The 70,555-nt window shown below is 49.9% G+C and overlaps 1 protein-coding gene across 3 annotated transcripts; it reads left to right on the top strand.

The window, feature by feature from the left end:
* Positions 1 to 11,256: 11,256 nt before the first annotated feature.
* On the top strand, positions 11,257 to 37,697 carry TACR1 (tachykinin receptor 1). Of its 3 annotated transcripts, XR_010425490.1 has the most exons (6): positions 11,257 to 13,348; positions 25,547 to 25,741; positions 30,533 to 30,630; positions 31,393 to 31,589; positions 32,820 to 33,903; positions 34,019 to 37,697. XR_010425490.1 is itself a non-coding variant. In XM_064638100.1 (5 exons), exons 1-5 carry the CDS (start codon positions 12,948 to 12,950, stop codon positions 33,204 to 33,206), a joined length of 1,278 nt encoding a protein of 425 aa, XP_064494170.1. In that variant the 5' UTR covers positions 11,257 to 12,947; the 3' UTR covers positions 33,207 to 37,697. The 3 variants fall into 3 exon arrangements, 2 of the variants coding, with proteins under 2 accessions (XP_064494170.1, XP_064494171.1); XM_064638100.1 differs by having other exon boundaries at positions 32,820 to 37,697; XM_064638101.1 differs by lacking the exon at positions 34,019 to 37,697 and having other exon boundaries at positions 30,480 to 30,630; positions 32,820 to 33,203.
* The last annotated feature ends 32,858 nt before the right edge of the window (positions 37,698 to 70,555 follow it).

Here is a 70,555-nt window from a genome sequence, read left to right as displayed (position 1 = left end):
GCCAACACTTGCAAATGCACAGGGTCTCATCGCGAGGAGGAGTGTTGAGGAGCAGAGGCGCGGGTGGGTCTGTGAGCTGTGAGTCAACTCCCAAGGGGCCAAGGGGATTGAGTCCATCATCAGCAAATTTGCAGATGACACCAAGCTGGAGGGGAGTGTGGATCAGCTGGAAGGCAGGAGGGCTCTGCAGAGGGACCTGGACAGGTTGGAGAGTTGGGCTGATTCCAACGGGATGAGGTTCCACCAGGCCAAGGGTCCTGCACTTTGGCCACAACATCCCCCGGCAGCTCCAGGCTGGGACAGAGGGGCTGGAGAGACCTGGGAGTTTGGATTGACAGGGAGCTGAACAGGAGCCAGAGTGTGCCCAGGGGGACAAGAGGCCAATGGATCCTGGCCTGGCTCAGGAACAGGGTGGCCAACAGGTCCAGGGCAGTGATTCTGCCCCTGGACTCAGCACTGGTGAGGCCACCCCTGGAGTGCTGTGCCCAGTTCTGGGCCCTCAGCTCAGGAAGGACATGGAGGGGCTGGAGCAGGTCCAGAGAAGGGCAACAAGGCTGGGGAAGGGACTGGAGCACAAGTGCTGGGAGGAGAGGCTGAGGGAGCTGGGGGGGCTCAGCCTGGACAGGAGGAGGCTCAGGGGAGACCTTCTCACTCTCTGCAACTCCCTGACAGGAGGGGGGAGCCAGGGGGGGTTGGTCTCTTTTCCCAGGCAACCATCAGCAAGACAAGAGGGCTGGGTCTGCAGCTGTGCCAGGGGAGGGTTAGGTTGGAGATCAGGAAGAATTTCTTTGCAGAGAGGGTGCTCAGCCATTGGAATGGGCTGCCCAGGGAAGGGGTGGATTCTCCATCCCTGGAGGTTTTTAAGGACAGACTGGATGTGGCATCAGTGCCATGGGCTGGGAACCACGGCGGGGTTGGATCAAGGGTTGGACTGGATGATCTGGAAGGTCCCTTCCAACCCAGCTGATTCTGGGATTCTGTGATTCTATGAAAACCAAACCCGACAGGTTTGTCCTTCTGGCAGCACTGAAAGTGAGATTTTCCAAGATGAAATAACCTCTCCAGAAAATGCCATCATTAAGTTCTCTGCTCATGGCAAGGAGCTGGAATGAGATGGTCTTCAAGGTCTCTTCCAACCCAAACCATCCCGTAATTCCATGATCAGAGTCTGAGCTTGCATCACATCCCCCTTCTGCACCCATTGTTGGAGATGATATAACTTTCCTAATAACTGTTCTAATTATTGTTTTAATTAGTTCTAAGCACTCTGATTTTCCAACATTCAGCCAGCTTTGTCATCAGCTACTGTTGTGGGAGCATAGTTTGGGAAAATTACTTAATTTGGGGACATTAAGTTTGGCTAAACCAACCTTGATGTGCTTCAATGAGCAAAGCCTGGGGGAGACATAAACTATATTATATATTATAAATATATATTTGTATTTATATATTATAAATATATATATTGCTAAAATTGGACACAAGGAATGCAGGGAGACATAAACTATACTATATATTATAAATATATATTTGTATTTATGTATTATAAATATATATATATTGCTAAAATTGGACACAAGGAATGCAGGATTTATGTACCACAAGGACTTTTTGAGATAAAGAAGAAACCAAGACAATTCAGAATTGTACTGAAACCCTCCCTATCTGGGAAAAGACCAAAAAACAGGAGATTTCTTTTGAATTATATAAAGAAGAAGAGACTTTCCTCTTCTCTTCAGCCCTGGTGCTGCTGCCCCAGCACAGAGGTGGTGGCTGGTGATGCTTTGAGCTTTTCAAAAGGACCTGCTGCCTCCCCATCAAAGGAGGGGAAAAAAGCACATGAAAAGCTTCTCCAAAGCAGGAATTCAAGAGCTGCTCCCACCCCCCGGGAGAGCAGCTGAACCTTTGAGCTCCTGCATCTCCCAGCTCTGCTTGAGAGGCTCCTTCCAGGAAGGGATTTTATTTCCCCTCATAAGTTGTTATCAAGATGATCAAAGCCAACAGGAGATCCAGAGATGTTCCCAGCCTGTGAGAGGGGAAGGGTTTGCAGGGATGTTTTTCCTTTATGGAGAAGCTGGATTAGAGGCCAGTAAAAAAAAAAAAAAAGTAATAAAATAATAATAGGAACAAAATGTTAAGAATAATAACAGGAATAAAATAATAGGAATAAAGAAAATAATATAACAAAATAGAAATAATAATAAAAGAAAAAATTAAAAATAATAGCAAGAATAATAGGAATAAAAAGAATAACAAGAATAATGGGGGAAAAAAAAATTAAAAAGGAAATAAAGTCAAAAATACCAAAGTAGAAAATAAAATAGAAAACAAAATGAAAAAAAGAATATAATAATAATAATAATAATAATAATAATAATTAGTAGCAGTTATTTTTATTATAATAATTGTTATTAATGGTGGTTATTGTTATTACTACTACTATTATTATTATTATTATTTCTTGTTCTTTCCTTCATCCAACCAATGCTTTCCTACAAGAAGGGTGGATAATTTGCCAAACAAACACCATTTTAACCAAATTTCTTCTTTCAGGTATCTCCACTCCCCAGGGTAAGGTCAGCCTTACCTTGTACCCAGCCTGGGATCTCTGGGGTTAAGCTCAGCTTAATCCTGTGCTAAACACAACCAAAGGCTTCTGAAATGCCCCAAATACATCAAGGCAGGCTTTTGGAGGTTCCTGGGCCAGGCTTTGGGAGGTTCCTGGGCCAGGCTTTGGGAGGTTCCTGGCTCAGGCTTTTGGAGGTTCCTGGGTCAGGCTTTTGGAGGTTCCTGGGCCAGGCTTTGGGAGGTTCCTGGGTCAGGCTTTTGGAGGTTCCTGGGCCAGGCTTTGGGAGGTTCCTGGCTCAGGCTTTGGGAGGTTCCTGGGCCAGGGTTTTGGAGGTTCCTGGGCCAGGCTTTGGGAGGTTCCTGGGCCAGGCTTTTGGAGGTTCCTGCAGGAACCTGCCCCAAGGGACCCTCAACCCTTTCCATCCCAAATCCCTGTCCATGGCCATCCTGCTCTTCTTGGCCCAAATTTTCTCCTCTGAAAGCTTTTCCTCCCAGTTCCCAGCACAAACCAGTCAATAACTGGGACAGGCAGCAGGGAGAACGTGGCTCATGTGGCTCCAAACACCAGGAAGAAGCAGCTTTGGAGCATCAGGAGCAAAATTGTCCCCCCAGGCACCAAGAACTTCCTCATACCTTTAATTAATCAGCACTGAACGCTGCAAACCTGCTTTAATTAATTCATTTACTGCTCCAAGCCCTTCTGCCTTCTGAGCATCAGCTCAATTTCCTTCTGTCTTCCAAGAACTGACTCTGAGAAGGAAAAAAATCAGGGAGAAAACCCCCACAATTTAATTTCCAGCACCAAAAGTCCACTCGATTTTCCTCCTTGAGACAAGGATCTGCCCCGAGGTGGCTCCTCACCTTTTCATAGCCCCAATTCAAGCTCTAATTCCTCTCTCCCCATCAGCTCCTTTCAGGAATTATTTCTCTTTCCCTCTTTTATTGACTTTGGAGCTGTAGCACCAGAGTTTTCATGCTCAAACCAATTTCTCAGTCTTCATTCAATTTGTCCAACACATCCCTTGCTCACAAAACCTCTCCCAAATTGCCATTACTTATGGCCAACAGCCCAAATTGCCTTTGGGGAGGGGAGGAAAGAGGGAACAACCACAGATAAAATAGATTAACCACTGGTTTTGGGAGCAAGCTGAGGTTCAGCTCAGCTAAAACACCTCAGGCCAAGTTTCCTCAAGATTTACCCACTTGGGGCTCAGCTGGAGAAGGACTTTCCAACAAGTGCCTTTTGCTCCTCTTCAAATTCCTCACAGGGTTGCATCCCCAGCCCCTTCATCTTTGCATTTAGAGGCTTTTTAACACAAAACTTTGGTTTTCCTTGAGCCCCAGCAGCTCTTTTGAGGCTGTTCAGCCTTAATTTCAGGACAGCACCTTCCCCACCCCCGCCCCCTACTTCCTCCAAACCAAGGACAGGCACAGCAAACATCCTTTTCCTAAGAAATCATCATAACCCCCCCACTTTATGTCCTGGAATATTGTTTCTCCCCAGCTTTAGTGTCTCCACCATGAAATAACAATGAGAAATCCCAGAGCAAACGAGCTGGAGCCAAAAAAAAACCCCAAAACCAAACCAACAAAAAAACACGAGAAAGGGATTTCTTTGCAGTTATTTTTGGGGTAGGACAAACCAGGCAATTAAACCACACACACAAAGGAAAAGCCATTAAAGCAGGAGTGGTTTGCATACAAAAAGGCACAAGAAAGGATTGTATTTCTCAGATAAAAGCATTTCTTGCTGCTTTTATTTGTACAGCTCAGGCTCCCTGAGGTCCCTTCGGTCAGAGGGCTCCAGTTTTGTATGGAAAGAGGTTTTGGTGGGGAAACATCTTTCTCTCTGGAGTCCTCTGGTAAAACCAGTCTGAATTTCACTTAATGCCACATCCTTACAAGGAGGATGAATTAGGGACGTCGTGGGAATTGAGAACAGCTTAATGAGCTGTCGAGGACCCAGCTTGTTAATTCATCGACAGCAAAGGAGAGGGAGCAAAGTGGATTTTACCGGGGAGAGGATCATTTGTAACCACAAACACCATGAAGATCAAATCACTGCTGTCTTTCTGTGTGACAAGCAATAACTGGAGCTGCAAGAGGTGTTTGCAAACCAAATTTCTCTGCAATCATCATCTGGATCGAGTTTCCCGGCCCCAGGCAGGAAGGATTGCTGGATTATTGTAATTATTGGTATTACTGGAGAGTCAGGGCTGCAGGAGCAGCTGAGGGAGCTGGGAAGGGGCTGGAGCAGCAGGAGGGGCTGAGGGAGCTGGGGGGGCTCAGCCTGGAGCAAAGGAGGCTCAGGGGGGACCTTCTGGCTCTGCAACCCCCTGACAGGAGGGGGGAGCCGGGGGGGGGTCGGGCTCTGCTCCCAGGGAACAAGGGACAGGAGGAGAGGGAACGGCCTCAGGCTGTGCCAGGGGAGGGTCAGGTTGGATACTGGGGAAATTCCTTCCTGGAAAGGGCTGTCCAGCCCTGGCACAGTGGTGGAGTCCCCATCCCTGAGGGAATTTAACATCCCTGGGGATGTGGCACTTGGGGACATGGGGCAGTGGTGCCTTGGCAGTGAACTCAGTGACCTTGGAGGGCTTTTCCAACCCAAAGGAACCTATGGATCTACCCCATGACCCAAGGACTCAGTGTCCCAACCTCCCCTGAGAGAGGAGGTGGCTCCATGGGATGGAATTTCTTCCTGGAAAGGGTGGAAGGGGCTGCCCAGGGAGGTTTGGAGTCCCCACCCCTGGAGGTGTCCAAGGCAGGCCTGGCCGTGGCACTCAGTGCTCTGGGCTGGGTGGGATGGTGGGGATGGGGCACAGGGTGGACTGGGTGACCTTGGAGGGCTTTTCCAACCTCAAGGATTCCCTAATTCTGTGTTAAGGAAACTTTCCAGCCACACTGGTAAATTCACCCAGTTTCCAAGAGTCACCAGAGCCAAATTCCTGCTGAAGCACAAAACTCACAATGAACAGCTTTGAGCCACAAAACTCTCTGTGTAATAGAGATAAATATAAGATATAGAGAACTACTGAACTCTTTTTATTGATTCTTCCCAAGTGCTTGCTCTCAGGTGACCCCCTTGTGCCCCCCAGCTCCAGGGCACTGGGGGAGGTGCCACTTCCAGTCAGGATAAAAGAGCCTTTTCCCCCCCAGCTTCCCTGGCCCCACACAAACAGTCAGCCTCTGCCTGAGCCCTTCATCCTTTAACATCATCCAAAGGCAGGTTTCCTGCTAAAACACAGCAGTTGGGCCTGGCAATGGGCTGCTCCATGAAATTCCCAGCCCAGAAACAAGCCTTGGGAGTCAGGCTGAGTGAGCAGAGCTCAGTTACAGAGTTGGAAAGTCCAATGGGATCCAGTTCAAAGAGGAGCCCTAAAGGGGCTCCAGGAGAGCTGGAGAGGGACTTGGGACAAGGGGTGGAGGGACAGGACAAGGGGGAATGGCTTCCCAGTGCCAGAGAGCAGGGCTAGATGGGATATTGGGAAGGAATTGTTGGCTGTGAGGGTGTTGAGGAGCTGGGATGGAATTGTCAGAGAAGCTGTGGCTGCCCCTGGATCTCTGGAAGTGTCCAAGGCCAGGTTGGATGGGGCTTGGAGCAACCTGGGCTAGTGGAAGGTGTCCCTGCCCGTGGCAAGGGGTGGCACTGGATGGGCTTTGCAGTCCCTTCCAACCCAAACCATTCCATGCCTGGCAATTTTCCCAGCTCCAAGAGCACGAGGGTGCTCCAACAGGGGCGAAATATTTTAGGGAACCTCCTTGGAGAAGCTCAAAGCCATTGAGACCAGGAGCTGAGCAATCTCTGAGCAGCCCAGCTTTGAGGCCTCCAGAACCTTTCCCACCCAAATAATTTCCAATCTACACAAATAAATGCTGGGAACTCCTTCTCTGGAGCTGGACATGAACAGGCACATCAGCCTTCAGCCCATTCACCAGTGGCTCCTTCAAGGCCCCTGTTTTCCATGGACAAGGTGTCACATCCTTCTGCAGCAGCGAGTGCTCAGTTTGAGGTTGGTCTCTGCTCAGACCTTACCAGGGTAAAGACTCAACACTTTGCAGCCCAAATCAAAGCCCTGCAGACCCCAAAACTGCTGCCCTTCCAATTCCAAAGTTCAAAGCAGGAACATTTCACCTGGAGTGGGAGAAAAGGCACTTGAACTTCCACAGAAGCTTCTGAAGAGCACAAAGGCAAGTTCCCCACCCACACAGCCCAAACATGTGCTTAGGCTGGGCATGCCAAGCCTAAAATAATAGTTTAAGCCCATGTTTGAGCCTTCTTCCAGCAGACATGGGGAGTAATGACAGCAAATGACGGGATGGAGAGGAATGAGCCCTGCAATGAACCCCAGAAGGCACATTTTAGGGAGGTGGGAATCAAAATTGAAAGAGAATTTCAGCAGGGAACACTTTGTGCCAAGCCAAGGGTTGCTGGGGAGAACCTGCCTTTAAATTAAGCAGCAAAACAAACACAGGCTGGATTAAATCAGCAAATTAGCACCTGCAGCCAGGGGCTAAATCAAAGCCAGCACTAGAATTTTGGGATGTTCCTTCAGGAGCCCTTATCTTGGCATCACTCCACTGCTTATCTTGGCATCACTTGGTGCTCAGCAGCAACCAACCCTTGTGTTTTGGGTTGTTAGTGTGGGTTTGGGGTGTTCTGGGTTTTGTTTTGTGTAACCCCAGTTATTTTCCCCTCTCACCACAGTCAACTTTGGAGTCACAGCAGCATCAGTGGGTTGACTTAATTACAAGGCAGGATTTAAAAACCCCATCCCAAACCAGTTCAGGATTAGAGCCCTGAAGTGCTAAAATCCTTAAGCTCCCCCAGGATTTTCTTCCCAAACCACATCTCCCCAAATTCACAACTCCCTTCTGCCCATTCCCCCATCACCACATGGAATCCTGGGATGGTTTGGGTTGGAAGGACCAGATTTAAGAGCTCCTTTGGTTTGGGAAGCTCCAAAATCCCTCACCAGGACACAGCAAACACACAACATCCCTTTATTCACCATTTTAAGGGTCACATTGCTGAGTGCCCCCCTCAACACAGCCCTTGTTGGGGCAGGAGGTGACTCCCAGAGCCCACCATCAACCAGAACATCCTCAAAAACCTCATTTCTAAGGAAACCATTGAACACAATCCTTGTGCAAGGCCAGGATATCTAAAAAAAAACTGCCCTAAAGGGCTTTGTAAAGGCTTAATCCCTCTGCAATGCTGCCCTAAAGAGAGAATTATGGAATATCCTCGGTTGGAAGGGACCCACAAGGATCATCCAGTCCAACTCCTGGCCCCAAGAATCCCATCAGGATTTTGTACAGTGCACCCAGAGAAATAAATCCCACCTCATACTGCTCCAAACAAGGAGCACCCACATCCTGCTAAAAAAAAAAAGCCAAAATAATCCTATATTTAGTAAAGACACCAGTTCAGAGCTGCCCAACCCCCACCCACCCAGCTCCAAACCCCAAGGACCTTCAGCCAAAGTGCCCTGGGAGGAGGAGACTCATTAATTAACAAAGCACCTCAGCCTGGGAAACACCAACCAGCTGCCAAAGGCAGCCCCAAAGCAGAGCTCAGCTGGGCTGAGCTCAAAGCCACGGTGACAGCCTGGAGGAAAATGGGGGCTTTGGAGAGGGGTGAGGTGAAGGTGTGTTTGTGCAGCCCCTGGGGCAGGAGGCAGCTGCTTTGGGGGGATGCTGGGTGATGATTAGTCCCAAATTAATCCTGAGGAGCAGCTTGGCAAAGCCAGGGGTTTCCAAGGATCCAGCTCCTCCCTGACTGTGCTCAGGGGCACAAGGACAAGCTGCTTCCCTGCTCTGCTGGAGGGATGGACCAGGCAGAGCTGCCCTTCTGAGTCCAGCTCTTTCAGGAGAAGACACTTACTGGGAACAAGCTGTTTTCTCCACTGGTGCCAGATCCCAAATTTAAAGCAGAGCTTGACCCACCTGCTCTTATTTTCCTGAGCAAAAAGCCAGGAAAACACTTCTTGCAAGGGCTGTTTGGGGTTTAGGACCTGCAGCCACAATCTGGGGAGGTGGCAAAGCTTGAACCTGTTCCTGGTGCTGCTCAGAACTGATTTTATGCAGCAGGGAAATGGGATCCAACCCCTTGGCCAGGGCAGATGGAGGAACCAAACCCTCAGAAGCTGGAAAATCACCATCTCTGATGGTTCCCTGAAGGATAAGCCCAGTTTTTCCTCCCAGACAACCAGACTTTGTGTGTGTTTGATGTTCCACCAGCCCAGGGGACTGTGCTGGGAAACTCCAGTGGAAGAGGTTCCTGTCCTTGTAGAAAACACAACAGGAAAAGGCAAGGTTTGCTTCAGCTCTGCTTACAAAACCTCTCTGTGTGTCTGGAAGGGCTGAGGACACACATGAAGGAAAGGAAGGAGGGGGAATGTTGGAAGAGCCCAGTGAATTCACACCCAGAACAACCCTGGCACCTTCACAGAGACCCACAAGCGTTGATGAGCTGTCAAAATCCTGCAATAATCTGGTTTTGCTGAGCAATAAATTTGTCTTAGTATTGATTGATTGATTTCCTTTTCATGCAACCTCTTTCAAAACAACAAAATGTGAAATCCCCCCAGATTCCAACACTTCACAACCTGAATATGCCACTACAAACATTCCCCTTCCAGAGCCTTCCCTGATCCAGACTAAATTCCAACTGGTCCAGACATCAGCCCCAGTTCCAACTGATCCAGACATCAGTCTGAATTCCACTTGATTTGGATATCAGCCCCAGTTCCAATGGATCCAGACATCAGCCTGAATTCCAATTGATCTGGGCATCAGCCCCAATTCCAATGGATCCAGACATCAGCCCCAATTCCTACTAATCCAGGCATCAGCCTGAATCCCAACTCCCTGCACAGCAGCAGCCAAGGAAAAAAGAGTTGGTTCTTTCCTCTAGGAGCTGAAAAGGCTTTGCCTCCCTTTTCCCAGTGGGAGAACTGAGGCAGGAGGCAGGAATGTGCTCCCTCAGCCCTGCCTTGATCCTTGGGATGATCCTGCCAGCCTGGACAAATTCAGGGATGGAGGGATTGGGAAGGATTTGCTGGGAATAGCTGGGAATCTTCCCCCCTCCTCCGCCCCCAACCAGGGCGTCCATGCCTTTGGGGTTCACCCTTTGCCAAATTTATGGCAATTCCCCAAACTAACGTGTCGGGGGCTCGGGGGGGAGGTGGGAAATGCAATTCCCAGCGAGCCTTTCCCAGCTCTCCCATTGCTCCTCCCGCAATTTTAAGCAATGCTGCCATCGAGTGGTCCAGGAGCATCGGGAAGAGCGCCTGGACCCCTCCGTGGTCACCCACCAGCCCCCGAAACGGCTGGAAACGCGGAGCTTGGATATATTCCCGGTGTTAAAACGCTCAGTCTCCCTTCGACAAGCGACACGATGTTGGGGATTAAAGGTTTTCAGCCCCCCAGCTTCCTCCGGTGGCAGATCCCCCCCGTCCTGCCCACGCTGAGCTCTGCGATTCCAGCCTCAGTTCCTCCCTCCCAGTTTCCAGGGAGCCGCGGCTTTACCTGGCAGCGGTTCCTCTTCCCGCGGCTCGGGAGGGAAGGGTGATTTGGGAGCATCCTGAGCAAACCGGAGGGACGAGCTCAGCTTTGCTGGGCTCGATGTTCCTCCTCATTGCATTAGCGGATCCCGAGGGAGAGGCGCCTTTCCTGGCAGCAGCAACACGGGCTGTTGTGGTTCTGCCCACAATAAAAACAAGTAAATAAAAACCCCTGGAGGAGCACGTCAAACCCTCCCCCCCGTTTGGTGGATTTAAACCAGGCCTGTGGGAAGCTGCAAAGCCCTGTTTGCAGCTTAATGAGATTCCAAATTCATGGCAAAAATGAGGCTTTAGTGCAGAAGGTTTCACCAGCCCTTTAATTGCTGTTTGCTTTGTGAGAGAAGGGGCACTGAAATGGAATGTCCTCTTTGCAGTGGAAGGAAACAGGTTGTGCTGGAGAGGGAAGAGCTTTTCCTTCTTTGGGAATTCAGTTATTTGTTTTGTTCACTGGGGTTGCAAAACACTCATGGACCACAATTGCTTGGAGAGATCCCATGGATGTTATATTGGAAAGCTTTATAATATATAAATATGATATAATATATAAAATATATAAATATATAATATAAAAATATAACTTATAAAATATATAAGCTTTACTATTATCAGGATTTTTCCTGATGACTTTCGAGAGCGTATTTGGCCCAGACCCCCCCTCATAAAATAAAATATAAAATATAAAATATAAAATATAAAATATAAAATATAAAATATAAAATAAAATAATATAAAATATATAAGCTTTGCTATTATCGGGATGTTTAAATTCCCAGTGACTTTTGAGAGCGTTTTGGCCCAGACCTCCCTGAGTCCCCCAAAAAGGACACAAAGCACATGAAGCTTTGGAGGGCAAAGAGGTTGGACGGGGATGAGGAGGAATGAAAGTGGGGGGCGAGGGGGTCGGGGAAGCTGGAATAGCCCCTTCTGCGGGGAAGGCGGGAGTGGAGAGGGGAGAAGAGCTCCTCGGGCAGGGCGGAGGGGACCGGGAGAGGGGACTGGGACCGGGGGAGGGGACCAGGGGCTGGGGAGCGCCCTTCCCGTGCCGACTCTGCCCACCGGTCTCTGGCACCGCCCGCCCCGATTATAAAAGGCCCGGCAGTGCCTTGACAGCCGCAGTCGATTCGCGGCACCGGCTGCGACCCGAGGCTGCTCCGCTCCTGGACCGGCTGCATCCCGATGCAGGGGCGAACCGCATCCTGAACCGGCGGGAATCCATATCCTGAACTGGCCGCATCCCGATCCAGCGGGGCACCCTCATCCAGAACTGGCTGCATCCCGATCGACGGAGGGGATCCGCGTCCTGAACCGGCCGCACCCCGAACCGACCGAGTCCCGACCCAGGGAGGATCCGCGTTCCGAACCGGCTGCATCCCCAAACGAGGAGGATCCGCGTTCCGAACCGGCTGCATCCCCAAACGAGGAGGATCCGTGTTCTGCACCTGCTGCACCCCGGACCGGGGGGAACCCGCACCCTGCGCCGGTCCCGAGCCAGGAGGCACGTGCATCCCGCATCCTGCTCCGCTCCTGAACCAGGGCACCCGAATCCTGAACCGACTGCAACCCGGACCGAGGGGAACCCCCATCCTGCTCCAGCCCGGAGCCGGAAGGTACCTGGATCCAGAATCCTGCTCTGGTCCTGAACGGGCAGGACCCGCCCCGTGCTCTGGTCCCGAACCGGGAGGGACTCGCACCCAGAACCGGCAGGGACCCGCGTCCTGCTCAGCTGGGAAGGACCCGGGTCCCTGAATGCCCTGAATCGGGAGGAATCTGCACCCCGGTGAAGCTGCAGCCGAGCCCGGGGGGACCCGCACCCCAAACCAGCTGTGCCCGAATTAGGAGGGACCCGCACCCCAAACCAGCTGTGCCCGAATTAGGAGGGACCTGCACCCCAAACCAGCTGTGCCCGAATTAGGAGGGACCCGCACCCCAAACCAGCTGTGCCCGAATTAGGAGGGACCCGCACCCCAAACCAGCTGTGCCCGAATTAGGAGGGACCCGCACCCCAAACCAGCTGTGCACCCCAGTCCAGCTGTGCCTGAGCTGGGAGGGACCCACACCCTAAAGCAGTGAAGCCCTGGCATGGCTGGACACCCTGTTCTAGCTGCATCTGGAGACAGGAGGGGGCACCCCAAAGGGGCTGCACCCTGAACCAGAAGGGACCTGTGCCCTGGACCAGCCTTGCACCCCAAACCAGCTGCCCCTGGACTGGGAGGTGCCCTGTCCTGGACCAGCCCTGCACCCCAAACTGGCTGCACCCTGAACCAGGAGGGACCTGCACTCCAAACCAGGGGTCTGCCCCAAACTTGTTGGCCCCTGATCCTGCTGTGCCCTGAACCAGGAGGGATCTGCACCCCAAAGAATCTGTGCACTCTCAGCTGGAAGGGACCTGCACCCCAAAACATCTGTGTGCCCTAAACCAGGAGGAACCTGCACCCCAAAACATCTGTGTGCCCTAAACCAGGAGGAACCTGCACCCCAAAACATCTGTGTGCCCTAAACCAGGAGGAACCTGCACCCCAAAATATCTGTGTGCCCTAAACCAGGAGGAACCTGCACCCCAATCCTGCTGTACTCTAAACCAGGACGGACTTGAATGCCAAAGCATCCCTGTGCCCTAAACCAGGAGGGATCTGCACCCTAAACCATCTGCGTGCCCTGATCTTGCTGTGCCCTAAACTGGGAGGGACCTGCACCCCAAAGCATCCCTGCACTCTAAGCTGGAAGGGACCTGCACCCCAATCCTGCTGTGCCCTAAACCAGGAGGGATCTGCAGCCCCCCCATCCGTGTGCTGGCTCTGGCTCTGTGGGGACACGATGGATGACGCTCTGCCCGTGGAAGCGGAGCTGGAGCAGCAGTGGTTGTCCAACAGCTCCCTGAACGAGTCCCTGTCCAACCAGTTTGTGCAGCCCCCGTGGCAGGTGGCCCTGTGGGCCGTGGCCTACGCGCTGATCGTGGTGGTGGCGGTGGTGGGGAACGTGGTGGTGATGTGGATCATCCTGGCCCACAAGCGCATGAGGACGGTCACCAACTACTTCCTGGTGAACCTGGCGTTTGCCGAGGCCTCCATGGCTGCCTTCAACACCGTGGTGAACTTCACCTACGCCATCCACAACGAGTGGTACTACGGGCTCTTCTACTGCCGCTTCCACAACTTCTTCCCCATCGCCGCCGTCTTCGCCAGCATCTACTCCATGACGGCCATCGCCCTGGACAGGTGAGTGCTGAGGGTCACACCCTCCCCACAGCCCAGGTGTGCTTTGATGCTTAACAAGGCCAAGGGCCGGGTCCTGCCCTTTGGCCACAACAACCCCCGGCAGCCCCACGGGCTGGGCCAGAGTGGGGGGACAGAAAGGGCCCTGGGGGGACTGACTGACAGCAGCTGAACAGGAGCCAGGGGGGCCCAGGGGGGCAAGAGGCCAATGGAGCCTGGCCTGGCTCAGGAATAGTGTGGCAGCAGGAGCAGGGCAGGGATTGTGCCCCTGCCCTGGGCACTGGGGAGGCCACCCCTGGAGTGCTGTGCCCAGCTCTGGGCCCTCAGCTTGGGAAGGATGTGGAGGGGCTGGAGCAGGGGCAGAGAAGGGCAACGAGGCTGGGGAAGGGTGTGGAGCACAAGTGCTGTGAGGAGCAGCTGAGGGAGCTGGGGGGGCTCAGCCTGGACAGGAGGAGGCTCAGGGGAGACCTTCTCACTCTCTGCAACTCCCTGCCAGGAGGGGGGAGCCGGGGGGGGTCGGGCTCTGCTCCCAGGAACCAGCAGTGGGACAAGAGGGCACAGCCTGGAGCTGCCCCAGGGCAGGGTTAGGTTGGCCATGGGGAAGAAGTTCTTCCCAGAGAGAGGGATCAGCCCTTGGAATGGGCTGCCCAGGGAGGGGGGGGAGTCCCCGTCCCTGGAGGGGTTTGAGCAGAGCCTGGATGTGGCATCAGTGCCATGGTGGGGGGGACAAGGTGGGGTTGGGTCACAGGTTGGACTCGATGATCTCAGAGGTCTTTTCCAACCCAGTTAATTCTGTGATGTTGTGATTCCATGTGGCTCTGTGTGATCTCCACTCATAGGAGAATACTGCAACTAGAATTTTTTGATAAAACAGCACTAAAAATAACCCCCCTCTCCACCCTGGTTGGCTTTGGGAATCCTTTGTCAGCGCTGCCAAAGGAGCTCAGGAAAGGCTGGTGCATGTTGGTGGCGTGTCTTGAGGGTGCATTTGTAGCACCCTCTCCCTCCCAGCCCCTCTGCAGAGCTGTCCATCCCCTCTCCACCCCCTCAGTTAAGAGCAAACTCAAGATTTAGCACAAAATGGCATTACCCCCCAGCATAAAATCATTGTGTTGGAGGTGCCTCATTGTGCTGCAGTTTCGTAGCTCTTGGTCTGCGTTGGGAACCATCCAAGGAGCCTTGGGAGAAGCTCAGGCTCTGCAAATACATCCTGACTTGGTGGGGTGGGGGATGTCCTCAAGGAAACCCACCTCGATGTCATCAGGGGGGTCAAGGAACAGGCAGGTGCCAGGGATTTCTCTCGGGATTTGGCTGTGGCTCAGTTGGTTTTTCCCTGCCTGGTCGTGCCCGAGGGTTGGGATCTGCTGGCAGAGCTCGTGCTGTGGTTGGGATCTGACAGCAGAGCTCGAGCTGTGGTTGGGATCTGTCAGCAGAGCTCGAGCTGGGGTTGGGATCTGTCAGCAGAGCTCGAGCTGGGGTTGGGATCTGCTGGCAGAGCTCGAGCTGGGGTTGGGATCTGTCAGCAGAGCTCGAGCTGGGGTTGGGATCTGCCGGCAGAGCTCGAGCTGGGGTTGGGATCTGCCGGCAGAGCTCGAGCTGGGGTTGGGATCTGCTGGCAGAGCTCGAGCTGGGGTTGGGATCTGCCGGCAGAGCTCGAGCTGGGGTTGGGATCTGCTGGCAGAGCTCGAGCTGGGGTTGGGATCTGCTGGCAGAGCTCGAGCTGGGGTTGGGATCTGCTGGCAGAGCTCGAGCTGGGGTTGGGATCTGCTGGCAGAGCTCGAGCTGGGGTTGGGATCTGCCGGCAGAGCTCGAGCTGTGGTTGGGATCTGTCAGCAGAGCTCCTGTTGTGCCACGATCTAAAGTTCAGCTGGTGCTGGTGGCCCCGGGGACACTCCTTTGTCACCGCCCTCGAGGGGCACAGACCAGCCCTGCCCCGGGCACCTCCCATTAAAAAAATCTCTATTTAATAGCATTTCACCCCAGCATTGCTGATAAATCCCGGCTCTCAAACAGCTTCTCAATTCCCTTTGGAACTGAATTTTCAGCCTTACGAGTGCAACAGATTTTTCCCATGCTGCACATTCCTGACTCTGCTGTGCCTCGTTTGGTCCCTCTTCCCAAGGAATAAAAGACATTTTTTTGGCTGTGGATCCAGGCGAGGAGGGTGAGGGGGGCTTGTCTCGTGCCAGCACGTTTGGAGCCGATGCCTCCGAGCTGAACTGGCTCTGATATTCCTGATATTCCCTTCCAGGGGTGATGGTGCTGCCACAGCTCAGGGGCTGCCAGCTCGGGAAGCAGAGCTGGACATGGATGATGCTCTCCTGTCCTTAAAAACAGGCTTTGTTTTGCTTGGAGTGGTTACAAAACCCTCTCCCGAAAATGAATTGGATGTAGCCGAGCTCTCCTGTAGGAGATGGGAGGAGAATTAGAGAATAATCAATAAAAAAGCCATAACACCAGCAGGAATTGTTCCTACCCAGTGTTGGCTCTGTTTCAGGAGCATCTGAGAATGTTTAAGATCAGCTGGAAAAGCCCCTTTCAGGTTTGGGTGAATTAGAGAAATTATTTTTTATTTTAATAGTTTAATTTTTAGCCTTTGATCCACACCCTGGAACAACCAGAAAAGCAAATCTGCCAGGGGGAAGCTGGAGGAGAGTGTGTAAAACAGGGAGAAAAGGCAGGTCTGGGAGCCTGGGGCTGATTTTTTGGGGGGAATCAGCATTCCCAGCTTTCTTCTTGCATTGCAAACCCTGAGCAGAGGGTTGGTTTTCCCGTGCCTGGGATTGAAAGCCCAGATTCCCACCAAGAAGGACCCAAAAGGAGCTGCATCCTCAGTGTGCCCAGAGCAACCTGCTGCATTTCTTGGTCTCAAATTTTCAGCAAGGTGGGAATCTGGGAGGAAAAAGGCAGCAAAGCCCATCCAGGCAAGCAGCACAAACCAATATCTCCAAGCCCTGGAAAACTCCGTGTTTTCCTGTGTCTGAGACCTGACAACAGCTACTTAAATGTATGAAAAGCAGGAACTTGTTTCAGGCGCATAAAAGGGCAAAATTCCTCCTGGCAAGCAGCAAAAAGCTGGGAACAAGCAGAGGAAGAACCTGAATGAGGAGCCAGGTGGGCTCAGGGAAATGTTCACAGCCAGGATGTGTCTGAAATCAAACTGGGGTCCTGATTTTCATCAGAAATTAGGGAAGCAGAATGGAATGTGCCTCATTTCCCCAAGTGTTTTCAGCAGAGTGATTGGATATGAAGTGTGAGGGCTCAGAGGAGCATCAGGCTGCAGATTGCTCCCCTAAATCATCCCCTTTCTGCTCCCTGCAAGTGATTTCCAGAATGTCTTTGCCAGAGGACGTGAAACTGCCTCAGAAAAACTCAGCACAGCCACGATGGATTTGTTGAGAGCAAATGGGGAAGTGGTTTAATTCATAGAATTCCAGAATCCTGGAATGGTTTGGGTTAGAAGGGACTTAGAGATCCCTTTCTACCTCCTTTCTACAGCTTCCCCTAGACCAGGGCCCTCCCACCTGGCCTTGGATGCTTCCAGGGATCCAGGGGCAGCCACAGCTGCTCTGGGAATTCCAGCCCAGCTCCTCACCACCCTCACAAGGAAGGATTCCTTCCCAATATCCCTCTACCCCTGCCCTCTGGCAGTGGGAAGCCATTCCCTGTGTCCTGTCCCTCCATCCCTTGTCCCCAGTCCCTCTCCAGCTCTCCTGGAGCCCCTTCAGGCCCTGGAAGGGCTCTCAGGTCTTCTCTGGGCAACCTGTGCCAGGGCCTTCCCAAAATCCCATCTCACCCCACTCCCTGGCATTTAAATCCATTACAGTGACAGGTTGATCCCAAGTCTTTCAGCTGCCTCTGGGCTGGAGCTGAGGAGGGTCTGAGACCCCCAGTGCTGCTGGTGGGATGGAGCTGGAGCTGCCAGAGATGGGCAAGAACATGGGATGGTTTGGGTGGGAAGGGACCTTGGAGATCATCCAGTGCCACCCCCTGCCCTGGGCAGGGACACCTTCAATAGACCAGGTTGCTCCCACCTGGCCTTGGACACTTCCAGGGCTGGGGCAGCCACAGCTTCTCTGGGTAACACATTCTCCCAGTGGATTTTTTTGCAGGACCCACCGTGGTTTTGTGCAAGAAAAAAAGGCTTTCCTTGAAACTCAACCATCCCTTCCTTCCCCAGGACTTGTTTCAGCCTGGGCACAACCAGCCTGGAAAACAAAATCAAGGAGTAACTCTGAACACTCCAACAATTGCAGGAAATTGAGGAGTCAAGGCTGGCAGAATATGTGCTCAGGAAAAGCCCCGATGCAGCTTCTCAGCATCCTGAAAAGTGGGGGACAAACAGCTCCCTCTGGCACTTTAAAAGTTGCCACATCATTTGTTTTTGAGCACATCAAACATCCCTGTCCAGCCTCCAGCTCTCCCTGGGAATTAGTTCACTTGGAAAACAAGCAGAAAATCCATTTTCCCCCCCATATTTCAGGAAAGAGAAGCTCAGCAGTGCCTACAGTGAGTCCAAGCTGATTTTCAGCCACACACAGAATAAAAACCCACTCTGGCCTTTCCTCCTTTGCACCTGGATTCATTTCTGGGCATCACCACCCACCTACAAACTGGGGGAGGGAGTTTCCATGAGGATGGAGGACCAGGAATGCAGCCCAGGGTGTAGAATGAAGGAAAAATATAATTTCTTATCTCAAAACTCAAAGTGAGCAAAGCCAGAACCACTCAGAGTGAGCAAATCCCAATGGTAAGGAAGAACCCTGGGATTAATCACAAGCTGGGCAGAATTTGGGATATTTAACACAAAGCAATTCCCCTTTTTCTGCAAAGCATCCTCTGCTTGAAAGCAGCTGTAAAAATGATCTATAGTGGGAATAACCTCCTGCAGCTCCTAAAATAACTTGCTCATTAAAAGAGCTCCACCAGCACCAGTGTTGCCAGACCAGGAGGGTTGGAAAATCCAAGTGGGATCTCATTTATCTATTATACATATACTATATTTAAAAAAAAAAATGTTCCCTTTTTAATTTCCAAATGGGTTATTAAGTTGTATTAGGTGTCCTAAAATCCCTCACTTTGCTGGCAGGAGGTGCAGAGGGAACATCAAATCTGCAAAGCTTCATCACTGCAGCTCCCAAAATTCCCAGTCTGCAGCCAAGACCTGTTAATATCTCCCCAAGCCCCGCAGAAAAAGGAGCTTGGAAAATGATTTATTGCTTGGACGTTGAAATCTCAGGCTGGACAAACCAGCTGAATATCAGGAATTTTCCAGCTCAGCCACCCCAGTCCCTGTGAGGTGATTGCTGCAGAAAAACCCTCCGGGGAGCACAAATTACAGCAGTTAATTAGTCATTTACACCCTAATTTAGCACCAGGATGGGGTTTTTAAACTTGACTTAAAGGACTTCTGGGGTTTGCAGAGCAGGGCTTTGATCTGTGGAATCCTGCTCTGCTGGGGGGTAATTTTGGAGATTTGGGAGCAAGGGGGAAGTGAAAGGAGGGTGGGATTTGGGGCCAGAAAAATAAGCTGCTTTTTGTATTCCCCAAAAATATCAAGCATCATGAATGCCACAAAAACCCCAGGAAGCTGCTGGATTCCCAAAATGGACCGGGCTCGGAGCAGTGATTTCCCAGCTGGACTTGGGAAGCAGAAGGATGGAAATGGAGAAGGGAATGTCTTAGGAGGAGTCACCCCTCAGGGCTAGTTTGTGTCCCTGATCCAATGGGGATTAACTGGAATTATTCCCCCCAGTATCCACCAGACAGGAATTCAGCCAAAAATAAATTACATTTTCCCCCTCCTTTCCTATGAAGAGTGGGATTGAAATTCCCATGGTGACAATGTGGAACTGAGGGGAATTAGCAACACTTTTGGCTCAGAGATGCAGGAAAATTTGGGTTTAGCCCTAGAACCACATCATGGAATGGTTTGGGTTGGAAGGGACCTTAAAGCCCAGCCAGCACCACCCCCTGCCATGGGCAGGGACACCTTCCACTAGCCCAGGTTGCTCCAAGCCCTGTCCAACCTGGCCTGGGACACTTCCAGGGATGGGTGTCTGTGAGCAGGGCACTGGCTCAAGGCACTGTAGGGCCTCTGGTGAGGTATTTGATTTATTTGATGCCTTTTTAATCAATTTAATCTAAATTTCTCCATGGCCCACTGGGAACCACCCCTGCACTGAGTTCTTCAGGTGTCAGGGGTACCAGAAGCCACCCCTGTTCCCCCCCTCTGCTCCCAGACCCAAGGCACCAACCCAAGCCACCCGTCCTCTTGGGTTGTGCTTGAGGGAAACAACCCCAGGGCTCTCAAAGGGCTGTTTCACCATCTTGGTAAAAGCCAGTGAGAAACCTGCAGCTTGGTGGAGCTTTGGGCAACGTTGGGGTGGGAGAGCCCTGTTTGTGTCCTGGTTTGGGCAGTCCCTGCCCAGTGTCAGAGCAATAAAGAGGAGGAAGAGGCTGCTCGAGGCACCTTCAGCCTTGAGCCCCGTGGGGGGCTTGGGGGCAGCATGACAAGGCCAAGCTTTGTCACACAGACCTGCTTCATGACAAGGCCAAGCTCTGTCACACAGACCTGCTCCATGACAAGGCCAAGCTTTGTCACACAGACCTGCTCCATGACAAGGCCAAGCTTTGTCACACAGACCTGCTTCATGACAAGGCCAAGCTTTGTCACACAGACCTGCTCCATGACAAGGCCAAGCTTTGTCACACAGACCTGCTCCATGACAAGGCCAAGCTTTGTCACACAGACCTGCTTCATGACAAGGCCAAGCTCTGTCACACAGACCTGCTTCATGACAAGGCCAAGCTCTGTCACACAGACCTGCTTAGGGAAGAGATTTTGGTGCCGTGGCACAAAGAGGGTTTGTGCCCACGAGAGGTGGGTTTTCCTGGGAAGCATCAGGAATGGTGTGGTCAGCTGGCAGAGGAAGGAGATTGTCCCGCTCTGCTCTGAGCTGGGGCAGCCTCACCTCAACATTGGGGCATTTTGGGGGGGACACAAAATACATGAAGCCATTGGAGAGTGTCCAAAGGAGGCCACGAGGATGGGGAAGGGTCTGGAGGGGCCTTATGAGGAGCAGCTGAGGGCACTTGGTGTGTTCAGCTGGAGCAGAGGAGACTGAGGGGAGACCTCAGTGCAGTTCCAATTCCTGGGCAGGGGCAGAGGAGGGGCAGGGACTGAGCTCTGCTCTGGGGGGACCAGGGACAGCAGCCAGGGAATGGCTGGAGCTGTGTCAGGGCAGGCTCAGGTTGGATCCCAGGCAAAGGTTCTTCCCCCAGAGGCTGGTTGGGCACTGCCCAGGCTCCCCAGGGCAGTGGGCACAGCCCCAAGGCTGCCAGAGCTCCAGGAGGGTTGGGATGATCCTCTGGGGCACAGGGGGTGACTCTGGGGCTGGGCCTGTGCAGGGCTGAGGGTTGGACTGATGGTCCTTGTGGGTCCCTCCCAGCTCAGGATATTCCATGATTCTGTGACCCAGAGCTGTGCTGGAGGGATTGACCCACTCCAGTGTGGGGCATCTGCTCTGCCTTGGTCACAGACACCCCCAGGACTGACCCTGCCCTAAACCCTCTTTGCTCAGGCTGGGAAATCACATCTCAACAAAGCCCAGCAAAAACCCTGCGGCCTCTTGGTTACTCATCCCTTGTCTGCCGTGTCCTTATTAATGAAGCAGATAAGGAAGGTCTGGGATGAAGAAGCTCCATAAATTTGTACTATTATATTAATCTCATCTCCATCAGGGTGAAAACAGTTGTGTACTGTGAGTTCTCCAGGCAGGCCCCAGATTTCCAGCTGACATTAATAGATGGATGCACGGCCTCCAGTGCAAGATCTGTTTAATCACTGAGGCGCTCAGAGCGACTCTGGTACAACATCAGCCCCAACTTGCTCCTGGGTCGCCATGGCAACCCCCCCAAAACAAAAGGAAATGTTCAACCACCAGCAAATGGCATCACCAACATCAGGGAAGAGCCTCTGGCTCTTGTGGGGTGGTTTAGTTGTGGGGTTTAGTGCCAAGACCATGAACCGTGGAGGGGTTAGAACCTTGAGAAGGTGCAAGAAAAGGCAGATGGGTGGAAATTGGGGCATCAGGGCTCTCCTGGGGGGAACTGGGAATGCTGGTTGGCACCTGGATGTGGTGCTGCCACCTGAGAGCAAGAACAAGAGCACATGGTTTGGTTTTGAGGAACAACAGGCACTAAATTCAGTTGGAACTGGATGATCTGTTGGAACTGGGTAATCTCTTGGAACTGCTTAATCTGGTGAAACTGGTTGATCTCTTGGAACTGGTTAATCTGTTGGAACTGGACAATCTTTGAAGTCCCTTCCAGCCCAAACCACTCTATCATTCTGTAAAATCCTCCCAGCCCAAACTCTTCTGCAACAAACAACCCCATTCCTGGTGTTAGGCTGTGAACTTCCTGCACAGGGAACAAAACCTTCCCTAACACACGAAATCTGCCCTAAATCCTCAACAAAGCCCCAATTCCCTGGGATAACTTGGGCCGTGAAGGCTCCAGCTGCTTTGTCACCTGTCCCAGCAGCGAGGGCAGGATGGTCACCTGCTCCTCTTCCTCATGGCCCATGAACAACCATCCCCAGCAACACTTGATTTATTTGTGGATGGGAAAACCCTCCTCTTGGATGACAAAGGAAAAAGCTTAGAGGGTGGTGGGGCACTGGAACAGGGGGGTTTGGTCATGGCCCCAATTTGGATAATTCAATTTGGACAAAATTTGGATAATTCAGGGATATCAGGGTGGGGTTTTTGGGGTGTCCTGTGCAGGATGGGTTGGACTCCATGGTCCCTGTGAGTCCCTTCCCACTCCATGATTCCGTGATCCTCTGAAATCTCTCTAATGGGACTGAGCACCTTGGGGAGAGGGGCAGAGCAAGGGACACTGAGGCACTTTGTGAGGAGGAATATGAGGTAAAAAAACTCATTATCCTCATTTTTGGGCCCCCCATTTTCACCAGCATGGCCCAACCAAGGAAGGCAGTGACTTCCCAGTACATGAGCTCCAAAATGACCCTGAGATGAGCCAGCTGGTCAGAGCTGGTGCTGGGAACACCAAGGTTGTGGGTTTGATCCACTCATTTAGGAGTTGGACTTGATGCTCCTCGTGGGTCCCTCCCAGCTCAGAATATTCCATGAAATTCTGTGAAATCCATGCTTTTTGTGCCCCTCAAACCCCTGCCTGGGGGTCAACACCCGCCAGACCCTTGCAGACACAGCAGGGCTCTGCAACTTCATCCTGATTTCCATTTCAATGCCATCCTGTTGGTATAAATAGATTGGGAAGGAGTTTTTCTGCTGGAAGGCAAATCATGATTGACGTGATTTCTTCCCTGCCAAGGAGTTGATTGTTGGAGCTTTGACTGCAGCAGCTTCTTCAGCCTCACCTGGGAGATGAAGTCACGTGGAGGGAGATGAGCTGGAGGTACCCAAGCAGAGGATTGAGTGGGAGGAAGGATTTATTCTGGGTTATCCCAAAAACCTGCCCTAGAAATGCTTTGGAGAGGCTTTGGCTCAGAACTGAGTGGAACTGCAGGAAAGCAAAGTGGCTTTTTGGGATCTGTGTCCTGGAGGCAACAAAAGATTGGCCAAAACCTCTCTGAAAACTCCTCAAAAAACCCCCTCAAGACCCCAAAATTCCAAGACATCTGATTAAATGCATAGAAAAACACGGACAGTCCAACTGGTCTGCAAGGAAATGGGACTTATTTGATGGACCCAGAGCTGAGAGAAGCAAAAAAAAGGTGGTTTTCTCCCCTAATTGATGCTTTTCCACCCCCAAATAAGCAGGATGGCAACTCATCTGAGCTGTGGTGGCCACAAAACCACATTCCCTCCCTTTCCACGGTTTGATTTTACATCAAAAGTTCTTTTCAAGGAGAGAGGGGAAAAAAAAAAGGAAAAAAAAGGGAAAATGTGGTTATTGAAATGTTGGGACAATTTTCTTTAGTGATACAATTATTACATAATTATCCAATATTGTAATATGAAATGACAGCCTAATTATTTTCAGGATGTTTGTCCATTTCCATCGATCTCCAGGATTTTTACGGGCTGTAATTCCAGCTTTTCCAAGCAGCCTTTCCATCCCCCTTTTTAATTCCCTGTCTGGGAGAACTGTTGTTATTCCTGTTTTTAATCCTGATGGATTTAAACCCAGAGCATCTCAAAGGGAATATTTCCAAGCTCAGCACTGATGGATTGAGAATTGCCGCTGAAAAATAGGATTTAGGGCCGATTTTCCCCCAAACACCCCTAATTTGCTCCCTCCTGCCTCCCTGCCTCTGTCCTTGCAATGCCAGCAAGGTTGGAGGAGTTTTTCCATCTCCTTCCACCATGAGACAGAGCTGTAGTTGGTTGGGAAGGTCTCCACGTGGTGCTTTTGGGTTTATTTCACCCTCACAGCAATTTTTTGGGGGTGTTATCAACCACAAGGGCTCCTCCAGCTGCAAAGTGATTTAAATTTGTTAGAAAAGTGCTAAAAAAGCACTGGCAGGCCCAAGGTTGGAGGTGTTGGAGCTTTCCTGGCTGGTTGCACTCAAGCCCTGGCTTTGCCTTCTGGAGGTCTCAGCCTGAGGTGTTTCTCCAAGCAAGGATTTCAAGGGAAAACACACAATTTTTGTGGAAAATCTTCGCTTTCCATTGTTCTCTTACTTGAGTTGAACCATTGGGTTGAGTCTGAGCAGCAAACTCGAGTTTTTTGGCACCTTCTTGGGTTCCCTTCTCTGAACCCCGTGAGAAAACCCCCCCAACCCCCCCAAACCCACTAACCAGGGGGGCTCAGCCAACACCAGCCTTTGGAAGGATGAGGAAGAGGAAGGAGATGAATCCTCCTGGGAATTTGATCCCAGTCCAACAAGGGGAAACGAGAAATGTGGGGGCAGAACCTGGGAGACCTTTGGCTTTTTCCATCCAGTTTCCAGCACCAAACAGGTTTTTGAGGAGTAATTACCATGTGAGTCAGCTGGATTTCCACCTGGATTAGGGTGATAAGTTTTGGGACAGAGAAAGAGCTGAGGGCACCACCTCCTATTTATATAATTCATATATTAATCCCTAAGTCTCTGCCACCCAAAAGATACAACACAGGGAGAATTTACGGAAAAATTCACAGGCAAATCCCTTCATTCTGAGGCAGGAGAAGGGATGAAGGAGGAGCAGAGCCTGCAGTGACACATGTGGAGTGATGTAAAGTTCCTCCTCTTCCCAAAGCTTGACGTGGAGCAGGGAGGGAATAAAAAATCTGCCGCGTTCTCACTTCATCTTCCCAGTGCTCCTGGCTCCTGAAAAACCGGATTTGCAGAGGGATAAATTCAATCTGCCACATCACCACGGGAGCTTTGCTCACCCTGGATGACTGATGGTCCGAGGGAAGAGCCTCCGAGCCCGGTGGCATCTCAGATCCCTCATCCCACACTGCTCCAGAGCTCTCAGTTTTGGCTTTCCTCCTGGAATTCTTGGCACTGGGATCCACAGGATTTTGTGTGTGGTGAAGGACCAAAGCTGTTGCTGCCAGATGGTGGGTTCTTGACAAATTGGTTGTGTCACTGAAGCTGTTTCTCAGCTAAAAGTCAATTATTGTTGCAATCAGGATTCAAATCCTCAGGGTAAAACACTGGGAATCCTCCACAAGGAGATTATCCGATGCTGGTTGGGTTTCATGGCATGAGGGGCTCCCAGGATGAATTTAGGGGCTGTCAAAGTAGGACCCCCACACAAGGACAACCTCAACCAGCCCCAAAAGCAACAATATTGGGGTTTTCCAGCTTTGATTTCCCCTTTTCCAGCCTTGATTTCCCTGTTTCCAGCCTTGATTTCCCTGTTTCCCACCCTGCACTGGGACCTACCACAGAGCCAGGATTTTGTGTTGGGGGAGAACGACCAAAGCTGTCGCTGCCAGACGGTGGGTTCTGGATAAATTGGCCTTTATTGTGTCAGTGAAGCTGTTCCTCAGGTCAACTATTGCCTCAGTCAGGAATTAAATCTCCAGGGTAAACCCGGGAATCCTCCACGATGGGATTATTGAGTTGTGTGAGGGGCTTCCAGGGTGTATTTAGGGGCTGTCAAAGTACAACCCACACACAGGAATGGCCCAAAGCAGCCCCAAAATCTGCGATACTGGGTTTTTCCAGCCTTGATTTGCCCCTTTCCAGCCCTGACTGCCCCTATTCCCCCCGTGCAGGTACATGGCCATCATCCACCCCCTGCGCCCTCGGCTCTCAGCCTCGGCCACCAAGGTGGTCATCGGGGTCATCTGGCTCCTGGCATTCCTGCTGGCCTTCCCACAGGGATATTACTCCATGATGGCAGAGCTCCCAGGACGACTGGTGTGTCTGGTGGAGTGGCCTGAGCCCGGGCCACACGTGTACGGAAAAACGTGAGTGGGGCTGGTCCTGAGGGGGAAATAAAGGAGGAAAAAAGGAGGGAAGGGAAGGTTTGGGAGAGGAAGGTTTGGGAAGGGAATGGAAGGTTTGGGAAGGGAAGGTTTGGGAAGGGAAGGGAAGGTTTGGGAAGGGAAGGTTTGGGAAGGGAAGGTTTGGGAAAGGAAGGTTTGGGAAGGGAAGGTTTGGGAAGGTTTGGGAAGGTTTGGGAAGGTTTGGGAAGGTTTGGGAAGGGAAGGTTTGGGAAGGGAAGGTTTGGGAAGGTTTGGGAAGGGAAGGTTTGGGAAGGGAAGGTTTGGGAAGGGAAGGTTTGGGAAGGGAAGGTTTGGGAAGGGAACGGAAGGTTTGGGAAGGGAAGGTTTGGGAAGGGAAGGTTTGGGAAGGGAAGGTTTGGGAAGGGAAGGGAAGGTTTGGGAAGGGAAGGTTTGGGAAGGGAAGGTTTGGGAAGGGAAGGTTTGGGAAGGGAAGGTTTGGGAAGGGAAGGTTTGGGAAGGGAAGGGAAGGGAAGGGAAGGGAAGGGAAGGGAAGGGAAGGGAAGGGAAGGGAAGGGAAGGGAAGGGAAGGGAAGGGAAGGGAAGGGAAGGGAAGGGAAGGGAAGGGAAGGGAAGGGAAGGGAAGGGAAGGGAAGGGAAGGGAAGGTTTGGGAAGGGAAGGTTTGGGAAGGTTTGGGAAGGTTTGGGAAGGTTTGGGAAGGTTTGGGAAGGTTTGGGAAGGTTTGGGAAGGGAAGGGAAGGGAAGGGAAGGGAAGGGAAGGGAAGGGAAGGGAAGGGAAGGGAAGGGAAGGGAAGGGAAGGGAAGGGAAGGGAAGGGAAGGGAAGGGAAGGGAAGGGAAGGGAAGGGAAGGGAAGGGAAGGGAAGGGAAGGGAAGGGAAGGGAAGGGAAGGGAAGGGAAGGGGGGGCACATTAAGGTTAATTAAGATGAGTTTAGTGCTCAGTTAAGCTGAGTTTAGTGCTCTTCTTTCCTGGTCCAAACACTGTCCCACACTCCCTGCTCTTCCTGGATGTCCCTCCACTCTTCCAGGAAACTCGTGTACAACTGCAAGGACTCAATATTTTGGCTCTGGGAGTGGGGTCTGTGTTGCCCCAGGGGCTGGTTCATAAACACAGGCCCAGCTCTGGTTTTTACAGCTCTAAAGGCTTCCTGGGGTGAGAGTTATTCCTGCCAGAGGGAAATATGATTTTACCAGGAGTCTCGTGGCCAGGCAATAACAGAAATAACCCTGGTTTGGGATTTCTCGAGTCCAAACCCCCTGTACTTCACTCAGCAGCTTAAACCAAGCTACAAAAAGGGGCTCTGTGGCCTCAGCCAGGCTGGAAGGCAAAGGCTGGGCCAGGAGGGCTCTGCAGGAGTCCTTCCTTCCCATTAAAGTGCTGCCTAATTAATCCTTGCCTTTCCAAAGGGTCCAGCAGCCCTGCTTCGGTCTTTGAAGCCCAGAGGGAGTTAAATGCCACGTGTGGAGGGAAAAAGAGAAAGCAGGGGAGAAAAAAGAGGAGGGAGGGGAGAAAAAAGGCATTTGTGATCTCCAGCCCTGTGGAGAGAGGAATTAGGGCTGGGAAATTCTCCTGGAGCCCCAGCAGGGACTCACAGCCACATGGGGAAGTGTTGAAAGCCAAGCTGAGCCTGGCAAAGCCTCTCTGTGACACAAATGGGATGAGTTTGTCCATCAGCAGTGAGTGGCAGGGCACAAATTGCTGGTTGGTGTAATTTATATCCTTATTTATTTGCACTGTGAGGCAGGTGTGGCACAAACAAAGATGGGCCTGGCCCAGCCAAGCTCCAGAGGGCTTTTCCAACCTTTACTCCTTGATAGTGCAAAGAAACACCCCTCAGGATGGGGTTGAGCCCCCCAAAATGAAACAGGAACTGAGACAGCTCAGGGTCTGATCATTTCACTGGGTTGTTCACTGGGGCTGTTGCTTTTCCAGAGGGTTAATCCAAGGAAAAAATGCCTCCAAGCCAGAGCAGCCCATGCTCCCAGGAAAGCTGGGAAAGCAGCTGCTCAGCAGAAGCTTGTAAGCAGCCAAAGTCCCAAGAATTTGAGGACTGAAAGGAACTTGCAGCTCCAGCAGCATCGAACCTCACGGACCCTCCTATGCAAAGCCCAGCAGAGCTCGAGAAGGGATTTTCCTGCCCCAAAATAACTGCAGGGGCAGGTGTTTGGAGCTCTGTGAGCCCTCCTCTCCTGCTCCATGGCCTTGGAAAGGTTATTTTGGGAAGGCAGCAGTGGCAGCTGCTTTGCTTGTGATGAAAAATGACATCATTTTTTCAGCTCCTGAAGGAGAAAACGAGAGGTTTCTCCTCACTCCAGGGGGTTTCTCTTGGGGAGTGGAGCCTGGAAAGTCCATCCTCAGGATGCAGAAGGTGTCAGAGGCTGGGATGGGATTTTTCACTGGGAAAATGTCCTTGTTGGTGGAGGGGAAGCCTTGGCACAAGGAGTGTCTGCAGCAGGAGCTGACAATTGCAGCGGATTCGATTGTGCCATCGATCCCCTCTCTCTCTTTTGTTCCCAAATGGATGGCTAGTCTACTCCAATCTTATCAGCTGCCACTTCTGCTTGTTTAAGGGAAGGGAAATTCCCCCCCAGTCGCTGTTTCTCCGGAAGATCAGAGCCCACAGGGACATCCTTTATATGGCAACAGATCTGGGCTTTGTGAGGCAGCTCCATCCTCTGGCATCCCAAAACTCCTCCAGGCTTCTCCATCCCACACCAGGCCTTAAATCCCTTAAATTACAAACCCCAGGTTTCTCTGAGCACTCTGATCCTGTAATCCTTGCAGCCAGAATAACACACAAGTAGTTCCACAGGGAGGCTGGTTTTCCACAGAAAAAAGTCTCCAAGGGCTCTCTGGGATCCCTGGCCGTGCCCAGGCAGCTCTGGAAAAAGGGTCTGTCTTGCTTTTGTTGTCTCCCAGCTCCTCTGAGGAGGAATTTCTGCAGAACTTGGAGCTGTTTGCAGCTGCTTTAAGATCCTGCCTTACATGGGAACCACAACAAAACCCTCCTCGTGGAGCCACAGAGACGCCTCTTTAATTAGCAAAATGGAAAACAGCCCCACAAAATCCATCCCAAATGTGATTAGGGCTGGGGGAGGAGAAGGCCAAATGAGATTGCAGGTACTAAACAAGGAGGAGATGGCGTGGCCAGCCCCATTCCCTGTGGGAATTGCACCAGGCAGGAGCCTGATCCATTCATTTTAACTTTGGGGATATTATTCAATCAAATATAGGGAGGGCAAGAGGTGAGGGTGGTCCAGGGCCTGAACGGCCTCCAAAAGATGCAGCACCTTCCATTCCAGCCCCAAAAATCAAAGTAAGGACCCTAAAGCTTATGAATGAAATTCCCTCTGACCTGGCAGTATTTGGGACAATTTTCAAGCTGGTGCCAGCCCTGTTTCTGTCCCACTAGAACTTGACTTCCCACAGGACAGAGAGGTTTCTGCAAGCTCTGGGGGTGGGAAGGAACCTGCAAGGTCAAAGTGTCCACCCCCGTTCTGTTTGGGAAAACCAGCACGATTTTATTCCTGTTTAACCCCCTTTATTTAACCTAAATCCTCACTGAATTCCCACTGAATTCCCACTGAACCTGCCACAGCTCCACCAACCCCCAACAAAACAGCCCCCAGCCTGTGGTGAGTTTAATCTCGAGTCTCTCGTTGGGGTTTGGATTTATTTATGCATGTTATAAACACACTCAAGGATCCTGCCCTTTCCTGGAGAGTTCTCCCAGCCTGGAGAACTGGCTCAGCTGCTGAATTCACTGAAAAGTTTTAATAAACCTCCCTGAAAAGAGTGTGGGTTTTCTGGGGGACTGGGGTTATTCTCAGTGCCACCTGAGCCAGGCTTAACCCCTGGTGGACCAGGATTTAGGTGAGCTGCATTCTATCCTGCAGGAAAAGCCTTTATTTCTTCAGCTTGATATTCCCATCTTTCAAATGCCCAAAACACACATTTGCTGGCAGGATTTCCAGCTGAAAGGTGGAAGAAGAGGCCACATCCATCTCTGGGATAATTTGGGGTGTAAAAAACTCCCCTCAGCTGCAGCATCCTTCCCTTGGGAAGTAGCACATCCCATTCCAGGAGGGTGCCAGGGGCTGGCAGGAGAGGCTTGGAGAGGACTGGGATGAAAGTAGGGAACCTTCCCAGTCTGGGTTGAAAGTAGGAAGCCCTTTCCAGCCTGGGATAAAGCAAGGAGTCCTTTCCAGTCTAAAATAAAGTAGGAAGTCCTTCCCAGCCTGGGATAAATTAGGGAGTCCTTCCCAATGCTGGGATGAAAGTAGGGAGTCCTTCCCAATGCTGGGATGAAAGCAGGGAGTCCTTCCCAGACTGGGGTGAAAGGAAGGAGCCCTTTACAGCCTGGGGCAAAGCAGGGAGTCCTTCCCAGCCTGGGATAAAGTGGGAAGACCTTCCCAGCCTGAAGTCAAAGGAGGGAGCCCTTCCCAGCCTGGGATAAAGCAGGGAGTCTTTCCCAGTCCGGGATGAAGTAGGGAGTGAAAAAGTAGGAGTGAAAGCAGGGAGTCCTTCCCAGCCTGAGCTCAGAGGAGGGAGCCCTTCCCAGCCTGGGGTAAAGCAGGGTGACTTTTCCAGTCTGAGGTGGGAGGAGGGAGTCCTTCCCAGCCCAAGAGGAATTGTGCCAAATCCTCTTTGCCCATGTGCCACACTTTGCCTCTGATCTCAGTGGGCAAGACAAGGACTGAGCAGGTGAAGGACCATCTCAAGGACCACTTTTTTTGGTAGGTACCACTTCTGCATGACCATCCTGATCTACTTCCTGCCCCTCCTGGTCATAGGCTGTGCCTACACCGTGGTGGGACTCACCCTCTGGGCCAGCGAGATCCCCGGGGACTCCTCCGACCGCTACCACGAGCAGGTCTCGGCCAAGCGGAAGGTGAGGAGCTGCAGCCAGAACTCATGTCCCATCCCAGCTGCTCCCAGCCCTAAATCCTTCATCAGGGGGGGAACAGGTCAGGACTTGGAATATGCTGAGCTGGGAGGGACCCCCAAGGATCATGGATCCAAGTCCTGGCCCAAAATCCTGCCCTGTCCCTGAGAGTGTTGTCCAAACCCTCCTGGAGCTCTGGCAGCCTTGGGGCTGTGCCCACTGCCCTGGGGAGCCTGGGCAGTGCCCAACCAGCCTCTGGGGGAAGAACCTTGTCCTGGGATCCAACCTGAGCCTGCCCTGGCACAGCTCCAGCCATTCCCTGGCTGCTGTCCCTGGTCCCCCCAGAGCAGAGCTCAGTCCCTGCCCCTCCTCTGTCCCTGCCCAGGCAGTTGAACTGCAGTGAGGTCTCCCCTCAGTCTCCTCTGCTCCAGCTGAACACACCAAGTGCCCTCAACTGCTCCTCATAAGGCCCCTCCAGACCCTTCTCCATCCTCGTGGCCTCCTTTGGACACTCTCCAATGGCTTCATGTATCTTTTTTATATTGTGGTGCCTCAAAACTGCCCCAATATTGAGATGAGGCCACCCCAGTGCAGAGCAGAGTAGTTGAAAATGAAACACAGCGTCCTCCAGATGTGTGCCCTCCACAGAAGTGGGTGGTTTAACCAAGATTTTCCTAGCTGGAAACGTCTCTAGGGCCAAAAGAGACAGTTGGAATGACTGATGGCTGGCCCTGTGTCCCTGCCCTGTGTCCCTGTCCTCTGTCCCAGGTGGTGAAGATGATGATCATCGTGGTGTGCACCTTCGCGCTGTGCTGGCTGCCCTACCACATCTACTTCACCCTGCAGTACTTCCACCCCGAGTGGTACTTCCAGAAGTTCATCCAGCAGGTCTACCTGGCCATCATGTGGCTGGCCATGAGCTCCACCATGTACAACCCCATCATCTACTGCTGCCTCAACGACAGGTGGGTCTCTGTTGCTGTTAAGTTGAGGCGGCCAAAGCGACACAGAGTCATCTTCTTCCAAAGCAGGGTCAGGACAGAAGGATGGAGGAGGAGGACCTTTATTGCAGCAGGTTACAGACATTTATACTCTTCACACAACACACATGTTAACCTACAGTTGGTGCTTCTATATACACATACTCCAGGATTGGCTGTCAATTAGCAAAGTCATGGTGACCATGCTTAGTCATGGTGACCTGGTTAGAGCTGAGTCACGGTGACCCGCAGAAAGTCCAGGAAATCTGTTTTTGTAATTCCTGTCTTCCATCTTCTTACTTCCTTCTGACAGACATGTTGTCAACCCTGACAGGTTTCCAGGGACACCTTTGCTGGGACAGGGACAGGAGGAGTGGGAGATACAGAGGGGTCTGATGGAGAAGGGGAGGGAGGGACGGATGGATGGATGGACGGATGGATGGATGGATGAATGGATGGATGGATGGACGGATGGATGGATGGATGAATGGATGGATGGATGAATGGATGGATGGATGGATGGATGGATGGATGGATGGATGGATGGACGGATGGATGGATGGATGGATGGTGGGTGGATGGACAGATGGATGGATGGATGGATGGATGGAGAGCTTTTTGGGATGGTTCTGCCCCATCCTCCATTAGGAGCTGCTTCCAGCAGATGCTGGAATGGTACAACCCTCACCTAAAGTCTTTCCTAAAGGCCCTGTGGGATTTGAGGTATCAAAACAGTCCTGACTAAACTTCCTTGTGAGGGGCAGGGGAGGGGCAGGCACTGAGCTCTGCTCTGGGGGGACCAGGGGCAGGACCCAGGGAACGGTCTGGAGTTGTTCCAGGGTAGATTTAGGTTCAATCTCAGGAAAAATTCTTCCCCAGAGGGTGGTTGGGCACTGACCAGGCTCCCCAGGGTTTGGCCATTACCCCAAGGATACCAGAGCTCAAGGAGCATTTAGGCAACGCTCTCAGGGACAGGATGTGACTCTTGGGAATGGTCCTGTGCAGGGCCAGGAGTCGGGCTGATGATCCTTGTGTGTCCTTCCAACTCAGCATATCCCGTGACTCTCTGAAATGGAGATTTATCGGTGGATTTCCCCCCCTTTAGCAAAAAGCAGCATTTCTAGTTGTGTTCAGCAGTTCTCAGCTCTACCTCCCCACTCCCAGTGAGGCCCCTTTGCCCTCCCCAGGCCCCTCACCCCTGATTTCCCCCCCCAGGTTCCGCGTGGGCTTCAAGCACGCGTTCCGGTGGTGCCCCCTGGTCAGCGCGGGCGAGTACGAGGGGCTGGAGCTGAAGTCAGCCCGGTACCTGCAGACCCAGAGCAGCGTCTACAAGGCCAGCAGGATGGAGACCACCGTGTCCCTGGCCGTGGGGATGGCGGAGGAGGAGCTGGAGGAGCCCTCCAAGGCCAAGCGTCTCTCCATAGACGTGACCTCCAACGGCTCCTCCCGCAGCGACTCCAAAACCGTCTCCGAGAGCTTCAGCTTCTACTCCAACACCCTCACCTGAGGGGCTCCCCGGCTCCATCAGCCACTCCTGAGGTGCCACCACCCCCCTGCCCTCACCGGGACGCTCCAGGGCTCCACCACGGCCCTGGTTTGTGATGTGCTGGTGTTTTCTGTGGTGTTTTGTCATCTCCCACTCGCTCGCTGTCCCCGGGCGAGCCCAGGAGGGAAAGCTTTGGATTAGTTCCCTGTGTTCCATCATGGCCTGTGTGGAGAGGGTGCAGGAATGGGACAGAGCTGGCTCTTCCTCCAAAACTGTGATTACAACTTGGCAGGAGCTTCCCATGTTCTCAGCAAGGATCTCCCAGTGCATCCCACGCCTCTGGAAAATGAGCCTGTCCTGCGCTTTCCCCCTTCCCACCTTTAGTTTCGTTCTGCCTGTCACTCCCAGTTGGATATCCGGGGGGATATTTAGTTCCAAAATCCAGGAAAAATGTTGTTTTCGGCATCAGGAGCCTGGACATCCATTGGGAATCATCATCCATTTGGAGCTTCAGTCAGATCCAGGATTTTCCATGTGGTCTTGGCTCTTCTCCAGCACCCATATGGATGGTCTCCTGCTCTGTCTCCAACCACAGCTCATCCCACAGGGCTCTCCCAAAGGATTCCTGACCTAAGCCAGGCTTTGCTTGCTCTCAATCAACCACATGTGCCAAAAACAATCACTGTGACTTCCTAGAAAGCCCAAGGTGACGCTCCTTGGACAGATCCTGGAATCCTGTGGAGGTCTGGAAAAGGAGAGACCACATTGAAATGTTTTTCACACCCTGGAAATGGATTCCATCAGAAAAATAAGGTTTGAAGGGAGATGAAGATTTTTCCAGACTCTTTTTATTCAGAGGAGGGTGAAATGATTTACCTCCACCTTCTGGATTTCATTTAATCAGGGAATTTGTTTTTTTCTGTTGCAGAAAACATGAAGTTTATGATGTGTGCATGGATACATGGAATATTTTAGTCCTGCTCAGATGGATAATTTTCCCTGGGGCTGCTCAAGGACCCCTGCTCAAGGGTCATCAAATGGATGAACACACCCTCAGAGGGGGGGGGAAAAAGCAACTAAAATGAGATGTGGACAAATGTGGCTTGTTGGGGACAAACCCACAAGTTTGGGGGCAGTCTGGTTGATGGTCCAGTCCCTCATTTTTGGTGTAGAAATCAGGCTCCTAAATGGATTCAGTGAAGGAATGAGAGATGAACAGTGGAGACACACACAGGGCAAGGAAAGGTTATTTTCAAGCAGCTGAACATCAGACCCTGCTGAGCAGCCAGAGATCTCTGGGAGTGAAAAAGGAATGACTTTTGGGGCTTTTCAACTCCTCAGGCTCCAAACTGGCTGTTAGAAGAGCTAGTCCTGGATAAATCCCAGCCCTGACGGCTCCTGGAGATAAACACCCACATATTGAAGGAATTACTCCAGCAGAAATTCAATGAATGGGCAAATCCAGGACCAAAAAAGGGGATTGACAAGAACGATCATTTTTACCCCAAATCCTGCCAAGTGCCCTTAGAGGAAGAGCTCTTCCACCCTCTTCCCACAATGTGCTCTGGACACACCCTGGAATACACTTTTCCTCCTTAAATTCTTAATCCTTGTCGCTTTAGGACACATTCCCGTGTCTCTGCCTCCCAAACTCCGGGATCCTGGAGAAGGGGACTGGCAGGACCCTGCCTGGGGGGTTGGTTTTCCATAACCCCACCAGTCCCAGGGGCGGCAACTGAAGATTCCAAGGGTTTAACTCCAGGGATGGACAAGGAAACCTTTCCCACCCAGTCCATAGGAGCCAATACCTGAGAAGGTGCTACAAACCAGAGCCAAAATCTGATTTATTTCCAGCTGCCAACCCAAACTCACAATTTAATGACACCAAATATCTCCACATGCTCCAGAAAGGTGAATAAAGCAAGGGGAGATTGGCTCAAACCCCTCACAGGAGAGTTTGTGTCGGGTTTTGAGCCTCCAGAAGTCAGAATTTATGGAAAAAACCCATAAATATCTCTCTATATGTGTCTATTTAGATATTTATAACCACGCTGCCCTTTTGGCCTCTGTGTTTTGTGCCCCAAGGATGATCTTTGAGATGATCATGAGAAGGGCAAAGCAATGACAAGTGTCTTCTCACAGGCAAGGCTCAACTTGAGCCGTGGGATAACCCCAGGGAGTGAGGGGAGATTCAATTCAAACAGACAGTTTACAGCCTGAAATGCTTCTTGGGCATCTTGTATCTCTTGAAACAAAGTGGGGAACATTCCCACCTGTTGTAAATAGTGTTGATGATCCCAGTGGAGCCTGACCAGGATGATGGGAATGTGTCAGGGGATCGTCCAAGAGCTGGTGATCAATGTAAGAAAACCAAACAGTTGTGTGTAAATGGGTACAACACCCAAACCTGGTCTTCCTTTCTCCCCTCCAAGTGCCAAGTTATTTGCTGGGGGAGGCAGGAACAGGGACAAGGATCTTTTCACATTTAGGATCTCGGCCATCCCAAGATGGGATGTTTGGTCCATGTCCACTCATGTGACAAACATAGAATGGTTTGGGTTGGAAGGGACCTCAAAGCCCATCCCATTCCACCCCCTGCCATGGGCAGGGACACCTTCCACTGTCCCAGGTTGCTCCAGCCTGACCTTGGACACTTCCAGGGATCCAGGGGCAGCCACAGCTTCTCTGGGAATTCCATCCCAGCCCCTCCCCACCCTCATAGGGAAGGATTCCTTCCCAATATCCCATCTAGCCCTGCCCTCTGGCACTGGGAAGCCATTCCCCGTGTCCTGTCCTTCCATCCCTTGTCCCCAGTCCCTCTCCAGCTCTCCTGGAGCCCCTTTAGGCCCTGGAAGGGGCTCTCAGGTCTCCCTGGAGCCTTCTCTTTTACAGGTGAACCCCCCCAGCTCTCCCAGCCTGGCTCCAACCCTTGGAAAATCACCAGGCAACGTTTTCACCACCCTTGGGATGTTCTGGGCATGAAAAAAACCACAGGAAAGTCTTGTGAAGACTGAAAAGCCTAAAAGCAGATGCCCCTTCCCAGACGTACGGTCTCTGCTCTGTTCCCATCTCTCCTCTTGAACCCCTCAGCTCAGTCCAGAGGCTTTCCCAGTTTTACTGAGCCCCTGTCCCTGGTTAGTTGGCAGATCTCTGGTTTGAAATTCAGCTGCAAAGCCAGAGAGTTTCTTTGGCTCCTTCCTGGCACTTCCAAATGCAGAACAGCAGCATCTGGAGAGACTCAGGGCTGCCCAGATCCCTCTGCCATCCCCTCCTTGGAGCCCAGTATAACTCCCATCCTCACAAGGGGAGCTGCTGAGCCCAGTTCCAACAGACTCCAAGCCAAAACCACTGCAGGGAGGAGCTCTAAACCCCAAATTCCAGCCTAAAGCCACCTAAGTCATTGATTATAAGCTCAGCCTTGCATCCTGGCATTGCTCTTCCCGCTGATCAGGAACACAGAGCAGCAAATCCCCATCCCCAGCTCAGCTGCTCCAAACCACAACATTTCCAGCCCATTTCAGGTGCAACCTTCCATCCCCCACCAGCAAAACCCAACCAACAGCCTGTTTGGGTGTTTTGTCAGAGAAATCCGGCAGCTTTGGGACTGGAAGCCAAGCACAGACTCCCATTGTTTGGGATCAGTCACAGGATTGCCGGTGGATACAGAAAAAACCTGCCCCACCCACCCCTTTATTCTTATTTTTATTGTGCTGCCCCTCCCCATCTGCCAGCGGAGGTGGAAGTGGAGTATCCGTTGTTTACAGAGCTTTTCCACAGGGATGACATGGATTTTGGGTGGTTTTATCTTGCTCTGTCCTTGCCAGAGCCCTCCTGTGAGGTTGCACAACCCCAAAGCCCAGCCCAGGAGCCCCTGGATTTTATTTGCTATTGAAATAATAATAATTATTTAAATAAACCCAACCTTTCAGCCTTCAGGAATTGATCCAAAGTGATTCCTTCATTCTGGGATTTGTCATAAATCTCCCATCCTGCCCCAAAAAACCTGTTTCCAGCTGAATAATTAATCCAGTCCCAATAATGGAAAGTTTAACTTACAAACAGACCCTTTTGCTGTGCTTTATCCACCCAAAATCCCATCTCTGCTGGAAGAGAAGTCACAGTCATGGATAAAACGGTCCAGGAGAGGGACAGGGAAACCCCAGAGCAGCTGAGGGGGAGGGACCACTCTGGGATGTCTCTGCCCTTAAAATGTTCCATCCCAAAAGGGATCCTGATCCTGTACAACCTAAAATTTCCATCCCAAAAGGGTTCCTGTGCAACTTCAAATTTTCGTCCCAAAAGAAATCCTAATCCTGTGCAACTTAAAATTTCCATCCCAAAACAGATCCTGAGCCTGTGCAATTCAAATTTCCATCCCAGAAGGGCTCCTGATCCTATAAGGTGATACAGGAGGGTTGTGAGAGGACAGGATGGGCTGTGAGGTCCCTCAGGAGGTTGGAATTTGCTCTGTGGAGTCAGCTGGAAGGAGGTTTGGGGGGAATTTCTTCCCATTGTAGCACCTCCGTGGAGAAAAAGGTCCCAAAATCTCTGTCTCTTGTCGGGTTTGTCCACGTGGATTTTCACAAATAAATGTTTTTCTGGTGAGACCTTGTTGTTGTCAGAGGTTAACTGGGGACAGGGGACAACGGGGGGGTGGGGGGAGTGGGAGGAGAAGGGGAAGGTGGAGGAGGTGAAATTAGGAAGGAAAGAAAGGGGTGGGAGGCAGAGGGTGGGTTAGGGGAATCTTTGGGGTGAGGGGTTTGCTCTGGAATGTCACCACTACAGCAAGGAAAAGGACAACCCCCACAATTCATCCACAAGGCTGGGACTGGGCTCAACATCACTGGACTGGGCTCAGTGTCACTGAATCATAGAATCACAGAATCAGAGAATCACAGAATCAGCTGGGTTGGAAGGGACCTCTGAGATCATCCAGTCCAACCCTTGATCCAACCCCGCCGTGGTTCCCAGCCCATGGCACTGATGCCACATCCAGTCTCAGCTTAAACACCTCCAGGGATGGAGAATCCACCCCTTCCCTGGGCAGCCCATTCCAATGGCTGAGCACCCTCTCTGCAAAGAAATTCTTCCTGATCTCCAACCTAACCCTCCCCTGGCACAGCTGCAGACCCAGCCCTCTTGTCTTGCTGATGGTTGCCTGGGAAAAGAGACCAACCCCCCCCGGCTCCCCCCTCCTGTCAGGGAGTTGCAGAGAGTGAGGAGGTCTCCCCTGAGCCTCCTCTAATCCAGGCTGAGCCCCCCCAGCTCCCTCAGCCTCTCCTCACAGCACTTGTGCTCCAGTCCCTTCCCCAGCCTTGTTGCCCTTCTCTGGCCCTGCTCCAGCCCCTCCATGTCCTTCCTGAGCTGAGGGCCCAGAACTGGACACAGCACTCCAGGGGTGGCCTCACCAGCCCTGAGTCCAGGGGAAGAATCAATAAATCAAAGATATGAAATTAAATTTTAATTTTTGATAACAAATTAAATTTTGTATTAAACAACTTATATAACTATAAATTGATATACTAAAATAATACAAGACATCATTACATAATATAATAAATTTATGTAAATTTATTATATAAATAATAAATAAATTTATTATATAAATAATAAATGCTCATCTGTGAAATCAGATTTCAAAAAGCAGGGTGTGTGTTCAAAGTTTATGAACCAGGATGGTTGTGGCAGAGTTAACACCGAGACAACACCCTGGCTCCAGCAGTTCATCTTGCATGATAGCTTGATTAACAGCTTGATTAATAGCTTGATTGCATCTTGAGTCTGCTCAGAGGGGGACTCTCCTGCCACAGTGGGCACCTGGAGTCCAACCAGGGTCAACCCACCAGAATCAACCCCAACATGACCTTTCCCAGAAGGATTCAGACCTGTCCCGACCACACCTGGACACCCACCCACAATAAAAGTGGTGAGAAGGAGCTTAATGGTTCTCAAAAACACCCCTCAGGAAGAAGAAAATCCAAATTCCTCCTGCCTTGGTTTGTCCCTCCACCTGCACCTTGACATGAAGCCCCCCCAAATCAGGAGCTGCCTGGTGGGTGACCCCCAAAAAGCAAAACCTTGGCATTGGTTGGGGGTTTTCTGTGTCCTGGCGGGTTTTGCAGAGTTGAATGAAACCATCAATGTGCTGATCTGCTCTGGCAAAGGCACCACTTCAGCTTAATCAACATTTATGGATTCCACGTCATTCTGCATAAATGTTTGCTTAATGCACAGGTCAAAAATACCCCCAGAAAACGAGAATTAAAGGGAGTTAATTGCCTGCAGCTCCATCAGTGTGTGAACTGGGGTTTCCATAGCACCCGGTGGTCTGTGAGATCAGTAAGACAAAATTAAGGCTTAAAGAGAAACAACTTGAGTATAAAACACACAGAGGGAAGTGGATTCATGTTCTTTGCTCAACTTCATCACTCCCTGTCTTAGTTTAACAAGATTACAACTTAGAAATTAAGAAACTTCAAGTGGAAGTGTGGAAAAGTGTGCTGGTTTAAAGGTAAACCTGCAGGGGAAATGAACTCAACTCAAAGGAGAGATTATAAATCAGAACAACAATTTAATAAAATAATACAATAAATACGATTATACAGACAAACAGTTGGTTTTAACCCCCAAAACCCAAATGTCTAACCCAGCACCCTGGGGCATGAACAGGGTGGTGTTTGTTGGGCCCCCTGAGTCCAAAGGAAAAGGAGAGGGAAAAAACCTGTTGGTGAGAGTGGTGGTTGGAGTCTGGGCAAGAGTGGTGGTGCAGTCTGGGTGAAGAGTGGTGGTCTCAGTCTCTGGATCCCAGCAGTGGTTAAAAAAGTCCCAAGACTCCAAGATTATACATCCTCAGGTTCAGGCAGGAATGCCCAGCACCTCCCTCAGGGCGGGGAGTTCCACACTGGGGGTGAGCACAGGAGCACCCTCCTGTCTCCCAGTTCCACACTGGGGGTGAGCACAGGAGCACCCTCCTATCTCCCAGTTCCACACTGGGGGTGAGCACAGGAGCACCCTCCTGTCTCCCAGTTCCACACTGGGGGTGAGCACAGGAGCACCCTCCTGTCTCCCAGTTCCACACTGGGGGTGAGCACAGGAGCACCCTCCTGTCTCCCAGTTCCACACTGGGGGTGAGCACAGGAGCACCCTCCTGTCTCACAGGCCCCTGAACACCCAGTTTACAGCCTGAGGGGTCAGGGCTGCTCTGGGCAGAGGGTGGAAATGGTTCATTGAGAACAGTTTCTGGGCAATGGCATGGAAGGCTCTGGAATACCCAGTTTTGGGTTACACCCACACAGTGCTGAACTGGCCCAAGCTGTTCTAACTAGGACACTGTGACACTCCCTGATTCCATTTTGGTGCAGATTCCAGCAGATTTGGGGTTCCTGGACACAGACAGGGGCAGCTGGAGGAGAATTACAGCCACGGCTTTGTTGTGGCCTTGTTTACACAAGTAATTAGTTTTTATTACTGAACTAAATGAATCAAGCAGGAGCCAACGACGGGTTTAAGAACCCTCAGCAATGATTCCAAAACTAACCCAAGCTGGTTGGGAGTGTGAAATGAGAATTAAGTGGAGTTTTCATGTTCTTGGTGCCAAGGAACCACATCCAAAGGACTTTCCTTCCATCCAAATTCCTGAGGGCGGGAAGGGAGAGCTGGGAGTGGGGTTTGCTCCAAGGGGATGCTCAAGACTCTAATGGGCTGGATTAAGAGTTAAATGTTAATTTGAGCAATTTGAGGGGCATGGCAGTGGTGGTGGTGGTGGGTTGTTGCAGAAGGATCTGGGAATTCCTGATGGGATCTGTGCTCTCACTACGCAAAAATCAAGGATCTTTGAGGAAGAAATTCTTCCCTGTGAGGGTGGGGAGGGGTTGGGATGGAATTCCCAGAGAAGCTGTGGCTGCCCCTGGATCCCTGGAAGTGTCCAAGGGCAGGTTGGAGAAACCAGGTCTAGTGGAAGGTGTCCCTGACCATGGCAGGGGGTGGAACGAGATGGTCTTTAAGGTCCCTTCCAACCCAAACCATTCCTTGATTCATCCTGGAAGACATCCCAGGATGGAGATCCCAGCCAGGACAAGCTTCCCAGGGGCAAAACTAGCACACCTAATCCTGCTTTCCCTTCCCTTTTCCTACAGGGAATTCAAAAGTCAGACAATTACAAGCCTCCCAGTAAGAAATACTCTGGCTACACACTCCCAGGATGTCAAGAAGAATCAAACCCCTTCCTGATTCCACCAGAGTAGGAACATTTCAGGCTGAGAGGAGCCTTTACCATGCAAAGCACTTCCCAAATGTTATTCCAAAGCAGATTGTGCCAGTCCAGGTCGATTAAAAAGCTTTCAGGGAGGTGATGAGAGAGGTTTGAAATGGGGGTGAAAGGGGGAGGAGGAGGGAGGGTTGTTGGGAACACTCTTCCTGCAGCCACAGGCAATGAGGGTTTGAGGATTACAGGCTGTTCACCCTCTGAAAGCTGCTCCAGAATAATCAAATGGCTGCAAATTTGCATTTAAATTGAGGAGTTTAGGAACCCAAACCCCGAAGAGGAGCAGGTTCTCCACGGGTGACACTTCTGGGATATCACAGCTTTCACAGAGGAAACCAAACTCTGTCTGTGGCTTCAAACCACCCCCAAAGCTCGTCCTGCTGCCCTTCCCCAAGACATGGTTCTCCAAAAGATGGGAATGACATCCACACCCCAGCTGTGCCACAGCAACAACCTCTGGCTCTGAACCCAGGGGGTGAACTCAGTGATTCCCAAGGTCCCAGGGGAGGTTGGTGGAATGTTGGGCTCTGAGCTGTTGTGAAGGCATCACAAATCTGGTGTTTCCAGAGGGTGGGGAGGAAAGGAAGAGTTTGCAGAGCAGGACAACTCCCTTCATCACCCTTCACTCATCCAGAGCATCAGTGAAGCCCCTGGGGAGGGTTTTAAGGACAGATCTGGGGGATCATCTCAGACCAGAGCTGCCCTGGAGGACACCAATTGCACCAAGTGTCACCAGGGGAGGTCAGGATTGGATATTATGACATTTTTCCTCATGGAAAGGGTTGTCAACTTTGGTTTCCTCTGTGAAGGCTGTAACACATCAGAAGCATCACTGGAGGAGAACCTGCTGCTCTCCAGGGTGTGGATTCCTAAATTCCTCAATTTAAATGCAAATTCACAGTGGTTTGATTGTTGCACATCCACCCAACCCTCCTCCCTCCCTGCTCTGAGCTGCAGGGGCTCAGCTCTGCTGTCCCCCCTCATTCCCAAGCACCAACCTTGCTGGAAATTATCACTCCCTGAGCTGGGAGGGACCAATAAGGACCATCAGTCCAACCCTCAGCCCTGCACAAACCCATCCCCAAGAGTCACCCCTGTGCCCCAGAGGATCATCCCAACCCTCCTGGAGCTCTGGCAGCCTTGGGGCTGTGCCCACTGCCCTGGGGAGCCTGGGCAGTGCCCAACCAGCCTCTGGGGGAAGAACCTTGTCCTGGGATCCAGCCTGACCCTGCCCTGACACAGCTCCAGCCCTTCCCTGGCTGCTGTCCCTGGTCCCCCCAGAGCAGAGCTCAGTCCCTGCCCCTCCTCTGCCCCTGCCCAGGAATTGGAACTGCAGTGAGGCCTCCCCTCTGTCTCCTCTTCTGCAGTTGAGCCCTAAATGACTAAATAAATCAAATTTAGCCACTCAGCCAGCCAGTCCACCTGGTTCCTGCAGTCAGGAACAGTCACTGGTGGATTCCTCGGGGGCCTCAGGATGTGTCCAGACCAGTCTGTCCATTTTTCTTCCCTTTCCTTCCAAGGGAAAGCTGCCAAGAGCAACATGGGCATAGGCAGAGCGAAGCTGGCAGGAGGCACAGCCTCATCTCTGCAGCTCGAGGGGATTTTCAGGTCATCACATCCCCCATCTGATCCCAATCCACCCCTCATTGCTCCATGGGGACCGGGAGGACTTTTCCTGGGCTGGAATTGTGAGTTCACGCTGTGACCCCACCCCTGGTGATTTACATTGGAGGATTTAATGGGATAGCTGAGTTTGCAGCCACTGCTGGGGCTGTGAAACCCTGGGTTTTGTGGCTTGACCTGGGGATAAACCACGAGAAACGAGGGCACCAAAGTTCAGATCCTCGGGAATGAGGAGCAGGGAGATGTCAGTGGGGCCACCCTGAGGTCCAGACCCCCCCAGAGCCACCCCACCAAGAGGAAAAAACCCATCCCTGTGTCAGTGCAACCTGAGCCAGGGCACAGGAAGGCTGCTTGGAACAGACCTTCCTAATAAGGCCGTGGAGAAATCAAACCCATTTACCTCTTCCGAGGTTTCAGCCTCTTCCTTGCACCCCCAGGTCCAAACACGAAAACAAGTGGGTCTGGAGCAGTGACCAGGAAGGAGGAACAGCTCTGGAGGGGAATCAGAGGCTGAGCCAGGGGTGTCTGCACTGAAAATCCAAATCCAGGCACTTCCTCCTTGCTCTCAGCCGGCCTACAAGGATTAAATGACCCTTTATCATTGAGATGAGCTCTCGATGTTTGCATCTGTGTGGTCCCTGGGGTTAATAAATGCTCCTGGAGCTGCTCCTGCACACGGGAATTACCAGATGATCTTCGGTTTGCGTGTCATTCACAGAGGGGGGGAGAGCAGCCAGAGGAAAACACACTGGTGTGGCATCGGCAGCCCAGCACCTGCAGAAGGGTCTCAGACAACTCCACGAGGGTCCCAAACATCCCATCAGAGACCCAGACACCCCCATCAGACCCAGACACCTCCATGAGGGTCCCAGACATCTCCACAGACACTGCCATCAATGTCCCAGAGACCCCCACCAGGGAACCCAGACAGCAGGGTCCCCGACAACCCCATCAGAATCCCAAACATCTCCATCAGTGTCCCCAGACACCCCGACCAGGGACCCCCGACACCATCAGAGCTCTGATGCTCACACAAGGCAGAGCTCCCAGTAACCCCAGAAGGCTCCAGTTTGTCCCTCCCAGCTGGGAAAGGTCCCCGTTGCCACGTTCCCCACACTGAGGGTGTGGAATGGTCAGTGAATCCCACCCTGGGACCCCCCAAACACCTCCATCGACGTGAGTGACACGGTTTCAAATCCCCCCCAGCAGCTGTGACAGTCACACAGGGCCAATCCCCCCTTCCCACTCTTCTCCTGAACTTCCCAGCCCCTCCAGCCCTCGGATGCAGCCTGGAGACACCTCTGTGTTTGCTGTTGTCCCAAATATTCCCACTTGCCTGGCACGGCGAGGGTGGAAAAGCACAAGCAGTGGGTGGTCAGCGGCTTCCACTCCTCACTCATCCTTCCCAGCTCCCAGAGCAAACCTCAAACGAGCAGGAGAACCCCCCACACCTTCAGCTCCCCAGGGATTTTCGGGAATGCAAACCCCCAGCGGGAGGCTGGAGCTGTAAATGGAGTTTCCCGAGGTCGTGCCGGTGATCGATGAGCCGGGGAGGGGCCGTCTGTAAAACTCCTGTCACGAGTTCCCTCAATTTGCAGTGAAATACAGGGATATTCCCGTCCTGGGCAGCTCCACCAATGGCTGGGAAAAATCAAATGTTATTGCCATGTCAGGAATAATTTATTTGGGCATTGAAACCCTTCGGAGTCCCTTCAGTCTCCTTTGGTTTGCGTTCAGCTGCAGAGATGGATTTGTTTACTGCAGCCCATGAAAAGCTTCCTTACCAGGGGTTTGCTCCCAGGAAAACACATCCCAAAGCACAGCGTTGGGTTTGCAGCCTCTCTGGTTTATCCCGAGGCACCTGGAGCCAGGTGGGAAGGGGCCAGAGCCCTTTGCTCATACCCCGAGTGATTTGGGGACACAAAAACCCCCAGGTCAGTCCCTCGTGGCTTTAGGGCCTCCCGGGTGCTTGAGCTGCGCTTCCAAGCACACTCCAGACTCCAACAGTTTATTCCTTTGCCATTTTTGGGAGTGGATGGAGCCAGAAAGCAGCGATGCCTTGGCTGCTCCACGTGGGGAGGATCCTGCCAGGGTTGGATCATTCCCGACCGCTGCTCCTGGGGAATGGAGCCGAGATGAATCCATGGCTTATCCTCCTGCCCCACCCCGTGGTTCTTTCGGGAAGAGCACTGAGGAATCGGGACAAACACGGACAGACTGCAGCGAGCCCCAAAATCCACCAAGGATCCGGCAACTGCTGCTTCCCGAGCTCTGGGAGTGCTGGACTGAACTGATGCTGGGAATGCCGGCCTGGGAGGGCTGGAAAAGCTGCTGAGTTGAAAGAGCAAAATCTCTACCTCAATTAGCTTGGGAATTTAGGAGTTCAGTGATCTCTGGCCTTGGGAGCAGTGGGGCTTGTATCTTCATCAACAAAATGGATGTTTTTGTCTTAAGCTGAACTTTGCCGTTTTGACTATTTTTCTCTTAAACCTATAATTAGTTTAGTGTTGTAAAATAAGGGTAAAGGGCAAAGGATAATTGAAAACAGCTGAAGGGAGTTAACCAAGTGAAACTTTTAACTGGTGATAGATCTAAGTGTCTTGTAGTGGGGATGATGCCTAAATTGGAGGAAAGCTTCTCCAAACAATATTAGTAGAGATGAGATACTACAGTTGATCTCAGCCAAAAGGCTGAGAAGCAACATCGTCTCCTACAGCACATTCCTGGGAAAGCTGCACCCACATCTGGGACAGGGGCACTCTGGGCTGGGTTGGGAACTGGCTGGATGTCTGGGCCCAGAGGGTGGTGGGAATGGAGCTGCATCCTTTGGGATCCGGGCACTGGGGGTGTCCCCAGGGCTCAGTGCTGGGCCCAGCCCTGTTTAATGTCTTTATTGATGGTCTGGGTGAGGGGACTGAGTGAACCATCAGCAAATCTGCAGATGGCACCATTTTGGGGGGAGTGTGGATCTGCTGGAGGGCAGGAGGGCTCTGCAGAGGGACCTGGCCAGGCTGGATCCATGGGAAGGATCCAAGGGGCTGAGGTTCCCCAAGGCCAAGGGCCGGGTCCTGCCCTTTGGCCACAACAACCCCCGGCAGCCCCACGGGCTGGGCCAGAGTGGGGGGACAGAAAGGGCCCTGGGGGGACTGACTGACAGCAGCTGAACAGGAGCCAGGGGGGCCCAGGGGGGCAAGAGGCCAATGGAGCCTGGCCTGGCTCAGGAATAGTGTGGCAGCAGGAGCAGGGCAGGGATTGTGCCCCTGCCCTGGGCACTGGGGAGGCCACCCCTGGAGTGCTGTGCCCAGCTCTGGGCCCTCAGCTTGGGAAGGATGTGGAGGGGCTGGAGCAGGGGCAGAGAAGGGCAACGAGGCTGGGGAAGGGTGTGGAGCACAAGTGCTGGGAGGAGAGGCTGAGGGAGCTGGGGGGGCTCAGCCTGGACAGGAGGAGGCTCAGGGGAGACCTTCTCACTCTCTGCAACTCCCTGCCAGGAGGGGGGAGCCGGGGGGGGTCGGGCTCTGCTCCCAGGAACCAGCAGTAGGACAAGAGGGCACAGCCTGGAGCTGCCCCAGGGCAGGGTTAGGTTGGCCCTGGGGAAGAAGTTCTTCCCAGAGAGAGGGATCAGCCCTTGGAATGGGCTGCCCAGGGAGGGGGGGGAGTCCCTGTCCCTGGAGGGGTTTGAGCAGAGCCTGGATGTGGCATCAGTGCCATGGTGGGGGGACAAGGTGGGGTTGGGTCACAGGTTGGACTCGATGATCTCAGAGGTCTTTTCCAACCTGGCTGACTCTGTGATTCTGTGGTTCTGTTGAGATGGAGAGCAGCTCTTTAACGAAGGTGTTCATGTGCACACACTACATCGGTGCACAGCCGTGTCCAGGGGTTTTACAATTTTATAGCACTAATCCATCCAATCCCAGAACTCTCCACCCCCAGAACCTCCACAGATCTGCCCCCCTGGCACGGCCTCCCCGGAACTGAGTCAGAGATCTCAAGACCCCTTTCTTCCTCATCTTCCTCCTCCTCACAACTCACGCTGTCTCCAGAACTTCTCCAAAGTTCCTGAGCCTTCAGGGTTGCTTCAGCTGCAGTGATTGTCACGTTAAAAGGGGCAGAAAAGAATAACTTTCTGTCCAAGCTCTATTAATTTATTTTTTGTCTATCAATGTCCCTCTAGGAGATCAAAGCCTTTTATTGTCCAAAACAGTCTGTTGGTGTCTCATTAGGTAAGACCCTTTCCTTAACAGATTCACTGAGACAGGCAGGACATTTGATCCCTTTTAATTAGGAACTGCACAGCAATGGGGAAACCCCTCAGTGGGCTTCTCCTCTGAGTTATTTCACCCTCAGCACCTAAAAATGGCCTCACTCCAACAGTTCATGAAATAACATATTTATTAATACGAATTTGTGACAGTTTATGGGGTTTGTGTCATCTGGAATAGGGTCTGGCTGCAAAAGCACATTGAAACCATGTAGTGCTGATAATAAAGCAAAACCTGAGCACACACTCCAGAGCAAAGCCCTGAGGGCACTGAGGAGCATCAGCAAAAACTTTAACGTAAAGCAGCTTCCTAAGAATCCTGTGAAGCAAAAGTAAGTTCTAGTTCTTTAGAAACAAGTAATTACCTTCTACCTCCCACCTTCCAGGCGTCCCCAGAAGTGGAAGGAGAAAAGGAAGCCTGTCAGCCACCTCTGCAGAGCTGATGGAACTTCCCCCCTGGTTTTGCTTATGTCCAAATCTCTTTTTATATCTTTTTTCTTTAGGCAGTTTGAGTGGCTGCAGTCAATAAGCTAATTTTGGGGTGACACACAAATGACACAGGCCCAAGAATTTTCCTGTGTCCCCATCTGGCAGGATGCTTGTGAAAAAAAGGCCATGTTACCTCCATGTCACTCCTTTCTTTGTTTAACCCTCTGATAGGTTCTGGGAATGTCTCTTCAGGTGCTGGGGTCTTCCAGCAAACCAGCAGGAGTTTTTTCTCCTTTTGTGTAGCCTTATCTATTGCCTTACAATGATATCTTATAATTCCAGTCCAGGTGCATCTGTCCCAAACAAGCTGTGCTTGCTGAAGTCCTTTCCCTTGAGAAGAACCCTAAACAATCCTAAAGAATTTAAAAAATTCGATGTGAAGGGTGAGAACAGGGTTTGGTGACTGTCAACTGCTATTTTTTGAAGTGTGAGAAACTTTACAGCCACAATAAAAATCCCATGTTTGCTACAAATCTTAAAAAAATCCAAGGCATCAAGTGAAGATAATCAGAGAAGAGTCAGAGGTTGGAATCATCACCCTGGACTTGCTGACTTGACCCCCACTGCCCCAAATTTTTGCTACAGAAGGGACACCAGGTGACAGTCTTGCTCCATGAAAGAGCAGCTGGGTGAAATTTGAGTTCAGACTCTTGTGGCAACTTTGAATGTTAAAATATATAAATATCCGGAGAAACTGTATTTCAGGGAGCGTGTGTGGCAAGGATTCCTCTGCTCCCATGGGAATGAATTAAAGGAATGTTTGATCCAAATGACACTTTGTCTTTGGGTTTGAGTTCTTTGTTTCAATACAAAGTAAAATTCCAATTACAAAACCAATTACGATTCCAAGCACAATTTCAAATACAAACCCAATTAGAATTAATTTTTATTTTTATTTAGATTTTTTTGAATTTGTTTTTATTTTATATTTTATTTTTACTGGAAACAGTGGGATGGGACTGGGAGCACTGGGGAGGGACTGGGATGGGATTGAAGGCACTTGGGAGGAACTGGGGGCACTGGGGAGAGACTTGAATAGGACTGAGGGGACTGGGGAGGCACTGGAATGGGACTGAGGGCGTTTGAGAGGGACTGGGATGGGATTGTCAGTACTTGGGATGACTGGGAGCACTGAGGAGGGACTGGGATGCAATTCCCATATTTATATATATTTAAACATACAATATAGATTTATTTATAGTTTACTTACTTTTCTATATTAATGATCTATTTTTATGCATTATTTATATTTTTAATATAGTATTTATTGATTTTAGGTATTATTTATCTATTTCTATAGATCACATATTTATAGATAATTTATTTTATATATTATTTATATATAATATATTATATATATTTTATTTATATATTTATTATCTATTTTATGTATTATTTATCTATTTTTATATTATTTATCTATTTTATATATATCTATTTTATAGATAATATATTTATATATTATTTATCTTTTTGTATCACCTACCTGTATATATAATTTCTCTGTTTTTGTGTATCATATATTTTTTTATTCATTATATGTCAGTTAAATTTATACATAACCATCACAAACACCTAAATTCCAGCTGACCCACCTCCAGCCCCTTCCCTTCAACGGACTCCTAGATAAAGTCACTTTATTCCAATTTGCCTCTTGGATAAAGTCCCTTTATCCCGATTTTTCACCAGCAGGTGGCAGTTGAAGACCAGGGAAGCGAGGAGGGATCTGGAGCCTTGGTTGAGACTCCCGAGAAAACCTTGGCGGAGGGACAGGTTGATGCTGGAATTTTCTACTGGTGGAGCAGGAAAAGAGCCTTTAAAGTACATTTCTCTCCGTGACAAACCACCCTGTGTCCTCTGAAAGAGATTCTCTTGGGTCAAAATGGTAATTGAGGAGGGATTTTAGTTCAGGTGGATAATTTGGCCACGATGCCGTGTTTGCCCTCGACCCTGTGTGACAGTGTTGTGACCACGTGGGGATAGGGACCAAAATTCCAAGGAAATCTGAGCCAGAGCCATGAGAAATAACTCAGCCAGAGCTGTTTTCCTGTTGGAATTCCCTGGTGTTTGATGCTCTCAAACAGCGGGAGATGGTCCAAATTCCCAGCAATGAGCTGTCCAGCTGTCTGGTTCTGGAATCACTCCCTCCCAGCATCTTCCCCGTGTCTCTATCGTGCATTAAATGCCATCTCCAGCACTTTGGAGATGTTTAATTACTTTTCTTTGTATGATTTGTGCTGATTAAATCTTTCTCCTTGGACAAGAGAGAAGGAGAGGGTCTCACACTGGGAGCACACCCCTGGGGGACTGGCAGCATTTCCCAGAACGGGCTCTGCTCCCACCTCCTGGTGCTAAAGATGTTCCTGCTGTCCCAAAACAAGACCAGGCCCCTTAAAAATACCTTTTTCTTATTTCTCTTGTGCAGTCACACAGTGACAGAGGCGCTGTTCCTCCTGCTCTTTATAGATCAAATATGTCCATAAAGATAGAGTTTTATAGAAACAACCCCAAGATCTCACTGCTTAGGAGGGTTCAGACCCGGCCACACCTGAGAGGTGTTTCATACAACCCTGGGATGGTTTGAGAGGTGTTTCATACAACCCTGGGATGGTTTGAGAGGTGTTTCATACAACCCTGGGATGGTTTGAGAGGTGTTTCATACAACCCTGGGATGGTTTGAGAGGTGTTTCATACAACCCTGGGATGGTTTGAGCTGGAAGGGACCTTGGAGATCATCCAGTTCCACCACACCTGCCATGGGCAGGGACAGCTCCCAGGTTGCTCCAACCTCACCTTGAACACTTCCAGGGATGGGGCAGCCACAGCTGCTCTGGGAATTCCAGCCCAGCCCCTCCCCACCCTCACAGGGCAGAATTCCTTCCCAATATCCCACCTACCCCTGCCCTCTGGCAGTGAGAAGCCATTCCCTGTGTCCTGTCTCTCCTTTTCCAAAGTCCCTCTCCAGCTCTCCTGGAGCCCCTTTAGGCCCTTGAAGGGGCTCCAAGGTCTCCCTGGAGCCTTCTCTTCTCCAGGTGAACACCCCCAGTTCTCCCAGCCCGGCTCCAGAGCTGAGGTGTTTCCCCCAGGAAAGCAATCCCAGAGCCTGGGGGTCTGGGGTGCAGAGGATGGGCCCCCACAGGGCACTCCGGGTGCAACGAGACCTTTCTGTCCTGGCACCTTCGTGCTGGGAGGAATCTCGGAACGTGTTCAAATTTGGAGTCCAGGAGTGATACTGGGGGGCAGTCAGGGGGAACTGGGAGCACTGGGGGGAGACGAGGAGTGGTACTGGGAGAGGTGGGAGGGAACTGGGAGCTCTGAGGGGAGTGATACTGGGAGAACTGGGAGGGAACTGGGCAGCAGTGGGAAGGAATTGGGAGAACTGGGAGTGAGCCAGGGAATGATACTGGGAGCAGTGGGAGGGAACTGGAGCACTGGGAGGAGTCAAGGAGTAATTCTGGGAGAACCCAGAGGGAACTGGGAGCACGGGTGTGTGTGTGTGTGTCACCTCTCATGTGGGGCAGCCCCAGGTGTGGGCAATGAGGATGAGGAGGGATCAGGGCCCCTCAGGGGTCACCTGGCTCAGATGAGTGGCCGGGGGGTGACTGAGGTGGGTCCTTCCAGGAAGGATGGGGAGAGCACCTGGCAGGGACTGCAGGAGCCCCTGGATGCACCTGGGGATGGAGCCCCGGATGCCAAGGTGGGGTTGGATCAATGGTTGGACTCGATGAGCCCAGATGTCTTTTCCAACCTGGCTGACTCTGTGATTCTGTAATAAAAATATTCTTGATTTCTACACATATTCTTGTTTCTGCGGCAAAGTTGACAGGTCTGTAAATGCACTGCAGAATTAAACACTGCAGAGGGGTTGTTTTGGAGGCAAAATGGGGAACCAAGGAGATACAGTAAATTTTGGTCCTTACAGATACAATTCTTTAGCCCAAGTATAGGATGGTCTGCTTTGCTGGCGAAGAAAAAATAATACAGAAGAACAAAATTTTGCTTAAGTCTTGCACTTCTCTGCTGGCAATGGATTATGCTGTTAAATTATATTTTTCCTTTAATTAAAAAAAATGTTAATGCATTGTTTGATGCTAATAATGAAACCATTAACATTTATCACCTCATTCACCACCTCTTGTCAAGGCTGGGGATGAATCCAGTGCTTCTTTTGCAGAGGTGAATTGGGAAGGCACAGCAGGAACTGCACTGCCCACCCAGTCTGCTCCGTGTTTGCCGAGTTCTTGTGGACAAAGCTGATCCCAGGGCTGCAGAGAGCTGAACCTTAAATACAACCCCTCTGCTGCAGCCCCTCGCTGGCTTCGTTAAGGTGTGTTAATTCACAGCAGAGCAGGTCAAGGAAAGGATCTGCTCGGCTCTCCCTGTCTCTAGAATCTTTTGGCAGGCTGTGAATGCTCCCCCAGCTGACATGTTGCTGCACAGGTAAGGATCTGCTTGTCCTACAACCCTGTGTTTAGCACAGCCATAAACCTGGCTTTGGAATTCACCACCTCCAGCAAGTCCAGCACGTCTGGATCTGGCTGCCTTGAGCTGAGGTGGGAATGTTTGCACTGATCAAGGCACGGAGATGGTTAATTAATATCTTGTCCAGCTTTTAATAGCTTGATTTTACCTTGTCCAGGTACTTGTGGGAAAGACCTCTGAGCTCAGGAGGAAGAATCTGATATCTCCAGTGGGCTCAAACTGCCTGTTGTTCACTGCAAGTAGTCTCTGATTTTTTTTTCCCCTATCTCTTTGTCAGAGGTAGTGGTGCATTAATCCTTTTATCCCTGGCAATCGTGTCAGCTGGGGAGAGAACAGCAGATAAAGCACCTGCACGCTGTTTATTCTTCCTGTGTAAAGCTTTGTGCAGACACTTAACCTGGAGTCGCTGCAACGCAGACAGGTCGAGCTGCAGATAAAAGATGGAAATGCCAGATCAGGGAGGTGGCTGCAGCCCCCCCCTCTCGATTTGGGTAAAGTTGCACATGCACTGTGTCCAGTTCTGGGCCCTCAGCTCAGGAAGGACATGGAGGGGCTGGAGCAGGGCCAGAGAAGGGCAACAAGGCTGGGGAAGGGACTGGAGCACAAGTGCTGGGAGGAGAGGCTGAGGGAGCTGGGGGGCTCAGCCTGGAGAAGAGGAGGCTCAGGGGAGACCTCCTCACTCTCTGCAACTCCCTGACAGGAGGGGGGAGCCAGGGGGGGGTTGGTCTCTTTTCCCAGGCAACCATCAGCAAGACAAGAGGGCTGGGTCTGCAGCTGTGCCAGGGGAGGGTTAGGTTGGAGATCAGGAAGAATTTCTTTGCAGAGAGGGTGCTCAGCCATTGGAATGGGCTGCCCAGGGAAGGGGGGGATTCTCCATCCCTGGAGGTTTTTAAGCTGAGACTGGATGTGGCATCAGTGCCATGGGCTGGGAACCACGGCGGGGTTGGATCAAGGGTTGGGCTGGATGATCTCGGAGGTCCCTTCCAGCCCAGCTGATTCTGGGATTCTATTCTATGATTCTATGACATGGCAGACACAAACAGCTCTTTGAAGCTCTCAGTGGTGGAACTCAGCCCAAGATGTTTCCCAGGCCTGCAGGGCCACACTGCACACAGGGGTCTGTCCCAAATGGGACACGGCAGCTTCAATCCAAAAGAAATGAAGGCAGAACATATTCCTGGGTATCCAATGGCTGCATCCCACAGCTGTGCCCTCTTCAGCCAGAGCAGCAATTTATTCTAAAAGACGACGAGGGGAACACAGTTGGTGAGTCAGAGGCACAGACAGATGGAATCAAGCAGGTTCAAGGAGATGCTGCTGTGCTGTTAAGGAGAATATTTCTGGGTTGTGTAGCAGAAGGACTGTATCAGTTCTAAAATACAGCCCTGTACAAATGGGCCTCTGAAAGCAAGCTGAGCCATTTGCTGTGATGCTTCAGAAGTCTGGGCAAACCTTAATTTGGCTTCTCAAAGAGTAATCTGTTGTGTCAAGACTTAGAAGAAGGCTTGATTAAAAATCAATTGGAATGTGAATGCTGGCATGTGAATAGGGCAGGAAAAGTATTTATTTAAATGCATTTCATGAGTGATTTTGGTAATGTGGCAAGACTGTTTGCCTTTTGCTGCCAAGATTATTTCTCTGTTTTATGGCAGTTGCCAGGCTCCTGGTGGGAGACACTGGACAAAACCAGCAGGTTCAGCACCCTGGAGGTTTTACTGAGAGAAGGGAAGGGCAGCAGCCTGGAATTTTGGGGTTCTGTGCTCTCCTGGCAGGTCATTTTTTCTGGCTGTGCCCATGGACAGGGTGCATGTAAAATGACTGCCTTGCCTTGTGTGAGCTCCAGCCACCCAGGGCACAGTTTGGGAGAGTTCAGCCTGTTTTCTGCCAGCATGAAGGAAGTAATTAACTTGAAATTAATTATGTCAAAGATCTGGTTAAATAACAAATTAAACTTCCTCCAACTTCAATATGGAAATAAACTATTTTGGCAAGAATAAATCTTTCCATTAGGCTGCAAATGATTGTTCTTAGTAAAAAAAAAAATAATCCTGTTTAGAGCTTTGATAACTCCAACACACAATCCTGCCCTCCTGAAAGCAGGGGCAGTGGTTGCCCATTCCTACCTGCAAATCCTTATGAGCACCCATGGCTGCTGTTCATGTGGAGGCACAGTAAAACCCTCCTGTCATTTGCAATAATTCTGGAGCAGGGGACTCCTAATCTCTTTTCTCCTGACACAACAGTTCTGTGTCTTGGGCCACATTAACGTTATATAGGATTAAGTGAAGCAAATACAGTGTATTTGAATCTCTGCCCTATAATTGAATGTGACACAGTTCAGTAGCTGGAAATAAACTCAGTTTTGAATAAAATATGGTTGTTTCTGCTTAGATGAACTGGAATGCTTGGGCTTATAATTTCCCTCTTGAGCAGAATCCTGATTTTTTTCTGCAACCCTTAAGTGTTCGTGTTTAGGTTTTATTGCTCTTTTTTGGTTTGCTTATATTCTCCAATGTATTCAAAGTGTCCCCTGTTCAACTCATGTAATTTTGATTGAATTCAACAGAACATTTCTCCTTTCTGTATTAATGTACCTCTATTGGTTCTTATATTACTGCATCAAATACTGTGAATTTGGAAATTGAGCTCTGTCATACGAGAGGAACATGAAGAGAATGCAGCTGGTGAAACCAACTGTTGGAGCAGCACACTGATGAATAGAACCTCCTGTGCAGGTACAGAGCGTAAAATTGTCTTCTAAAGAAAATTTCCCTTACACTGAACGAGACCTGAAATCTTATTTTTGAAGAGATTTTGTGTTTTACAAAACACTCTGGGGGGAAGTGTCACATCTTCCTACAGAGAGCACAGAGGAGGGCAGCCTTACCCACATCACACCTCTGATGGACAAGGTGGTCACATTTGCCAAAGATCACGTTAAACCCATGAGATATTCTGGATTCCCTCTTGGATCAGGCCTGGCAGAGCAGGTGGAGGAAGACCTGGTGGGTTTCTCCCCCACCGACACCATGTGCTGTAAACAAGCTTTGCCTTTTCTCTCACTGCCAGCGAAGGTGTAAGAATTCCACAGCAGAAAGCAGATGAAAAGCATCTTTTCCTGCTGGACCTGGGGCTGAGTTCCTCCTGCTGCTCCTGGAATGAGGCCAGTGGAACTGGGGGAACACCCCACGTGTGGGTGGTGGTGGCTCGTCGAACCTCCCCGCTGGCACGTCTTGGGTCACGTCTGGGATGTCCCAGGAGCATCCTTGTCCCTGGATGTTCACAGCAGAGAAGGTCTGCTCGGGAACTCTGTGGGCTGGACAGGCTGCTCTGGCAATTCCCAGCATTGCTGGGGTGGTGGGTGGGTTTGGGTTGCTGGGGTGGAGAAGGATGGATCACTCACATCCACTTGTTAAAACAGCTTTTCTCCTCCCGTGGCCAGAACAGGGGTGCCCTTTCTCACATTCTTTTTAAAATAAGATGTTCTTGGTCTGCAAACTCCTCCTTGTGTTTGGCTTGTTGGTTCTGAGCTCCTGGCCCTGTGTTTCAGCCACTGCTCCCCATGTGGTGGCTTTTGGAAGGTCTCGCTGGGCTGCAGGAGGAGCCAGATTGTCCTTACAGATAGTGAAGTCTCTGTTAACAGCAGAAAATAAATATTATGGAGAACACGAAAAAGCCTTACAAAGAACAATTAATTTGATGCACTTAAGTTTGTAGATGAATTTTTAGCCTTGGATATCCTTACTTGTCAAGCCTTAGATGATGTTGTCACAGAAAGGCGCAGACTGGGACGTCTGTTTGATCTGCAGATTGTTTTCATCCTTCCTTCATTCTTCTGTGTGCCCTGGTAGGGAAGGCTCCTGAATCACTGTCCATCCAGGTGATCTCTAGAAGCCCACTGATATAAACCAAACCAACACTCTCCCCCCAGCAGTCACTTCCCACCCTTGATATGTGGAGTGGACCCGTGAATGTAACAGAAAAGGCATGTTCACATGCATCTCAAAGGATTTGCCTTCTGTCTTCTCTCTGCTTCTTCACTACAAGATCCTCTACCCTGTCCAGGAAGACAAAATCCTGATTCTGCATTGTTTTCATGCTTGATAGAGAAAAAAATCTCCCCTATTCAGTGTGAGCTCTACTTTTCTGTAAGAAACTAGACTTGAACAGTTTCCACCCAACACTGTGGTCACTCTTAGGGGTTACACTGCCTGTTCTTGCAGAAACCTCCAGAAGGTGAGCAGAAGACAGTGGATTATTTCCTGTGTTAGTATTGCACATCTATACGTTACTTGATGAAGTTATTTGTAACTCAGCTGTTTCCATCCAATTGTCTTCAGTTTGTTCTTTGTTCAGTTTGTACCCAGAGGAGGAACCTGCAGTGGCTTTTCTCTCCTCTAAATCTGTATTCTACTGCTGTCTCATCTGTTTAATACATTTCCTTTACAAACCCAGACTTATGTTTTAGCCCATTGCCAGCAAGAGCCCTGGAAAGATTTATTCTTCTGGATTCTAATGTAAAATGAGTAATGCTGGAACTGGCTCCCTTGGTAGCAGCCACATGTTTTACCACTGATTGTCAGAAACAATAAAAAAAAGAATACGTTGGTAGTTCCTGTGCTGTTTGCTTCCTGGGATTCTTATCCTGAATTAACCTCCACAAATATGTTGCATGAGTAACTTTGGAGAAGTTCTTGGCACGTGTGGAGGAGATAAACAGGGAAAAGAAATGGAGTTGTTGCTGGAGTTTTATTAACAAACATCAAGGGAATGAGCCATTGACCCCAAGACTCTGTGTGACCTCGTGTCAGGTATCCCACTGTGTTTTCAAGAGGGTAGAATTCATCTGCTGCCAGGATTGATATTGAATATCCACAGCTCTGATAAGTTGTGTCACAAGTCTGCCTACACAAAATCAAATGTGTGCTGCAGGTAAGATTAAACTCAAAGCTCCTTGAATTCCAATTCTCTTAAAAAAGCTAAGTTTTGTCAAATTCTGGCTCCTAGTGAAGCCCAAGGTCCCATGGACAAGGGTGTTCTTTCTTTGGCTCAACATCATACTCATCAAAATCTAGAATTTTTTTATTAGGTTTGCATGGAAATGCAAGTGTTCCCTGCCATGGTTATAAAATAGATGATCACATCTTTGTTTTATAGATAAAAATACCACAAAAATGAATCTCTTCACACCCATCCAAGGTCTGACTGGGTGGACAGGGAAGTTGTCAGTGCTGAGGGTTCTCTGAGCATTTACAGTGAGGAAAGCTGTAAAAAGGGAAAGATACAAAAAGGAAACTAATGTTTTTATTTCAAATGAAAAGAAACCCAAGCTTGATATTTGGAAGTGGGTACAACCCCCCCTTAGAGCGTGTCAGGAGCCACTGACAGCAGGGGACATTTCAGGAGTTACTGTTGTCCAAAATACTTCAATTCCTGTGAAAACCAGGAAAGGAGGGAACTGAAGTGGGTGTGAGGAGAGTCTCTGGGAAAAGGCTCTTTCCTCTCTGGAGCTGGGATGAGGGCAGCACCACTTCTCTCCTTTGCCAAAAGAGATTTTCCAGACTTTTAATGCAGGGATCTGTCACCTTCTGATCGAGGCAGGGTGGTGTCAACTTAATGCTCTTTCATATTTTCCTTAATGACTTAATAAAATATCTAATAAAGTTTGTGCTTTTGTTGCACATCCAAGCCTCTACTTCCCTTTGGGTCTTGGTGGGGAATATTGTTCTCCTCCAGACAATATCCACTGTTTTATCCTTTCCCTTTGCCTCAGGCCGGGGCATTTTTTGATACCTGTGCAAAGCTCCACAAATAAGTTTTCCAGGGAAGTTTATTTGGGTCATGTTTTACATCAGTGACAGTGTTTGTGGTTTGGGAAGTAGAGCAGGCCAAGCTGTGTTATAATTACGATGGGTTTTGGAAAAAACCTGTCCCATGACAAGTTTCCCTCTTGGCTCTGTGTTTGTGAAGCAGCTCTTTGACACCCTCACTTGTGCTGCAAAGGACACGAGGAGGATTTCACATTTGTTTTACATCTGTTGGACCAAGCTCCTGGAGGTTTGAAATCTGATATCCCACCTGTCCTTCCAATCATTCACTTGAGAAGGATGGAAGGCAATTAAAATCCCCAGCAGTGTCAGGAGCATCACAGGGGCTGACATTTCTGCCCTGTGGAGCGTTGGATGGCTCGGCAGGAGTTGTCACATCTCATTTTTGTCTCCTGCTACGGAGCTCTCGCTTCCTGAAAATGCTGCCAGGCTTTCCAAATTGCAATACTTAAGGAAAAAACTACCTTGTTTTAATTTTTTTTGTTTTTCACCTGTTTAGAGAGGCACTGCAGTGACACTGCCCAGAGTTCCAGGCTGTCCCATCCCTGGGGTGTCCAAGGCCAGGTTGGAGGGGGCTTAGAGCCACCTTGTCTAGGAAGGTGTCCCTGCCCATGGCATGGGATGGGACTGGATGGGCTTTTAAGTCCCTTCCAACGCAAACCATTCCATGTGCTGGTTTAGAATGGATATTGGGAAGAAATTCTTCCCTGGAGAGAGTGGTGGGACACTGGCACGGGTTGCCCAGAGAAGTTTTGACTGTCCCTCAATCCCTTATTTGGGGATCAATCCCTTATCTGGCTCTGGGGAGACCTCAGAGCCACCTTCCATTGCCTAAAGGGGCTCCAGGAGAGCTGGAGAGGGACTTGGGACAAGGGGTGGAGGGACAGGACAAGGGGGAATGGCTTCCCACTGCCAGAGGACTGGGTTAAACAGGATATTTGGGAGAAATTCTTCTCTGGGAGGGGGCGGAGGGGCTGGGATGGAATTCCCAGAGAAGCTGTGGCTGCCCCTGGATCCCTGGAAGTGTCCAAGGTCAGGCTGGAGCAACCTGGGACAGTGGGAGGTGTCCCTGCCCATGGCAGGGGGGGCACTGGGTGGGCTGTGAGGTCCATTCCAACCCAACCATTCTGGACTGCCCAGAGCCCCCCAGCAGGGCAGTGCAGGAGTGCAGTGTGTCACTCAGCACTGACACAGCACTGCCTGCACTTACAGCCCAAAAAGGAAATCCCACATTTTCCATTTGCTGGGATTGGGAAGCAAACTTTGCCTTGCCATCCACCCGAGGCAGCTGAGGGAGGAGCTGGCTCTGAGGAGACACTCGGCATCAGACAAAAAGTTTGTTTCCTACCATTAAACCACTTTGCTCTGTCAGAATCCACGGGTTTGCCACATCTGGGCACGGGTGGAGAAGGGATTATAAAATGTGGGTTGGCTTTTGCCTCAGAGTTTATGGCCTAAGTAAATAGTTCACCTCCCAAGGAGCTTTGGGCTGGTGAACACATGGACACTTGGTGATGCAGAGACACCTGCAAGCTGGGCCCCAAAATCAGCCCGTTTGTGGTTTGTGGTGTGGAGTAAATATCAAGTTTGATTAGAGTGAAATCCCTTAGGATTTTTTTCCCTGGCTCATAATAATGCCTGGCTTACCACTTTAAAAGTAATTTTTTTTTTTTTTAGCAAACTTTAGTGAGGTCTTTAAATAGTTTGCAGCTGTGGGAGCTTTAAAAATAATAATAAAAAAAAATTGGCTTTGAACACCTGTGAGTTTGGGATTTGGCTGGAAGGTCTGTGCTTCTTCCTCATCTCTTGTTGGGGTGTGTGCACATATGATCTGCAAGAAAAATGTTTAAAATCTCATTTATGTGGAGTGTGACTTCATTTGGTAAATAACAGAAGGAAACAGAGGAAGGAAAGCAAGTCTAAGATTTTACAGAGACACAAAATGTTGTGGCTGCATATCCAGGGCAATTTTGTTTCAAGCTTTGGTGTATTTATTTGAAAAACTGAGCTGCAAACTTTAAAAAAAAATGACTTGGTAAATTGGAATAATTCTGTGCTCAGAATCAGCTGAAGAATGGAGCCTGTAAGAGTAAATTATGCCCCTGGGAAGTCTGGTATTGCTCTTAGCAGAAGAGATTTATAGAGAGAGCAATGAGTGGAGATAGATGCAGTGAACTTTGTCTTTTGGAGCTGAGCCTGTTTTATATGTTTTTTTTGCAGTTTGTACTACCATCAGTACCCAAAGAAGAATTTATAGCTTCCTGTAGTAAATTCATCACCATGTAGACAAGATTTTTATTTTTTTTTTCTGTTTTGGAGACGGGCAGGTCTCACTGACAGATCAAGAAAATTTCCCCTAAATAATCGAGACAGATAAAGAAACTCCACTTCCACGTGTTTGCAGCCAGCAGGGGGGACTTCCAGCCTGTTGGAGAGGAGTTTTTCTGCCAAAGGTCCCAGATGATCCTCTCCTCTGGACACTCTCCCTTTTTGACACCCTCAGGACTCTCCCAGCCAGCAAGGATGGACATTGAGCCTCTGCAGCAGGAGGAAAAACTTCATTTCCTCAGAATCTGATATTTCCCCCTGCTTTTCAGCAGTTTTGATAGTCATTTTTATCACTGATTTGAGTGCTTGCAAAGCAGCTTCCAAATTTATTGAGGGGTTTAGAGCAGAAGGTGCTGAATGACCAACCTGGATGTGAGGAAGAGAATTTGCAAGAGCTTTTCCTTGTGAATCCCTTTGAGAAGCCTTGGTACGGGCAAGAACTGTGTGAAGTTTGTCCTCAAGAGTGGGAAGTGAAAGGCCTGGTAAAGAACTGACTCCAGATCAAACTGGGAATCTAAATCCAGGTTAGACGTGGTCCAGTCTGGGTTTATGTTTGACTTTGTGGTTAAGGTCCAGCTTAAGGACTTTGAGACCTGTGGCAGATGCAAAGGGATGTGACACCATAAAAAAATCAGAGAGGAAGTTGATTTTCTTCATTTAGTGAGGAAAGTTAGAGAAAAAACCACAAGTTGTCACTGTTTTATTGGGTAAATATAATCAGAAATATCCTGAGGAGTTTCTGCTAATACAATATTGTACTGGGGGGGGTGTGGGCTGAGGATTAAAACCCTGTGCCTTCCTCACCAAGTGCTTTGCTGCTCTCCAGGCAGTGCCAGGGAAATCCATTCTTAGTAACTGGAGTTTCCCAGTGGCACAATATTATCCTGAGGCAGGCAGACAGAAACCTGAACTCTTCTCTTCTCTGTCCAGCTGTGGAGCAGACATTGCCAGGGCTGAGTTTATTCTGAATAAAAAGACAAACACCTGCACAAATGACCACCAGGAGCCTCAATGAAACAGCCAAGTCCTGGGAATTCTTGCTGTAAGGAATTAGTTAGTTGGGCACAGTCATTCTAATCCTCCTGGCAATTTTTTTTATGTCTGAGGGATTTCAGATGACATTCCCATAAAGCAGCCTGTGAAAATTATTTCTCACTGTCCTCTGTTGGAAGAGACAAGTTTCTGAGTGGTGCCTGTCACTGGAGCTCCAAAGATCAGCAGATGTTGTTGTGGGTGGTGCTGTGCAGTGAGAAATAACTCCTGCTGGAGGTGAGATGTGACCCACAGGTGCCACTGTCCTCTGAATGCCCCAGTTTGCCCCTGTCAGAGCCACAGGTAGGACCTCATTCGTTGTTTAATACCTCACTTGCTTGACTGTGTGTCAAAAAAGAGCATGTCAGACCTCGCCCTGTGCCTGCTGCTGCCTGCTCCTGACATGATTACTGCACAATAATTGATAGGGTCTCCTACTAAGCCCATTAATTCTGATTTTCTTAGCTCATTAATGGGCTTCCTTCATCTTCTGCCTTTGCTGTTCAAAGCAGCTGTGTATTTAATTAGCATTGGCTGACCTTTTTTATTTAGCTGCTAAAAAGGTTACTTAAGTCCTTAAGAAGAATTACTACAACGGGAGCTGACCTGAGAACTGGTGTATTGCTGCTGGAGGTAATTGGGCTGGTGAAGTCAGTGCACATGTGATACAGGTGTGGGGGTGTAAATGAGTCAAGTTCTCTGGCAAAGGTCGAGACACAAAGCAAGGAAATTATAAAAGAGGTGAGAAAACATTTAGTGGCTGGTAGGTGCTTATGAGGGAGATCAGCTCCCTCAAAGCCACGAGCTTTGCAGCTTGCCCAGCAAACATTAAATTTTTATTTCTAGAAAATATTTAGGATGTAATCTAGGGAATACTTGGGTTTCCTCCTGATCATGCCTGGCTAAGTAATTGCAGTGATGAATGAAAAATACCATTAAGCACGACGGCTACAAATTTGTTTTCACTTTGGTAAAAATTATTCCCCGTGGAGATAAAAACAACAGCCTTTGTAGAAGCGAACAGAGATTGTAGCAGGGAACTCTGTCTCTCTACCTGTGTCAGTTTAATCATGTGTGTTCATCCTTACATGTCAAGTTTGTTCTTTTTAAGAGGTGAAAACTAAAGATAATAAAACAAGTACTGATGTTTGCTGCACTTGGAATTGCCATCAGTCCCCAAAGCCTGGCAGAACCTGCTCTGAAAAATGAGAATAACAGTCATTCATTAAAACTTGAGACAGAGAAGTTTGTGTGCTGAGCTTTTTTTTTTTTACAAGTCTTTCCTTGGGAAGACACATGTTTAAAAGGCTTCTTGAGTGAAGGCTTAAAGCAGATTAAATTTCTAACAGGGTCTATTTTTCATCAGGATACAAAGAGTGAAAGTATCTTGTTCCAAAACTGTGACTTCTTTAAAGGTGCGATGGTCTTCAGTGTCCCTTCCAAGCCAAGCCATTCTGTGATCAGAAATTCCCTACGTTGCCTGTGGATCCACTCACACCTTGTACACTTCCCAGAAACTTGAATCACAATTCTATAAAGCCTCCCACTGTAATTATCCCAACTACACCTTGGGAATTACTGTCCTAAAGACCAGGCCCTTTAGGGTTAAGTGTGCTCAGACCATAAATCTGTTTTACTGCTCAGAGGCTCTCCCTGGGTGTCTGTTTGCAGCAGCATAAATCTGCCACTGGTTATGGCCAGGTCCCCACCTACACGGGGGTCAACAGCCCTTCCTGTCAGACATCCTCAGGGGTACACTGATAATGGGGGTCCAGAGAGCTGCTGAGAATCTGTGCAGCAAAATGGATGTGAACTGGCTGCCTTACATCGATAAATCTCTTTTCATCCTTTCCATCACCTCTGTTGATAGATTGGCTTGGAAAAGGTCCATAACTCCCTCAGCTTCCTGGATTTAACAGCAGCTGCCCCAGCCCGGCCCCGCACTTTGATGTGTGTTGGTGAACTCGTCTGGTGAAGTGTAGGGAACAGAACAAAGGTCTCTATGTGACCTTTGTCGACCTCACCAAGGCTTTTGACACTGTGAGCAGAAAAGGTCTGTGGCAGATTTTGGAACGTTTAGGTTGTCCCCCCAAGTTCCTTAAAATGATCATCTCACTCCACGAGGATCAGCACGGCCAAGTCAGTTATGGCAATGCACTTTCTGAGCCCTTTCTAATAAAGAATGACGTGAAACAAGGCTGCATTCTCGCTCCCACCCTATTCACAGTCTTTTCCAGCAGGGTGCTCCAAAGGGCCACAGCAGACCTTGAGGATCAGGACGGGATCTACATCCGATACCGTACTGATGGAAGCCTCTTCAACCTAAGGCAGCTGAAGGCCCACACCAAGACCTTCAACCATCTTGTCCAGGAGCTGCTTTATGCTGATGACGCTGCCCTCGTTGCTCACACAGAAGCAGCTCTGCAGCGTTTAACATCCTGCTTTGCTGAGGCTGCTGAGCTCTTTGGGCTGGAAGTCAGCTTAGAGAAGACAGAAGTTCTCCATCAACCTGCACCTCAGGAAATCTTCCATCATCCCCACATCACCATTGGCCAGTCAGAGCTCAAATCAGTCCAGCAGTTTAATTACCTGGTCAGCCTCATCTCCTCGGATGGTGAGATTGATGGGGAGATGGACAACAGGTTAGCAAAGGCATAGAGAGCTTTGGGAAAGCTCCATAAAAGAATTTGGCAAAATAAACACCTGAAGAAAAGCACCAAGATCAGTGTTTACAGAGCCAGAGTGCTGTCTACTCTCTCATATGGATCTGAATCGTGGGTCATCCACCGCCACCACCTGCGACTCCTGGAACGCTTCCATCAACGCTGCCTCCGAACAATCCTGAACATCCCCTGGTCAGATGATGTGACCAATCCATCTGTTCTAGAACAGGCAGCAGGCACAAGCATTGAGGCCATGTTGCTGAGAACACAGCTGGGCTGGGCAGGGCACGTCTCCAGGGTGAAGGACCAACCACCCCCTCCCTAAGATCCTGCTTTATGGGGAACTTGCCACCGGCTGCTGCAAGAGAGGAGCCCCAAAGAGGAGATACAAGGACTGCCTGAAACAACATCTCAGCCTTGGCCATATTGATCTTCATCACTGGTCTGCTCTGGCCTCCAATGGGGAGGCCTGGAGACACCCATCTATAACGCTGCTGATGCCTTTGAGAACGCAGCAGGGTCACCCTGGAGGAGAAAAGACAAGGCAGAAAGAATCGTGTCCTGCAGAATTTACCACCTAAGGAGTCTTTCTGCTGTGCCTTTTGCAATCAGACATGTCTATCTTGTATTGGCCTCATTAGCCACCAGCGTGTTTGTAACAAACGTGGGGAGAGCCCTTCCCAAATCTTTGTTCACAAAGCCCGGCCGTGATGATGATGAAACTCCTCTGGTGAGGTTTGGCACAGCTGTGAAAAATAAGAGGAACTTAAATCCCTCCGTTGTCTTCCCTTCTCCTCCCCCATCTTCATTGTCCCGTTAATTCTCTTGCCAGAGCAAAGCTCCTTTCCTAAGGCTTTGACAACAGAAATACAAGTGTCACCTTCCCCAGGGGCTGGGCACTGCTCCGCTCCTCACCTTCCCCAGGGGCTGGGCACTGCTCTGCTCCCAAGACCTGCTGATTTTTGTCAATCTTTTCTTTAGCAATTTGCGGGAGAACATGTAAAAGTGCAATAAACTGGGCAGTTTGTACGTTAAATATAATAAAAAATAACAAAACGTTGAGTTTATTTAAACACAGAATGGGGCTTGGAGCAACCTGGTCTAGTGGAAGGTGTCCCTGCCTGTGGCAGGGGGTGGGATGAGATGAGCTTTAGGGTCCCTTCCAACCCAAACCATTCAGGGAATCTGTTATGGGGGTGTTTTTGAGACAGAGTTTTGAGTCAAATGGTGTTGTTGGTGCAGGTGACAAAAACTTGCCTCGTGCCACCTGGGTTTGTTTGAACTGTCGAAGCAGAAACAGCTCTGGGTGTTGTGCTTGTGCACCAGGGGGAGATGGGACTTTTAACAAGGCTACTGAGGAGAAAGCAAGTTCCTTTTTAAAATTTTACACATCAGGAGTCAAAACACCAGGAGTGGAGGTGAGACAGGAAAATTACCACCCCTGTTAACAGATGCTTTCCTTTAATGATTCAGGCACTGTAAATGATGGGTGTGCTGCTCGTTCAGGACACTGCCTTTTAGTTTTGTTTTACCTGTTCATAGAGGAACAAAATCCATTCTCTGCAGACGTGAAGGTAACAAAAATCAGAGGCAGAACTCCTTTTGCCAAGGCACAGGAAAGTTTGACATCCCTTTTTTTCTGAATGTTTAATCTTGAGAAAGAAATTTGGTCCAATCAATTCGTAAAATCTCTATGAGGCAAAAAATGCTGCAATGGAAAATACATTTTCCCGTCTACAGTGTTTGGTTCAGCATAATTAACATGAATAATGCAAGAAAATTTTCTGATAGTTATTATATTAGAGAGCTTAGCTGACTCATAACTGCCCCCATGACATAGCCAGAATGCAAAGCACTCGGACAGAAATAGCACAGAGCTGGTTTGATTAAAATGTGATACGTATTTTGAATTAAAAATATTCAACATCTTGCAAAATGACCTTAATGTCTCTTCCCTCCCTCCCCCCAAGCCACCAAGGAAATCTGCAGGATCATTTTTGAATGCAGCTTTTTCCTTCTCCACCTGTGAATTGACAGAACCTGCCATTCATGGAAAAACAGGTTGTCTGATTCTATTCTATTTCTGAGCTCAGGTACAGTAGAATAATGACACAGATTTTTGGCATTGTGCTCTTTGAGAACCTGCCATCGGAATTAGAGAGATAATTCATCCAACAAAAAATCACCTGGCTCTACTCCTCATTAACAATCAGCCCCATCTCCACACCCTTCTCCCCTCAGCCCCCTGAAATCTGACCCCCAAACTCCTGCATGTGCCCGACAATTCAATGTTCTTTGAATATCTTGCAAAGATTTTTTGTGTGCTTCAAATTCTGGGTGAGGAGTCTGTAAACTTGGGGCACTTGGGTCAGAGAGAGGGGCAGAAAACCCTTTTCAAACACTACGAGAGGGGTCTGAAAACCCTCTGAAAACCCTCTCTTCACGTTGATTTCTCCTGCAGCTCTCAAACACTGCAGGCAGCAGACAGGGAGCTTGGCAAGGAGCAGTGCCCTGGGAGGAAAAGGCAGTTGAAAATTAAAGAGGAGCAGTTATTACACAGACTTCCCCCAAATGTCGAGACGGAAAGCTCTAGACACCTCAATGTGAGAATCCAGGAACTTCGTTTATTGTAGATTGACAACAGCTTAATATACACTCTATAATAGGTTCATGAATATTACAGAAATTAGGCTCATTATTGGTGCTCAGTTAGGTGGTGATATCATCTTAACTGTCTTTCATTGTTTACACAGGTGGCTCGTTAAGTGTCTCTGTTTTGGTAATGCCTAGCTCCTGTTTTTCAGCCCAATTTAGAATACCCAAGGACGCTGCTGCTTTCTCACGGCCCTGCTATCTCACACTTTCTCATGGGCCTAGTCAGACTGCGTCTTATACTTTAGCAGCTCATCCATAGCCTTAGCCATGTTCATATGTCCTCGCATTTCCAACTAATTCTCTACAATTCCCCCGTTTTTATTTTGGGCCAACAATGCTTTCTTTGTCGTAGTATTCACACGTCGAATAATACAAGAAAAGGCAACACGAGCTATTACTAAGATTACAATAACTGTCAATGTCTATCGTAGGCCTTCCTTAATATAACTTAGAGCCCATTCAGAATAAGGAGTCACTATGGTTCAACAGAATCACATTACACATCTCTAAAATCTTGACACCGGCAGAAAGTATTTTTAAGTTTACACATTCACACATTCATGTATCTTTTTTCTTTCACACCACATTCAGGTGGCCACCTCAGACACGCTCCTCAATCACACACACATTTTCAAGTGGTCATTGGCTGTGCACTTCTTATCAGTTTCATAATTCAAAGGAAATCTATGGCATAGCCGCCATCAGCAATCTGCAAATCCTGCATAACTCTCCATGTAAAAGACAAATACAGCAAGAAAGAACAGAATATTATCTTGGAAATCTTCAACCCTTCTTATAGAGCAATGCTATTTTATCATAAAGGCAATAAAGCTACTTTTGCAGGGGGCAAGACTATATCCCCTTCTGTCTCATCGTTCCGTCTCTAAATCTTCTACCTGCACCCTGCCCCTGGGGAAAACAGCCAAATTTCATGTAAGAGAAGCAAAATGGCAAACTATAGGAAATTCTTAACAACCTTCTGCAATATGCAAAAGCTAAGCACGGATGTCGCGTTATTTCTAATCTTACTTCAAAGGATTTTTCGTCAGTCTCCCCTTCTGTTTTTGAAGAAAACATTTGAGAATGCCATGAGCACACTGCATGCTTAACACCTATTGCTGTAAAAACAATGCAATCTTATTTGATTTATAAGTTGGGATATTGTTAATTTTAAGTTGTTTTTTCTCTTTTCCCCTTTTTCCGTGTTTTACCGTCTTTGCCTCCCCCCACGCTCCTCATTGCCGAAGGACGAAGGAGGGGAAGGAGGGGCTGGGCTCACCCAGAGAGATCAGCAGAAGGAACTTAATCACAGGGTCTGCTTAAGAAAAGACAAAAACATAGGAGAGGGAGAGAACAGCTGCAAACAGGCACGTTTCAGAGAAGGGGTGATTGGTGTAACGGGGGAAAAAGAGAAACAGCTTTCCCCCTCCCCCGACTGCACCCCCCAATGTTTTTGCTACCGTCATTAACTCTAGGAAGAGGAGCAGCACCAGGGAAAAACCACTCGCTGCAAAGAAGGGAAGGGGAACGCACACCCCCCGGGACCATGGCTGTCAGCAGTGCGGGGGAAACAGAGCCCCCCCGCCGCCCGCCGCGCCCGGGGCCGCCGGCGTGCACGCACACGGGAGCACCGCTCCGAGCCGGGGCCGCGCAGGCGGCGCGACCACCACCACTGCCCCGCTGCTCGGCGCCGCCCCGTAGGCACCCGGCACAGGCGGACAGACCCGGCGCCGGCACGGGTTCACTCAACACGGCGGCATAAGCACACAGCGCCGTGAACACAGCCACAAATGCGCAGCGCAGTCCCGCTGCACAGTTCAGATGAAAAGCTGGAAATGTCTTAAGGTGGAACTCAGTCATAGTGTTCGTAAAGTTTATCTCTGGTCCATCAGCAGTACTTTCACACTGCAGCCGTCGTCTCCGATCGTCCTGGATACGCACTGCCGAGGTGCTAGCACCGCGTTCATGTTGGTAGGGCCGCTCCGTTGTCTCCGGACCCACTCCGCGATCTCTGGTCCCGCTCCGGCTCCCTTCAACTCCGCTCGACTCCCTTTTTACACGATTTCTCCGTATGATGGTATCCAGTAGCATCCTAATGTCCTCAGACTGTGCTTTAATGCCTTTTACTGTTCCAGATAACAATCGCCAAATTGTAAGGAGGGAAGCAGCAACTTTTTCTCCCTTATAGGCAGCAGTAAAGAGTTTATCACTAAGTTCTTTCCAAGTAGAGATAGTAAAGGCAGTTACAGTGTTCTCTTCATATCCCTGGTCCTTACATGAAAGCAGCATCTGCCGCAAAGCCAGTTCGTCTTAACTCCCCGCTTTCACAGAAAGCATTGGAGCAATGATAGTGCCGCCTGTCCCTTCATTACCTAAAAAAACGTGTTACCACGCTTTGTGCAGCCCTTTCCACGAGACTTTGCGGCTTTGTCGGCGGGCCTCCTTCTTCAGGAGTCGTCCCGGGCGCCGGTCCCTGGAAGCACGGAACTTTGAGCTCTCTTTCTTCCAGCCCTTTCGCCTTCTTGTGCTGCACGGCAAGACCGACCAAAACTCCTACGTCCGACCGTGGCTGCGAGAACCCGACTTGGCTCTCGGGAGTCCGACTTGACTCCGAGTCCGACTTGACTCCGACCCAGGAGATCCGACTTGATCCCCTAGGGACCCCTCTTTGGTCCCTGTTCGGGCGCCATTTTGTCGCGACGGAAAGCTCTAGACACCTCAATGTGAGAATCCAGGAACTTCGTTTATTGTAGATTGACAACAGCTTAATATACACTCTATAATAGGTTCATGAATATTACAGAAATTAGGCTCATTATTGGTGCTCAGTTAGGTGGTGATATCATCTTAACTGTCTTTCATTGTTTACACAGGTGGCTCGTTAAGTGTCTCTGTTTTGGTAATGCTTAGCTCCTGTTTTTCAGCCCAATTTAGAATACCCAAGGACGCTGCTGCTTTCTCACGGCCCTGCTATCTCAGACTTTCTCATGGGCCCTGCTATCTCAGACTTTCTCATGGGCCTAGTCAGACTGCGTCTTATACTTTAGCAGCTCATCCATAGCCTTAGTCATGTTCATATGTCCTCGCATTTCCAACTAATTCTCTACACCCAAATCTGTGATTTCAAAGTCAGCTTTCATTTGGCATCTCTCTCCTGAACTCCCCTGTGCCCTGTGAGTTCCCCTGAGCAAAGCAGATGGTTTTTTTTGAATCCTTGGGAGCAGAGTTTGCACAGGGAACAACCTGACTGTGGGTTGCACACGGGCTGCTCGCTGTTTCTCTGGCATAAATAACAATTTGCATGGATTTGAGGCACAAAGCTCCCAAACTCTCAGTGCCCTTTCTGTTTTCAAGCAAGCTCAGAATTCAATTCAGGCACACTCAGAATTCAAAACAAGTTTGAAGGACTTGAGGTCCAACCCTACTGGAATTCCTGGAAGAGCTTTTTAGGGGGTATTTATTTGAAAAACTCCTTGCCCCTTAAATCTGATTTTTGCAGCCATAGCCCATGCCAAATTTTTATCATGGTCCAGCTCTTGCTCCCACACTCTCTTACTCCGCTCTGTGAGATTGTTTTGAGGTGATGTGGGGAAGAGATATGTGATAAAACTCTTTTACCAAGACTTTTTGAATTTTATGGCCCAGAGGCTTCGCTTTTGTCTTCCTATTGACCACCATTTACTCATTACACAAGCTTTTCTTTTGACACTTTTCTTTATTTCTCCATTTTGATACCTGGAGATATGTTTGATAAGGACTAACCAGTTATCACTAATCAGCATTTACCTGCAGGGATGATGTCTCATTTATTTATCTGGGCAGCAGAGAGTCTCTGTTATTCTTC

Source organism: Pseudopipra pipra, chromosome 28 (assembly GCF_036250125.1).
Source record: "Pseudopipra pipra isolate bDixPip1 chromosome 28, bDixPip1.hap1, whole genome shotgun sequence".
NCBI lineage: Eukaryota > Metazoa > Chordata > Aves > Passeriformes > Pipridae > Pseudopipra > Pseudopipra pipra.
The sequence above is the reverse complement of the archived record's forward strand: the minus strand, read 5'-3'. Positions and strand labels throughout refer to the sequence as shown.

Bases quoted from the DNA above. Each gene is read 5' to 3' on its own strand.
- TACR1 (XM_064638100.1), top strand. From the start codon at position 12,948: ATGGATGACGCTCTGCCCGTGGAAGCGGAGCTGGAGCAGCAGTGGTTG. The intron at 30,631-31,392 runs GTGAGGAGCTGC...CCTCTGTCCCAG, and splicing joins AGGTCTCGGCCAAGCGGAAG to GTGGTGAAGATGATGATCAT. The intron at 31,590-32,819 runs GTGGGTCTCTGT...TTCCCCCCCCAG, and splicing joins TACTGCTGCCTCAACGACAG to GTTCCGCGTGGGCTTCAAGC.